The following is a 52,417-nucleotide window of genomic DNA, read 5'->3' on the forward strand; positions in this document are numbered from 1 at the left end:
GCCTGTTCTTCCATGCGCTGAAGCTCTTCTTTGACTTTGTCTTGAAGGGCCACTGGAACTCTCCTGGCTGGCACGACGACTCCTACGGCTCCTGGCTTTAGCTTCATTGTATACTCCACTCCTTTCAGCTGTCCCAGTCCACTGAAAATTTCTGCGAAAGGTTGTGCTGCGGGGTATAACTCTTCGACGTGAACGTTATGCACGCGACAAAGAAACCCGAGGCGTTCCGCCACTGATCCGCTTAGAGTCACAGGCGCATTTTGTTCGACCACGAAAAACGACTCTTCGTGCTCTCTGCGGTTTGCCAACAGTCGCAGCCGAATTTTCGCTCTCGCAGTAGTCTTATGGCCGAAAAAAGCGGTCAGTGTGGCCTGGCAGGGTTGCTGGGGTTTTTTCGGCAGCTGCTTAACATCCTTGCTTGAAATGACGCAACAGTTAGCACCTGTGTCCAGTTTGCACGTGAACTTGCGGCCTTCAATATCAACTGTTACACTCCAATGATCTGCCGCGTCGACTGCACTGACAGTCAGGGCTTGTAAAAAGAAATCATCTTCTGCTTGTACCTCGCGCAGCACGTTTTTAACGCCTCTGTTTTGTCGCCGCACCGACGATCTACATGCTTGAGCAAAGTGATTACGCCCACCACACTTCTTGCATGTTTTTCCTTCAGCCGGGCATGTTTCGCCACGGTGAGTGGTATAGCCACAATGACTACACCGTTTCCTTTCTGTGGTGATTGCTTCAATTACTGCGGCACGTGCTGCTTCTGTACCTTCACTGATTTCTTTAAATTGCTCTTTCCCCAGTTCTTGGCCCCGGCAGATTTCAATGGTCTTACTGTATGACGGGTTCTCGGAAATAAGCCTTTCCTGCAAGCTTTTGTTTCGCAGTCCCAGAATGATTCGGCCACGGAGCAAACGGTCTTCCAGGTCCCCGAACTCGCAGTTCTTTGCTAAAAGCCTGAGGTCTGCTAGCCAGTCATTGAAACACTCCCCTTGCTTTTGGTCTCTTGATCCGAAACGAAATTCATTGAACGTCAGATTTGTCACTGGCTTGTAAAATTCTTCAAACTTCTGAAGCAAAATGGCGACGTTGTTCCTATCCGCTTCATTTTCGAATTTGAAGGTGCTGTAAGCTTTCCTGCCCTCTTCTCCAACTGTACAAGTAACGTTGCTGCTTGGACTTCTTTGGGCTGCTTACATAACTGGGTAGCCGTGGCGAACAATGTGAACTCACATTTCCAAGTTTTCCATCCAAGCCATGCGTCTGCTGACGGGTCCAGTGGTTTCGGCGGGGGAAGCAGCGTTGACGGGGCCGACATGGCGATACTGAACCGCTGCCACCATGTGTGCGAGTTGGGGTCAGGCAATGAACAACTTTATTGTAAGAAAGAACATGGTTATATATACAAAGTAGTGCCGCAATGGGTCATGCGCAGTGCATGCATATAAGCGTGACGTTGCACTTATTCAGATTTGCTACACTGTTCATATTCATTGACAGCGTTAAGTGTTTCTTGACACAGTTTTGCGATTTCAGTTTGTTTGTCATGCGACGAAGAGCAGCCGTTGCTACCTAAAGGTGGTAACCATTCTTTAAAAATCAAGTCATTAATTCAGAAAATCTCATACAAGAAGATGCGCGAAGAGCGTTCATTCGACTAGCAAGCTATCGGCGAATACGATATAGTCGTTTGACCCGATCGTCGTCCCTTCCTGTGCCATCGCATGCCTCTCTGCTCAAAGTCGTATTCTCTCAGTTGAACTGCAGTACTTACCTGAGTGGCTCAGCCTGCAGCGGCTTTCCCTGCTGGACGCTCCCGTCCCGACGTCCTTCGAAGCAGGCCCAGTTGTGACCGAGAATGTCGTGCGCCCATCCCGCCTTGGTGCTGCTGCAGAAGCTCTCGCTCCGGCTGTAGTTGGAGAAGGCGAAGTACCTGCAGCGAAGGTTTGAACGACGTTTCGAGTCCGCCCACTAGGAGAGGCACCTCATCGCGCATGCATTTCTCGGCTTTTCAAAATTCAGATATCAATTTAAATTTTACTTCATTTCAGTTATTTTCATTTATTTTCCCATTAAGGGCTCCAAGGCATCTCATAAGGGACGGTAGGGGGCTCAATTTCATGTGAAAGTATTAACTGCGAATACATGTTCAAGGACATAAAAAGTCAAGTATTATGAGGCGCTTACAAGTATAAATAATAAAGACTATGGATAAAGAATGTATATCATAAATACAGAAGCATTATTAAGAACAAGGAAGCGGATCTTCGTGGGCAAGTAATATACAGAAAAGGACAAGCTTAGGAAAGACTTAAAGAAAGGAAAAAAGAAAGCAAGGTTAGCAGAATAAGTAATGAGGATGTGGTTAAACGTAAGCGAACAGAAATATGTTCAATATTCTTATAAGTTCAAATACACTAAAGTTTTCAAATCGAAATTTATTGCGTTGCACAAAGAAAAAGCTGAAAACAGGCAGAGTTAAAATGTGTCTAGGTTTCTAGCTCGTAAATGTACATTTACATACTTATTTCGTTCATGCGCTATATATTTACATGTCTACATTTAATTTACTAATATTTTAATTTGTGTGCGCGGCAATGTTGCTCTCTTGGTCATAGTTCGTATGTTTTATAGCTGCTTGTTGAATGTATACCAACTTGGCTGGTATGGGTTGTGTCCCTTAGACAAGTGTTGAGTGCGAAATGAAAATTAATTATATAGATGTAAATTATATTTCGTGATAATAATAAACTGCAAACTTTCGGGTTCCATTTAGAATAGGAACCCGAAACGTGTTGGAGTTTCAAGGACCTAGTGCTGACGTGGTTGAGTCCGAGTCGCAAACAGCGCATAGTGTTCGCGTCGAGCACGGTTCAAGTATAGGAGGCGAGCACGAATATGCTTCAAAAGCTTTGCGTCAAGAAACACTTAGCAGTAGTAATGGAAGTAACGGCACTCGGCTTACACCACATCCTACCAGATTCTATCGAAACGTTCGTAAGCGATGAATGTGCTGTCGCTTTTTCTGACCTGAGTTAAATGAGATAAGATTCAGCGATAAATTACCATTGTTTTTGCGTTAACTACAAAGAAATTGATCAGTGAAATGGCGCAGGAAACAGAGAAGGAACGCGCAGCGAGCCCTGTTCCTTCTTTTCTGCCCATTGCGGTTTGCGCTTGTCAATTTCATTGATAATGTATAACAACTTATCTTAATAGCGATTGATATCGCCTGTGTATTATGAAAGCTCTGTAGGCTTAAACAGGGAGTTCGCAGGCACTGGAACTAGAACACTTAAGGGACGTGTACAAAAAAGGAAGAAAGACAAGGAGAGCAATTGACTCGTGTACGTGGACATTTCTAAAATATTGTGATCTCCGAAAGGGCTCAGCTTCGTTTGAATATTACGAGTGCTTAGTACGACTGATAGCCGACAGCTCAGACAATACGACATGTGCAGTCTCCTGAGTACGTCTAAAAATGAAGGCTGATAACACTCGGTAAGGCCACTGTGCTCACGACATGGTTTGCTCGAAGTACAATGATAACAGCTAGGCCTCTTTTTATCTGGCATTGACGGCTATACGTCGCGTGGACTTTCTTCTTGGAAGAAGTGGGCACTTGGCGTATATCCCCGAGCTCGCCTATTTTGAGAATCCTCGCTATGAAGGCAGATATTGTGACATAGGAGCGACATCCGAACACGTAGGCAGACAACAAAGAAGTCAAAGACAGAAGTTAGTGGTGAAATTGTGCTTGCATAAGGAAGCAATTGTTGAGAGCGATAACGGCGGTAACGACAGCGTTGTCGGATGATCAATGGACGGCCCGGTTAACAATCAGCCCTCTTTACCTTGGGTCATGTGTTTGCATGTCATGCAGTGGTCATCCGGACATATCGATAATGTATACTTGCTGCGCGAGCTTCGCATGTGAGGCTTCCTTAGTGAATCAAATTTAGACGCACTAGGTGAAACAATTCAAGAAACGGCTGACAACGAAGAGCGTCGACTTTAAAAAAATTTTTGACGTTAATTTCAGGTCTTGAAATGTCCTGATGTCAATGAATGTGTTAAATGATGTTTTGGGATGCGTTTAACATCTTTATACACTGTTTCCTGCGCAGAATAGATTTCAATCGGCGTCCCTTTTATAAGACGTTTTTTCGCGGTTACATAGATTCCCACTCAGCACTACGAGCGTCATTCTACGTCCTGTATAAGGAGTTTCACCTGAACAATGCCTCGATGCCCAGTGTTGTTCTTACCACTTCACCCACATTCTGATAATCTAGTAGGGCGCCGCCTACCCAACAGCTCCCAGCTGCCAAGCGAAACTCGGAAAAGTAGGCAGACAATGCTTCGCTTTGTTAGACAGAACACTATACGCTCGGACACCTTCTGAGAGAGCCAACGACATTGCTGTAGTCGCGCAGAGATGCTGGAGGCGTTCCACTCAAAACAGTAAATATCCCCGACAGTTACGCGGACTCATCCTATCGCCTCTTTTGCAAATGTCACGTGCCCAATGTTCACTTGTACTTTTTTCTACTTTTGCTGCACTAGCTACAGCTAACACACCAGCCCTTTCGCATCCAGTGCCTCTTTGTGTAATGTCATCTTTTTAACGCGACAGGATTAAGGGCTCCGTGTCGCAGAAAATATGGTGTTGGCGTCGGCGTCCGGTGTCCAGCGGCTTTCCCCGTCAGAGATAATCATCCCGTATATATTTAGTATATGGATATGCCACGCCGTGCTAAATGGCATGCGGTATATGCGCATTATATTGCCACACCATTCTATCACTAAAGCTGGTCGTACCTTATCTTACATTCTTGACAAAGTTATTCCTCGGAGATATCATCAGCATCAGTCTATATTTATGCCCACTCCAGGACGAAGGCTTCTTCCTGCGATCTCCTATTACCCCTGTCTTGCGCCAGCTGATGCCAAAACTTGCGCCTGCAAATTTCCTAACTTCATCACCCCACCTAGTTTTCTGCCGTCCTCGACTGCGCTTTCCTTCTCTTGGTATCCGTTCTCTAACTCTAATGGTCCACCAGTTATTCATCCTACGCATTACATGGCCTGCCCGGCTCCATTTTTTTCGCTTAATGTCAACTAGAATATCGGCAATTCCCGTTTGTTCTCTGATCCACACCGCTCTCTTCCGGTCTCTTAATGTTAGTGAATTATTTAAAGCGCCAAACAGACGACACAAGAGGAGACATGGACGAACGCTTACTAACAACTGATATTTTATTGAAAGAAACACACAATATATAGGCATATCTGGCGGCGTAACTCACACGTTGTCGAAACCCAATTTTATTCTTCTGTAAATTTATTTCTCATGATCAGGGTCCCCTGTCACTACTTGACCTAAATAAACGTACTCCTTTACAGACTCTAGAGGCTGAATGGCGATCCTGAATTCTTGTTCCCTTGCAGTGTATTGAACACTATGTTTGTTTTCTGCATATTAATATTCTTCAACCCCACTCTTACACTTTCTCGGTTAAGGTCATCAATCATTTGCTGCAATTCGTCCCATTTGTTAATGAATAGGACAATGTCATCTGCAAACCGAAAGTTGCTGAGATATTCGCCGTTGATCCTCACTCCTAAGCCTTCCCTGTCCAAGAGCTTGAATACTTCTTCTAAGCATGCAGTGAATAGCAATGGAGAGATAGTGTCTCCTTGCCTGACCTTTTTTTTTATAGGTAACTTTCTACTTTTCTTGCGGAGTACCAAGGCCGCTGCGTAATCCTTGTAGATATTTGCCAAGCTATTCACGTATGCCTCCTTCATTCCTTGATTACGCAATGCCTTAACTGCTGGTATCTCTAGTGAATCAAATGTTTTTTCATAATCTATGAAAGCCATATAAAGATGTTGATTGTACTCCTCTCCCTCCCTGTCATCTTTGTGTTCCATTTTCCTATCCGCGGTGTACGGTAGCGAACCGGACGTTTTTCTGGTTAACCTCCCTTCCTTCTGCCTGTCTCTTGCTTCCTTCCTTGATTGTACTCCGCAGATTTCTCTATTACCTGATTGACGACATCGATATAATCCATCTTAGAATATCCCTTCCTGAAGCCACCCTGTTCTCTTGGTTGGCTGAAGTCAAGTGTTACCCTGACTCTATTGGAGATGATCTTGGTAAATATTTTATACAGTACTGAAAGCAAGACAATGGGTCTATAATTCTTCAATTCTTTAACATCTCTCTTCTTAGGGACGAGTATAATGTTGGCGTTCTTCCAGCTTGCTGGTAAACTTGAAGTCGTGAGGCATTGCGTATAAAGGGCCGCAACCTTTTCCAGCATAATATCTCCTCCATCTTTGATTAAATCGACTGTTATTCCATCTTCTCCAGCAGATTTTCCCTTGGTCATGTCTTCCAAGGCCCTTCTAACTTCATCGCTATTTATAGAAGAAGCCTCTGTATCCTGTTCATTACTACTTCGAATGAATGTAGCTTGGCTGTTCTGGGAACCATACAGGTCGGTATAAAATTCTTCCGCTGCTTTTACTATGTCATCGAAATTGGTGCTGATAGTACCCTGCTTATCTTTCAGTGCATACATTTGGCTTGTCCTATGCCAAGTTTTCTTCTCACTGATTTCATACTGCGTCCATATTCTGCTGCTTCCTCAATCTTTTCCACGTTATATTTTCGGATATCGCTTACTTTCTTCTTGTTGATTAGTTTCGACAGTTCAGCGACGGCTCCGCTGTAGCTCAATGGCAAAAGCATCGCACGCGTAATGCGAATACGTGGGATCGTTCCTCACCTGCAGACAGTTGTTTTTTCATCCATTTTCATTTCCAATAATTTAAAATTTTTAATTCAATTAGTAAGTACAAGTAATTTCCCCTATGTTGTCCTTGGTGTGATTGTTTGTTGAATTCTTATGATGTAAATAATAATAATCGTGCCCCTCGGCTTCCTTTCTTCTCGTTCATTACATAACGAGGGCTCGAATCCGGCAACATTGATGCCTTCAGGTAGCATATGCGGGTTTATTGACCAGTTGTCATCACCCAAAAATATCACGGGCTCGTGACGCCTGCGGCTGAAAGGATGTTTCACATCTACCGCCATGGTTTGTGAGTGGTGGCGCTGGCTAACACTCCCAGGGTTAGTTCTAGTTGTAAAACATAAATACCCCAGAAAGCGGATGGGAAAACGGCTCCGCGGTAGCTCAATGATAAGAGCATCGCACGTGTAATGCGAAGACGTGGGATAGTTCCCCACCTGCGGACAGTTGTTTTTGCATGCATTTTCATTTCCAATAATTTAGCATTTCTTTAATTCAAGTAGTAAGTACATGTAATTTCCCTATGTTGTCATTGGTGTCATTGTTCGTTGGCTTCTTATGATATGATTCATATATATATATATATATATATATATATATACATATATTATGAGAAGAAAGCTGCGCGGTCGGCCTGAATCAATGTTTTGACCTGCTACTCGGCGTTAGGGGTATGGGTGTAGAAATACGGAATATAGAAGACATTTATTGTGAGGATGAAGATGGTGGTGAAAAACTTGCATGGTTCAAGTCTCCTGTTCAGTCCGCTGTCATGTAAAAATATGTCGAGAGCCTTCAGGCTATCAGGCTCATGGCCGGGTTCAGGATAAGCTTCCAATAAAACCTTTCCAGTCTATGGTGCAACGGCACATTTCGACAAGATGTCTGTCAGCAATTTTCTCTGTGCATCAAATCGCGGGCAGATGCACAAGAGATGTTCTGTCCTCTCAGGAATACCGCATTCGTCGCAATTGGGACTGTCCGCCCGGCCGATGAGATGGAGGTAGCGCCGGGTGAAAGCCACGCCTAGTCGTTTATTCCTCGGAATTTCGAGAATCACGGTCTACAAACTAATGTCATGAAACAAAACACCGACAACGCATGCCTTTAATTTTAAATCGTCTCAGACTCAAAGATTAAACGTGCGAAACAATGACCGAAACCTCAAAGTGTTATTTTTTTTTGGCGCGGCTGTTCACTACCTCCGGGATCGGCCCACGCAAGAGGCCGCGTTTCTACCAGAAATCTCGACTTAGTACATAGCGTTCGCCGCCAGCGTTCCCCGGTAAACATTACGGTCACATAAGCTGCAGTTGCCGGGAAGCGTGTGAAGCAGTCATGGATCTTTGAATGCTGTCGCGTTCCCTTTTTAAAGGCGAAGCTGAAGCGTCATCCAGAGAGAGAGAGAGAGAGAGCAACTTTATTTTAAAAAAAATAGACCCCAGTCCGGGTCCACCAAAAAGAGCGAGGCCTAATCTTCAGACAGGCCCAGAAGTCATCCAAGTTTTTGCGTTCACTTTCACACACACTTGACTACGCTCTCCTGCAGATTGTTTAAATCCCTTGTTCCGCAACCTCCGTACATGGTTTGCTCTTTCTACTCCAACGGTTTTTAGCCTGTGTTTGTCTTATCTCTAGCCGAACGGCATCTATCAGCTCCTTGTAATCCCTGAAATTTGCAGGAAGAGCTCGTGTTTTCTCGTTTCTCGCGATATATAATATTTCCTTTTCAACAATCTTTCTGTATTCTATTCGTGTTGCTTCCTCCTTTACGTAGGTATACCTCCCAAATTTCAAGGGTGGGTGTATGTTCATGATCACTGCACTAGCTACGTTTTCGTTGTTCATTTAGAGTTGTTTCGTCCAACCATCTATGAAAAAGTCCTGAAGCTAGGGCGCAGTGGGTACATAGGACTTCCCATTACCACATCTGGCGTTGTCTGTACATGACGGATGTTCTCCGTGATAACTAGTAGAAAATTCGGTTTCTTGTACAAATCAAGCTCTACAGGAGCGTTGGACACAGTACATATCTGTTTCATACCTGCCAAGTTTTGGAGCAACTAAATCCGGGAGATCGTCCGACCCGGTGGGAGGATGGGTCAGTCGGTGACACAACAACCCCCAATGTCGATATTTTAAAGTACTCCCAGCCGAACTTCATTACCAGTTTATTTACACATATATAAATGATCATTTCAACATCAAGGTCTCAGTTTAGCAAGCATTTTGTTCTTGCTAATTTTGCCTTCAAAAATTATTTAAAATTTAGTTAAATTGTCTGGTCTTACGTCCCACAACCACCATCTGATTATGAGGCACGCCGTAGTGGGGAACACCAGCTTAATTTCGACCACCTGGGGTTCTTTAACGTGCATCCAATGGACGGCACACTGGCGTTTCTGCATTTCGCCCCCAATTAAATGCAGCCGCTACGGCCGAGATTTGATCGCGCGAAGTCATGCTTAGCAGCGCAATGCCAAAGCCACTAAGCTACCACGAAGGGTGTTGAGAAATTCTACAGATAATGATTGTTGTAAGAAATTCCATTTTTTTTTACATTTTGCGAGGTTGACATTTCCCAGCGTCTTGGACGAGCGGCACTGTGTCCTCGTATTTTTCACGATATTAAATTACCACTCGCACTCTGCATTGCTCTGTGGCATCAACAAATTACCCAGCGTCACTTCGGCTGAGCACTACATTCAAAATAATTGAAGATACTTCTTGCGTTAACGCTCCTTGCTTTTAAACCCATGACTGACCGTAGGCCTATGCAATATGCCAGAGGGGCTGACGCCGAGGACAACGATGGAGAGTCTAGTGTTGCTTGTGGCGAAAGGTGGCTTTCGCTCGTTAGCTTAATGAGACTAGGACCACTAGGGCTCCCAAAAACCCCGTCAGCGTAAGGAGCGGCTCTGCGGTGAACCAAATAGCGCAGGTATAGGGTTTCCCTACTTCTTTCTTAACAATATTTGCGCGATGACCTTCCAACTGGATTAGTTATTTTATTTTTATTTATTTAAATCATACTGCAAGCCGTGTGGCCTGCAGTATGATGCAAATGATGGATGTGATGATGGATTACATTGGGTTGAATTTTTTTTGCCAATGTGGCCTGACAAAGTGATGGACGCTGGAACGGGACAGAACAGAAATTTCCGGGAGATTTTCCTGTCAACCGTACAACCGCAAAAAATGTTCCAAATCCGGGAGTCTCCCGGGTAATCCGGGAGACTTGGCAGGTATTCTGTCTCGACCGGCCATGCTCGCATTCATATCTCCTGCTGACATTGTGGCGTATACCCTGTTGAAGTACACGCTGAGTTCAGGCGTTAGCACTTCACTGAGCGTAAGCGTCGGCGCGCGATGCCACAACGAACCTCATTCTCATCTTCTTCAGGCCCTTGAGCACGCTCCACCAGCAAGCTCCACCAATATCACCTGGGCCGGTTTTCTGAACTCCTTATTATCGCTTCTAATACAACCGATCAATTCTTTCTTTTCATTTGTGCTATCACTACCTGTCCTATGTAAGCTACTTCGAGCCACGTCTCTTTCGCATCTCCTGTGCCGCTAATCCATAAATCTGTGACTTCGCACCTCGTCCAATGCCTCGTCCAATGCCTACGCTTCCGCCTTTCTTCGATGCAGTCATTCTATTGTACCCTTCCTATACTAACGATTGTCATTACCATGTGACTGCTCCAGATCTCATCGAGCGGTCAAGGTTGCCGCCAAGGCGTACGCGCTAAACGCTTCGTCATTCAGCTGTGTTTAAAGTTTTAGCGATTTGTTCCGATTGCGATCCTTCTCTATACCCACGAAACAAATTGTACGGTCTCTATATTTATTTATTGTGGGACGCTTCTTGCCCCCTTGTGCTCTAATTCTTTTTCTTGCTGGTGTGATGCTTCATTCATTACTTATTCCACCTTCCAGAGTGACCTTGTATCCAGGGTAGAAAGACTACAGCTCATCCCGCAAATTGACGTCCCATCGGCAGGGCTAAGCGCTCACTAAAATGCAGCTTGTCATGCACAAACGCGCCGCCTCAGTCCGCTCGGTGCACTTGCCGGTTCATGCCAACTACTGCAAGTGTTATTAGAGCTCACAGTGTGCCGCATGGTAGCGGAGCGGCCAAGTCGCAATCAAGTGTAGGTCTTGAATTTGTGGATATGAGGTCCCCACAGTTTAGCACCAGCGCGGAGCAGGAAAGGATATAATGCTCGCTTTGCAGGTGCACACAGTTATATACGTGCTCTCGTACCTCCTGAAGTTCATCACAACTTCGAATCCCTGGTTATATATCAGGGTCCAGGTCCCTCGGTTTCCACGTTCGTCAGTGGCCAAGTTCGGGAACTCCAGAAACAACCGTGTCTTGGTGGCACCTCTTCCTGCAATAAAGACGAGGAAAAATAGCATCGCTCTTTTAAGAAAAATATGGAGATACAACACACCTGTTGGAATCTATGCGAAAGTAAGCTTTCATAGAGCGGTTTATCAAATGCTATAAAACTAAACATGATACGTAAGAAAAGAAGATGCCTGCCGCGTGAGCCGAGAAGACCACTCCCACCAGGGTGAGCTGCGAGCGTTAGCCGCAGCTCACCCTGGTGGATTGGAAGAAGGCGTACGAGTGATTCCTCCAATCGCTCACCCTGGCGATTGGAGGAAGGCGAGGAAGCCGTACGAGTGTCTTAATCGTCAATCTGTGTGAGGCCAATGCCTCCTTTAGAAGATGCCTGCCGCGTGAGCCGAGAAGCTGGTTCCAGCCCCTCTCTTCTTTCCTCCAATCCACCAGGGGGAGCTGCGAGCGCTAGCCGCGGCGGCCGCTCAGCACCTAAATCGCGTGGTGCTGCTTGCGAGATTTTAGCTGCGTCTGTTGCGATCCTGGAGGCATGACCCGCGGCCTCTCGTCAAGCCATTGGCAGAAACACTACAGCCCATCCCGCAAGTCGACGTGCGCGCCTGCCTCATAATCGTCACTTCCTCCGCAACAGGACCTATAGGGTAGGCAGCGAGCGACGTCTCTCCGCGACTAACCTGAACCACGGGAACCTCCACTCCAATGGGAAAACGAAAGACGCGGCAGGCATCTAGTAAAGGAGGTATTGTCGAGGCGTAACCTCATTCAATTTTCATCTTTATGCACCGCACAAGTCATAACTTTAATGTTATGTGATGTTCATGTTTATGCTCTACGCCATTCAGAAGCTATGCCGGAATGCGAACAGCAGGTGATGAGAATACACACGGTGAGATGTTGACGCAATAATGCGACGGGGACGAAGACGATGTTTGGTGTTTGTCGGCAGAAGAATGGCGGGATGCGTATGCATAGAGAAGTACGAAGTGGCAGTCAGTGGAAAGGTTGACTGTTATCCGCCCATTTCATTCCCTGCGTCTTTGGCCTATTGTGCACTAGCTCGCGCACTGCTCTCGCACATGTCACCTGACGCGACACACGCACCAGTCATTTCCATCGCGTTCCGTCACTTCTGTCACTGGCCGTGCATTCCAGTCAACGCCGCACAACTCTTGCGCTACATGGCGGCCTACAAATGATCTTCATTCTAAGAGTTTCGAGGGATCTAAACATGGTGACCAGTGGGTCATTATCAAAATGTCCGTCACATTCATCAATACATTTACGCGTGGCCCACCAATGACATCAAACTACGCAGGCGCACTTAAATGCACGAAAAGCTACGATCGGACGATGAGAAACAGCGAGTTCCGCAGCACACCAGGCACGATACTGATAAGCAGGTTGCACTACGTTATACAGGTTAGTGTATACCTTCCTCTTAGTTCAATTAGCATGGGACTTGCCGGAAGCCTTACAAGCACCGTTCGGTTGTGCATCTACGCCGATGGGATCTGTATTTTGACGTCCGGTACACTGTGGCACACCCGACCTCAAATACTATTCGCTCCGCGCGCAGCTTCAGATGGCAACATTTTATTATCATCCCATTTTCGCGAGGAAGGACTGCAGATATCATGTGAAAAGTGCGAATTGACGTCGATGGTGGTATGGCGGAGGCGGTATGACGAGGACGGAATGAGGACAATTGGATAATGATGACTGTGTGATGACGATACCGTGACCACTACGGCATGGCGAGAGTGCGATGACGAAGTTAGAATGACGGCAATGGAACGACCATGACAACGGTATCACATCAAATGCATGACGATGACTACATGATGACGACGTAACTAAGACAGTGGCATGATGACGGTATGAGGACAATAGGATGTCGCCGAGGGTATGACAATGACTTTATAATGACGATGGAACGACTTCAACGGTATCACAACCACAAGAACTTACCTATAAGTGCTCGTGCATGCATGGTTATAATATATGTTAGATAAGCCCCTATGAGTGGCCCAAACTATTAGACAACTTGGTTAAATGTGTCGGCGTGAAAGGTGTGATGATGATGATGGTATGATGAAAACCACATGACGCTGAAATGATGACAGCATCACAACGACGGCAGGAGAGCGAATGCATGTCGACTGAATGACGACGACGTCGTAACGACGACAGCATTACGAGAGTCGGACGATGAAGCTGAAATGACTACAATGCGACGGCCACAATGGCATCACAATCGTCCACGAGCACAAACCTAGTTATCCAAGCGAGCGCACAGCTTGGTCCATTGAGTCGGCACGAAAGGCACGACGACGACGGCAAAAGGAGAGTCCGATGACGAACCTGTAATTTTGACGATAGAATGACCATGACAGCCCAAGCTGGTCGACAACGTGTGCCACTGTGGCGGCGTAAGAGGATAGGCAGGTGATCTTGGCAATCGCTTGCCGAGATCACCCAAGACGGTCAAAGCATGACGATGACTGTATGACCACGACGAAGTGACGACAATGGGATAACGAAGGAGTGACGTCGATAGAACGAGAAAGGCGGTATGACGACGACGCATGACGACAATGAGATGAAGATTCGGAAATGATAACGAGGGTAGAACGACGACAGCGTTACAATTACGGTGTGTGAACAGCAGGATGGCGACGGGTGAATGACGACGGCATCACGACGATGGTATGGCAGTATGACGGTATAAATGCGATGTTGATAGTAAAACGAGAGCGTCACGGTGACGGTATGGTGATCATGGTAAGACAACGACTGTATTACGACGACAGCATGACAAAAGTTGGATGACGAAGTTAGAATGAAGACGCTGTAATTACCAATGGAAGGACCACGACAGCATCACGATGATGGTATTACAACGAATGCACGACGACGACAGGATGACGACAATGCACTGACGGCGATGGTAAGGCAATGGTATGAGGACAATGAGATGACGACGATGCAATGACCACGACGGCATCATGACCACGACGAGTACATACCTACCAATCTGGTAGGCAACTTGGGCCTCTGTGCTGGCGCAATAGACTAGATAGATAGGATCAAAAGGCCTGAAGTAGGCGAAGAATGCTAGTCGAAATCCGGCGGCTGCTGCTTACGGCGCGGCGGCGCACGCGCCGTACATGAAAGGGATCTGCGATGTGGACAAAGTGCGCGCCCACACAGGCCTCATCTTCAAAGCGAGCTCCCATGTGCACAAACTGCGCCGAGTGCTCGTAACTTCGTATGCGCAGCGCTTTCCACGTTTAGTACGCGTTGGAGCGAGCGACAGCACGAAGGTCAATTCGCTCGCCGCTGCAGCGCGCTTCCTCACTCCAGCGTATGGACAGCGAGTTTCCGCGGTCGTCCAGGGAGATGTGTTCATCTTTCCTTGTGCGCGTGAGACACCATGCTTGTTAGTTTGCTTAGTATGCCTGTGTTTACAAGTTTATATGGCCAATAAAAGTACTATCCTTACTTCGTATAGCTGTACACTAATTTGCTATCGCAAAACTGCAACATTTTTTATAGTGATTTTTCTAGTTGTAGACTAAACCTAATTGCGATTATTTGATTCGGAGGCCGAACCTAATACGACAATATTCAATTCGTTGTTTGAAATTTTAAAATATTAGCTGCTATGGTTACCTCTAATTACAATACAATGTGGCCACTTTTTGCTCCAGCATGGAGCTCACGACCAACTGACGTGGGAAATTGTGTAAAGAAAATTGTTGGAAGAAAAAGGCACCGAGATTTAGTTTCAGCGGTTACTCGCCACTGCGGGATTGTTGGATGGATGAAGCAGAAAAGGCTGCTCGGACATCGCATGAAGACCCCTGCGTCCCAATTTCACTCTCTAGGGCAGACGCAGTGAGACAGCTGCATCATCTTCTACGCACACACTCGGCCGTACATAGAAGGCGCACCAGGCTGCACCGACAAAACCTTTTCGCTGCAATTCAGACCTCCAGCCGGACTGCGCCGACGCGAGCCATCTTTTATGCATCCGCTATGGTTGGGAGCTGCGTTTACAAGAGCTTCATCATCATAATCACAACCATCATAATCATCAGCTTATTTTTATGCCCACTGCAGGACGAAGGCCTCCCCCTGCGATCTCCAATTACCCCAGTCTTGCGCTAGCTGATTCCAACTTGCACCGGCAAATTTCCTAATTCATCACCCCAACTAGTTTTCTACCGTCCTCGATAGCGCTTCCCTTCTCTTGGTACCCATTCTTAAACTCTAATGGTCCAACGGTTCTCAATTCTATGCATTACGTGGCCTGCCCAGCTCCATTTTTTTCTCTTAATGTCCACTAAAATATCGGCTATCCCAGTTTGCTCTCTGATCCACACCACTCTCTTCCTGTCTCTGAAGGTTAAGCCTAACATTTTCGTTCCATCGCTCTTTGTGCGGTCCTTAACTTGTTCTCGAGCTTCTTTGTTCATCCTGAAATGAATTTCCAGGATGACACCAGTTTCGAAATTTTATTTCGTAAAGTGTGGGACAAAATACATGGCCATTCCAGGTACTTTTGTACCTGGAATGAATTGTACCAGGTGAATACGCCTGAGAAGCTCATCGCCTACAATTCGTAAATTGCAATATGTGCCATAAAGTAATTGACTAATAAGTTCATTAGTGACTTTTTGTTAATTAGTGGAATATGTGTTTAGATTTCTCGTACTACTAATGTCTGTATCGTGTTTGATAAATCAGCAGTTGGCGATGTACAGGTGCCCACAAAATAACTCGGAACGCCGGACCGGTGGCCGCTCGTCGGCGGAGCGCGCCGGTGAGGAAGTAGTGCCAGGCTCTGCGCATGCGCGGTCTCCCCAGCAAGCTCGCCTCGCTCCCTAGTGCATCTAAATAGGTGTTGCCTTGCTCCAAAAGAATAGCGTTGGGTGCCTTTTAGCGTTATCAAAGGTGCGGATGCGCTCTCTAAAACGCTGCGTGCGCGCGTGTGCACTCGATGGAGAATAAGCGCTCGTGCGTGCACGTTGATGGGCACTGGCGCCTTTTAAAGCGAAAGGCTTAACGGGCTCATTAGTCACGGAATGTGTCCATCGTCGACAACAATTGCGGTAGCAAAAATCAGTAGGCGGCGTCCTACACCTCTACCGTTCAATAAAGCATGTAAAATTGAATTAAGCACCAAGTAGCTAAAAGGAATTAAGAGTAATTCAAGTGTCCCAACGACCAAAGAAACGTAATTAGGGTAATTGACAAGACTAATACACGGACATCGTACGACACCTGTAATAAAGCGTGATAAAGTGAATTACTAAGTAACTAAGAATAATGACGGATCATTATAAGTATCATCAAATAGCTTTATTATAGTGCCGCATGCATAAAATTAATTCCTGTGCATGAAATTGGCGTGTTGGAATACGCCGTCTGATGTCATTTTAGAAACTTTTATTACTGCTCACACTCATCCTTGTTAAAGGAGCCGTCATGTTGCAGTCAAAGTTCTGATCTTATTCCCTTGTAGTCTATGCGTCTCGGAATATAATTGAACAAAGACTAAAATACATCGCGCTACACGATAATCAGGTTGATAAGTGCGCCCGAGTGCTACTACAGTCTAGCCGTGGCGCTCGCCCACATCAAAGATAAGCTATGAATTCAAAGTTTCTTTAGGCGAAATAATTAACTCAGATATGCAAGACATTAGGTATAATTAAAAGTAGAGCATGGCGAACTCACTGGTCACCACTCAGTTATAAACGCTCATGAATTCCATCTACCCAAGCTATCCAGAAAGCATGACTATCTTTTAGAATGAATGCAGATTCCGACGAGAATACGCCACAAGGATTACGCGTGCGTTAAGAGATTACGCTGCATGCATAGTGCGCGAGCACGCTGTAGCCTACAGGTCTCGATCGCCCCCCCCCCCCTACCCCTCCTCCCAGATATGTTGTCGCAGCGCTAAGAGGGACAAACCGCACGTTTTTCGACGCAAGGCCACGCTTATCTAGATGCACTAGGGAGCAAGGCTTGCTGGCTAGGGATGCCGTGCACGCGCAGATCGTGGCTGTATTTTTCCGCGGGTGTACTTCGCCGACGAGCGGCCGCTGGTCCGGCGTTCCGAGTTATTTTGTGGGCACCTGTACACATGCCGCACAGTGTCATCACTGCGCACCCTCTATGCATAGTGTAGTCTTGCCCTTCTCTTCTTTACCTTTCTTCTGGAACGTACAAAAGACAGCGCTGAGTAACCACTGACGTTCTTTGTTGCGTTGAACTCGTCTAGTACGTTTCACTGGAGGCCGCAAAACGAAACATGGTGTCAGATGTCCGTATTCACCTCTGAGCCAAAGGACACCACCGACCATCCATTAGCCAAGGCATCGACTTCTTGAAACCACCAAAACGCATTCGCCTGGACGGGGATGTCAGCAAAAGAGGGCAACTTTTTGAACAGAAATTTGAACTGTTCCTTACAGAGTCGTCGAGCGCCGGTGGGACGCCTCGGAGAGGGTCGACGAAAGTTGCATTGCTACTCAGCTTGGCCGGTGACGAAGCTTTAGAGGTTTACAACAACTTCAGATTCATTGGTGGTGAGTCCAAGGACGAGTTCGAGAAAGTGGTTGGAAAATTTCATGAGTATTGCAAGGCCCAGCTAAATGAAGTCCATGAACGCTTCGTGTTCCGTCAACGCGTCCAAGCCGAGGGTGAGTCAGCCGAACAGTTCATTCGAGATTTGAACAGACTCGCTCACTCATGCAGCTTCGGCACAATATCAGAATCTATGATTCGACACCAGACTGTGCACGGCACAAGCAATGAAAAGGTTCGTGAGAAGCTGCTTCGGCACAAAGGATTGACCTTGGCCAAAGCCGAACAAGTGTGCAAGGCACCGACACTAGCCGCTGCACAAAAAGAGGTCTGGACACAAGAAAGACAGTTCGACCCGGTAAAAGAGAGTTGGCCTACCCGCGAACGTCGGACAGAATTCCGGTTCAGCCGATGTTGACTCATACACGCCCCATGGAACTGCCCCGCATTTGGACGCACCTGCAGAACGTGTGGTGGCGAAAACCACTTTTGGTGCGCTGCAAGAGTGCCAAGAAAGTTTCTGAAGTCAGAAGCGGTGCCCATGAAGACGATGTTTTCAGATCTCAACGTGTCAGACAGCAAGCACCAGCGTGACGGGATGGCGCCTGCGCAAGTCGGTAACACGCCAGTTTACCTCAAGGTGAACACCGGTGCCCAAGCAAACCTGCTGCCTACCAAAGACTACGAACAAAAGCGTGGCTCAAGGCCAGCAACTCGGTGTTCCGCTTCAACGATGGAGCAGACATCAAACACCTGGGAATCGCGACGCTAAACACCACAATAGGTGACCAAGTCGTGAACGTCGACTTTTTCATCGTGAAAAAGGGGCGTCAAGCCATCCTGCGGCTACACGCCAGTGAGCGACTGGGTCTAGTCACACGATCCGTGAATGTGGTAACAACCAACAGCAGCGAACAACTGGCACAAGCTTACCGAGACGTGTTCCAGGGGTCTGGTTGTGTCAAGCGTGAATACCGGATGCTATTACGAGAAGGTGCAATTCCAAGCGTGCAAACGCCAAGACGCGTGCCTCTCGCGCTGGAAAAGACCGTTAAAGAGGAGCACGAAAGAATGCTGAAGGCAGGCATCATCACCAAAGTAGAGGAGCTCACGGACTGGGTAATTCCTTTGGTTATCATCACAAAAAAATGGCAAACTAAGGATCTGCATGGACCCCCGAAGAATTAATGAGTGTCTCAAGCGCGAGCATTATGAGGTGCCGCGGCGTAAAGATATCGAGGCAGAGTTTGCAGGCGCAAATTTTTTTCACGTTTCGACGCAAACTCCGGTTTCCACCAGATTCCGCTGCACGAGGAAACGTCTAGAATATGTGCATTTGCCGCACCTTTCGGTCGTTATCGTTTCTTTAGACTACCGTTCGGAATCGCATCAGCTCCTGAGGTCTTCCAGAAGACGTTGAACGAGATTTTCGATGGTATTCCAGGGGTACAAGTGTACGTGGACGACATGCTTATATGGGGTTCAACCAGACAGGAACACGATGGAATGCTAAGGAGCGTTTTGGAAGCGGCCCATAAAGCTGGACTAACTTTCAATCCCAAAAAAGTGCGAAGTAGGCGTCACTGAAATTTCGTTCCTTGGCTATGTCATCTCCCAGGCAGGGATACGACCGAGTCCCACATCAATCACCTCAGTTCTTACTTTGCCACCGCCCCCTGACAAGCTTGGGGTGCAACGAATGTTAGGCGTCATAAACTACTTCGCAAAGTACCTGCCAGCGCTCGCCGAAAAAACTCGATTGTTACGCCAACTTATAAAGAAAGACTGTTTTTGAATGGAGCGAGAATCACGCAGTTGAATGGGAGCAGCTCTGCAGATGTCTGAGTGGACTACCGGTGTTGGCAATCTTCGATAATAAAAGAGACACAAAAATTACCTCAGATGCTTCACAAAATGGCGTAGGCTCGGCTCTATTGCAACGGCATCGTGACTCTTGGAAACCAGTCGCATATGCCTCATGTGTATTGACAGGCTTTCAAAAAAAAGGTATTTGCAGATTGAAACAGAAGCAATGGCTGTTGTATGTGGATGTGAAAAGTTTTATCACTTTGCGTATGGATGTCATGTTATCCTTGAAACTGATCACCGTCCATTAGTGGCAATCTCAAAGAAAGCTATCGAATAAATGCCACCTAGACTGCAGCGTTTTTCTCTACGTTTATTGAAGTATGATTTTCCAACTGCAGTTTATTCCAGGAAAATAGCTAGTCCTCGCAGATTTGCTGTCACGGGCTTCTATCTGCAAGCCGAAGAAGGACGGAGTAAACGAGGACGTCGAAATACATGCAGTAAGTGCTGTTTCCTCATTTGTAAGCGAAGCGATGCACAAAAGATTAGCAAATGAAACAAGGAACGACTCCTACTTGAAGAACGTTACGGAGCATCTGACAAAAAAACCGTGGAAAGAGAGCTAAGACCCTTCGCAGCTGAGCTAACTGTCATAAATAGGGTGCTGCTTAAAGCCAAACAAGTGGAGATACCGTTCAGTATGCGACGCGAAATGCTGAGCAGGATCCATGACGGCCACATGGGAATAAACAAATGTAAGGCACGAGAGCGTCGTCTAGTGTTCTGGCCAGGTTTATATTCAGATACTGATAGTGTAATCGCAAGATGCGCAGTCTGCCAAAAGTATGCTTACAAACAACAGCACGAGCCTCTCGTAATACGACCGACACCCGATCAGCCATGGAGTGGCATCGGCGTTGATATTTTCCAATATGCCGGAAAATTGTACTTGTTCGCGTACGACGCCTACTCCAACTTTCCGAAAGTTGAACTACTGCATGGCACATCTGCCGTCACAACGATCGAAAGGCTGCGCGCTATCTTTTCTAGGTATGGCATACCGCTAGAAGTATGCACCGACAACGGCCCACAATTCGCAAGCCGACAGTTCTCTAATTTTGCAAAGACTACGACTTCAAGCACACAACGTTGAGTGCAAGGTATCCACAATCTAATGGTTTATCCGAGAATGGCTTGCAAATAGTTAGAAGAATTCTTTAAAAAACAATGGAAGGAAAAAACGACTTTTGGATAGGCCTCGTCAGCTACAGGTCCAGCCCGCTCAAAGACGGAAGGTCGCCAGGGGAGTTACTTCAAAGTCGGCCACTGAGGACGCCCCTACCGGACTTCAACGAGGTGCCATGAGCAGCAGTGCTGAAACATGGGCAGGCACAACCAAAGCGTCGGTGTCTTGCACACCAGATTTTACAGGTATTAGTGTGGAGCAATATTCATTTGCAGAAACAAACTGCTGTCGGTTAGCTAGAAAAGTGACGATCCAGTTCATCACATTCCTGCTTATATTAAAGTTATCCAATTTCAGTATAAGACGATTATGAGCCACCTTATCAAACGCTTTTGCGAAGTCGATGAATACAGCGTCTATTCTAATTGGGTTGTGTAAAGCGTCGTGAAGGTCAGCCGTCAGTTCAAATAACTGTGATTCGCAGGAACATCCACGCAGGAACCCGTGCTGGTTTTGGAAAAAGAAGTTGTGCTGGTCTAAGTACTTCATTATTGCAGATGAAGTTATGTGTTCAAGTATTTTACATGGTATGCTTGTTAATGCGATAGGTATGTAATTTGTGAGGGCAGAATGGTCTCCAGATTTAAATATAGGTATAACACGAGCAATTCTCCATGCATCAGGCACACAACCTGTGCCAATAAACTGCTGAAATAATGCAGTGAATATGCGGGCTATTGTTGATTTAGTTAGTTTGAGCAGTTTGGGGCAAATACCGTCATTACCAGGACTTGAAAATGGACTTGATTATTTGGCACACGGTGTATAGATTTTTCTATTCCTTCTTGAGTAACCAGAATGTCGTCCATGGTGGAATTTATAGAACCAGCATGCGCACTTGGCGGGATTGGGATTTCATCGGTAAACACTGAGCTAAAAAATAAATTAAATTATGTGGCGACCTGTGCGGGCAAAATGCTCTCACCATTATTTACAATAGATATAAGACTAGCTGTAGAGGACTTACGATTGATTACTTTCCAGAATTGTTATGGATTGGTTCTCAGTAACGTTGAAATATCCTGGTTAAAAAAATTATCTTTAGCTGTTCCAATTTCTGCTTGACATAGTTTTGACTGTTCGCCGTAACGTTTCGAATCGTCCTCGGAGGCCGATCGTTTTGCCTTAGCGTAAAGGCGCTTCTTCTTCCTGATGCATCGCTTTACGTGTCTTGTAAACACCACATGTTTTGAGATGGCGTCGTGAGTGTGATTTTTGGAATGTTTCTTTCTTTTAGCTGAGTCAGTTTGGCGCCAAGTAGAGTCCATTTATCATTCGTTGAGCGGCTTGATACAGAATCCAAAAGTTGCTCGCAGAATAATGACAATTCACTGTTCAGTCTATCAACGTTAGCACGTGCGCAGTCGTAGATAGTATTTCTTGGTGCTTCTGGTTTGTTACTATTTAACACGTCTTCACAATGCAGAAAATTTTGATAACTAAGACAGTCTAAAATGTGCACAGTCATATTTTCAGGATGGGTTGTCAACACGAAGTTTAAAATCGACTTTCCACGCGTCGGCGCAGAAACCATTTGTGATAAACCAAACTGGGAAAGCAGATCGATGAATTTCTTACACTCGTTTTTCCTAGTATCGCCTTCGGCAGTGCACCTCCGCCAATTTATGCCTGGGTAGTTATAGTCGACAGCAAGAATTGTTACTGATGCTGGATACTTATCGTGAATGAAACTGAGAGATTCGTTCAGGTTTTCGATGAAATCACCAGGCGAATCTGGCGGACGATAACATGCGCCGACGATACAGGTTACAAAATCGGAAAGCTGTAATGAAATCTAAATAATTTCTATGCGCGACGGATTGTCAAGTAGTCTAGCTTGTCGATGATTTTGTACAGCTATAATGACGCCACCACCACGTGAGGTACACCTATCCTTCCTAAATACAGGAAAGTTAAGAGATATAGATAGTTCATTATCGTCAATATCGGGATACAACCATGTTTACGTTCCCAAGACAATGTCTGCTTCACAGCATTGGATGAGTGCGGAAAGGCTGTCCTGTTTGCTTAGGAAACTACAAAAATGGGACACGATGAATGAGTTTCTTATTGGTAAAATGCTTCGCGCGTCAATTTGAACTATTGATTGCCTCATGAACTGGAAGGGAGACGACCCCATGAGTTGAACTGTCAAATTTATAGAGTTGATTACCAATGACAAGTTTATCAAACAGTAATTTTTACTTCTCCCCGGGTTTCCGTTCACTCCGTACAACATCTGAGTTTTTTTCTGATCATTTGAATTCGAGGCGAAAAGTCCTCCTCGATCCAGACACAAGGTGATACCAGGTCTTTCAGCTTAAATGCATTTTCAAAATGTTAGTCTTGTCCTTGAAAGTTAGAAATTTAGCAATGATAGGGTGGTCATAGCCCGACGTTTTCTGTCCTATTCGGTGCGCTCATTCTATTTCACCTGCTTGAGTGCCAAGGTTTTTTTTTGCCACAAAATCACCAATCAGTTTTTCCATATCATTCCATTTTTCTGTCTGCTGTTCTTGGATACCTTTGAAGATCAAGTTGTTGCGACGCATTCGAACATATAAATCGTCAACGACAATGTTTGCTTGCTCAGATTGCTTTGTAGCAATGCGCATTATCTGGGCATGCGATTCCTGCAGTGTAATGTTCACGCTCGTGACATCTTGGCGCAAGTTGTCGACAGCTTGCAACTTGTCTTGCAGTTTGGAAAGCCGCCTTTTAATTTCTGTCACGTTTGTCTGGATATCTTTTAGTTTGCTTGATGTCTCTTTTTGAAATTTTTCGTTTGACGATGTAAGTTCCTTCAATCAACCATCGCTTGTGCAACATCAGAGACTGAAAGTCCTGGCCCCAGACGGTATACGCGAAACAGAAGACCAGCGCAGAGAATGGATTACGAGGGCAACTTTGTGCAAGTGCTGTAAACTGCTTAGCAAGATCTCATTGTAATTTAAGTGAGGAATTTTGGCTTGTTTCTTTCATTATAAAGAAAGGATGAGATATCGTGTTTGATAAATCAGCAGTTGGCGATGTACACGGGCCGCAGAGTGTCATCACTGCGCACCCTCTATGCGCAGTGTAGTCTTGCCCTTCTCCTCTTTCGCTTTCTTTTCCAATGTACAAAGGGTAGCGCTGAATAAACTCTGACGTTCTTGGTTGCCTTGAAGTCGTCTAGTATTTTCACTGAAGGCCGCACAACGAAACAATGTCCGCTTCTTCGAATAACCCAGCTCATCGATAAGAATTATGCTGCCTGCCATTAGTATGTGGCTTGTTTACTCATACAACCCCTAAGCCACACACAGCTCGTAGATGCCCAACTGATTTATTTTCATGGAGATAGCTTTAATTGTTTTATTTTTTCAAAGCTCCAAGTGCAGCAATGAAGCATTGAAGGCATTGCGTTTAAGTCACTAATTTAAGTGTTGGTTACTTAATTGTTATTTAATGACTTAAGCTTATCACGAAAATACTGTTCCTCAAGAGTAGCGTCAATAATACCGAGTTGGTTGCATTTTTATTAAAGTTTGACACAGGTTAGCTGAACACCCTGAAAATAGGAAAAAGTGGCCGCGGCACTAACACGGCTTCGAACAATGTGTGACTTAAGGAACTATCGGCAAACTTTCAAGCGCGAACAAGTCGAGAGTGCATTGTTTCGCTTCCAGGCTCGCGTGGGCTTGTAAACCTGGCCTCTTTCAGGCTGCTGAACATACGTCTTCATGCTAAGGAGCCGGCTACGAACTGATTTCAAGTGGCACTGCCTTGTAATTGGGCGTCACTGCTGAACGGCAGGATGTCCAAAGGCGAAAAACCCAGACAAAGTTTACCATCAAACTCCGCCTAGCTGTGTCCTTCGTGTTTTGTACGCGCTGCAGTTCAACAGTGACTCATTATCAACTCGCTTAGCTTCAGTTATATTTTAACCACGCGTAACCAGGTCTTCATGACATCAGTTTATGCTTATGGTACAATACACTGCGAACATTCAGGCGCGTCCTTCGGTGCAAGTTCTCGAATGACAATTCAGTAGCTGCATTTGAAGCCCGTGACCGGTTGCTACTTACTTCATGTTCGCGCAGTCTGCAACAAAAGCGTAAATTCCATTCCTCTACAGAGAGGCCCCTTCAGAAAAAAAAGAACTTAGACATTCTTGTAGTTTACAGTACATGCACCGTGTAGCCCACCACGGGAAAATACAAGTCGCTCTGGCATAAGCATTCGCTAAATCATTAGACATTTATGTTGGCGATATCAAAGAGTTCCTCCCAATTTTGTAAAGAAATATTTGCTGTTTAGTGTATTGAACGATTTATTGCGCACAATAACCAAGGGGAGGGGAGGGATGGAGGGCTCTACTCTCACAGCTAGCGTCAGGCAATGGGGTGCGCGATGGCGTGAGACTTAAAAACAAATTAAATTCTGGTGTTTTACTTCCGTGCCAAAGCCACAAGCTGATTCGCCGTAATGGGAGACTCCGGACTAACTTTGACCCCCTGTGATTCCTTAACGGACGTTTTGCATTTCGGCCCCTATAGGAATGCGGCCACTGCGGCCGGTATCGAACTGCGGACCTCGAGCTTAGTATCAACGCCGCAGCCACGAAGATACCACGGCGGGTTTTTGAGCGAATGCTTTAGCGATCCAGGTGCTTTCTCCTTAGTGTCCCTTTGAGGTGTATGCGCACTTTACGGTTGAGAACAGACGCAGACACAAAGCTTCGCTCCTTCGCACGTGAGCTTACGTAGACTCTGTTTAACACCAGTGAATTCAGCAACGGACGTCTCCACAGATTTGATCCACGTCTACAACTCCGTCTTCCACCAGGGTAACCACGAGCGGAAGCAACATTTCTGTGCCGCCTGTGGCTCGGCGTGGCATTCAAGAACGCCAATTCCTTCTGCATTGGAATGGCCGACAGCCGGGCTTGCAACAACTGTGGCTGCGAGGAGACGATCAAGCACCTCCTATGTGACTGTCCCTGCTACAGTGGGGCAAGAAAAGTGCTCGCGACTGCGCTCGAGAAACTGGACGATCGCCCCTTCACAAAGGAAAAAGTTTTAGAACACTTGTCCAGACGGGTTTCGGCACTTAAGGCCTTAAGGGATTTGCTGAAGTTCTTAAGGGCTTGTGAATTGTGCGACCGACTTTGAACGTTGTAGCACGTAGGGTCGCGTTATCGTGCGAATTTTTCTTACTTTGTTTTTTATTTGTTTCTTCTATCACCTTTTATTTCCCTTACCCCTTTCCCATGCACTGAGTAGCCAGCCGGTATTTACACTGGCTAATCTCATTGTCTTTCTCTTTCTCTCTCTTAGCTATTGTAATCACGCCAGTCGAATCTCGGCGCTTGTCCGACCTGGCTGTTGTGTCTAGTGTTGTGACCGTTACGCTAAACTAACGGCTGCGTGTGTTTTTGTCGACAGCCGAAACATTTTTCTTTTCGGCGAGAAGAGTTGCGGGGGAAAGAGCTTCGCAAATTTGATCTGCTTCGTGGGGGAGAGGACTTCTTTCTGGTTTTTTACGTGCCAAAGCCAGTTCTATGTACGAGGCACACCGTAGTGGAGGGCTCCGGATTAATTTTGACCACCTGGGATTGTTTAACGTGCACTACAACGCAAGCACACGGGCATTCTTGCATTTAGACTCGATCGAAATGCTGCTGCCGCAGCCGGGATTCAATCGCGCGACCTCATGCTCGCTAACTGAGCGACCGCGGCGGGTGAGGTGAGGACGCTTTGAGTCGAGTCGAGGATATCGTAGCAGCACGTTCGATCTTCTCTAAACACTAGTGTTTCGACGGTGCTTGTCCCGTAACCAGGACGCAAACGCTGTTTGCGTTGGTAGTGTGAATCGCACAGAAATGTGAAACAACTGCTTCCCTGCAATTTGTTGCTACAATACTTTAATTATGGTCAACAGAAAGTTCTGCCATGCACTTTGTACATAAAAAGAATGTCGCAGCTTCGCCAGAAAGGCGAAGCATCGATTGCGATAGCAAATTAGTAGAGAGCTATTCGGAGTAGGGATAGTAGTTTTATCGGCTGCATAAACTTGGACACATTGGCTTACTAACTGAATTAACAATCGTGGTGTCAGCGCTCACAAGCAAACATGAAAAGTTGTCGCAGTTTCACCTGAAAGGCGAAGCATCAATTGTGATAGCAAATTTGTAGAGAGCTATACGGAGTAATGATAGTAGCTTTATCAGCTGTATAAACTTCAACATGCAGCAGCACCGGCAACACGCAGAACTGTTGTCGACGCCGTCGGCATTTTGCCCGCGTTCGCACAAAATGCGTGCGGCATTGGTGACTGTTGCCGGAGCCTCTGATATAAATAGGCACTTGGTGCCGCAGCTAAACGTTGCCTCCCTTCCCTCCCCCTGCCCCCCCCCCCCTCCCAAGGCCTTTCGCGCGCCGGAAGAAGGCGCGTTTGCTCTCTACATATATGGTGATTGTAAAGGAGGAAAGAGACGCTTAATTCTGCAGCCTTTAAGGGAGCACGGCGCAGAACGCGCGTTTGTTCTCCGCCGTGCGTTCACTCCCCGTGAAAGCGCGCGTCCCTCGCGCCCTTTCACTCGCACATACAGCGTTCGGCGCGCGGCGACGATTTCAGCTCCACTGACGTCATACGGAACCTCATGGCGACGGCGACGCCGACGGCAGAAGTCTGCTTTGGAGTGTCCATATAATTGCTATCGCAATAATAGATCACACTGAATGACCGCAGCCAACGACTGTCAAAACGCTGGCAGCAAGCGCAGGTTCGCGCGGTGTATCACTTCAACGGAAACTGAGCGGCAAATGCACAGCGCATACAAAGGTCAGAGCCGTGTGGAGATGAGAGACGGTGCGGGCGACGGGCATCGCCGCGCAAACTACAAAGGAGAAGTTGTTGGCAGACGAGAGGCTGCCCCCCCCCCCTCCCCCCTCTTCCCGCTTTGTTGTTTTCGCGTGGGAGATTGAGTGGCAAGATACGCCTTTGGTGCCGGAGCACAGCGCCGCCCCGCCTCCCTCCCTCCCATACCCCCACGCGACGGTGGCGTTTGCTTTCCGCCGAGCGTTCGCTCTCCGTGATAGCGCGCGGGGGAGTTCGCCCTCCGTGATAGCGCGCGGGGGAGTTCGCCCTCCGTGATAGCGCGCGTCCCCGCATGACTGACTGACTGACTGACCCCCGCGCGCTTTCGCTCGCGCATACGGCGCGCGGCGACGATTTTATCGCCCTTGGAATCTATACGGAACCTCACGGCGACGGCGACGACGACAGCATAAATTCGGTTGAAGTGTCCATATAATTGATATCGCAATAAAAAGGTTAAATTACTTGACGGATCAGCAGGAAGGACTTGGATGCGTTGCGTACGGTCGCAGTTATTCATGTTCAAAGCTTATTCCCCTTCATTCGCGCTGCTCCAATGCTAGGTGGATGCGTTGCGGGTTTCGCCAAGCGCATTTTTGTCGTCACCGTCGTCGTCGCCTTGAGGTACCGTATAAAGTCCAACAGCGATAAAATCGTCGCCGTGAGATGTGTGCGCCAGTGAAAGTGTGCGAGGGTGAGCCGGCAACCACAGCATAATCTCGCGCACGCAAGAGAGGAAGGCGGTCGGAAGCGCACGGTCTTCGTTCACGCGCGAGGCACGGGGAGGAGGCGACGAAGACCGGAAGGGGGGGGGGGGGGTGCGTTCTGCTCCCGCGGGTGCTACTTACGGAGCTATCTTGAAAGCGATCTGTGATGCGGAAGTGCGCGCCCGCGGGGGCCTCAGCTTCAAAGCGATGGGCGATGGGGACAAAGTGCTTTCGCCGAGTGCCGGTAGCTTCGTATGCGCTGCGCTTTCGACGTTCAGTTCGCGTTGAAGCGAGAGCCAGCAGGGGGCTCTAGGGCTCGAGCCCCCTGCGGAGCTTTCCCGGGGAGGCTGAGCCCTCCCCCCCGGTGAACCGTAGGCCACCCCCCACCCCGCCCCTCATGTGTCATTACCAGAGTTCTGTTACCCACGTAATTGGATGATTCTCTGGAGTTGCCTCTATGCATTCACCTTTCTTGTGGCTAAAAGATTACGGCACCATTGTTGGCGTGGACGTGCACGGCTTTTAATTTATACTTTCGCTTTATTGCGGCAAATCCTGACAATAGGAGGACAAGCGCATTAGAAGCACCAGCGGTGGCTATCTCCTCCGTGTTTCCTGAATTAAACATTTAAAAAAAAAATTCCGCTGAGAATACGATGCACAGACAAAATATATATAAATACATATACAGGACAAAGTTTATTATATCCTTTAAAGAGAAGCAGGTAGCCAACTAAATGGATAGCCTATACCTCGAGAATTAATATGTTGATGTATGTTCACCTCACTACAAATTTCTTTGCGCGCTTTCTTGACCCTGAAAAAAAAACTTGCCGACTTCAGTGACCCCTTCGGCAGAGTCTTCTATCAACGGCATGCGAAAAGCACGTGACGGATATGTGTCTTAATATTGATTCTCTTTCCAGTAGGCAATGCTAACGACTGGTGAGAAAAAAAAGAAAAAAAAGCTCTACTAATTATTTACAACATTTACTCATTAGGGATGGAAACATCACCTCTTGCATGCAGAAACCATAAATACAGGGTGTATCAACAAACACTTTCAAAAAATTTTTAAAGGTTGCCTGTGGCAGATCGCACAATTCTTGTTCATGAGCTGGTTTACTCGAAGAGGTGGACATTACTTGCACAAAAAATTGAAGTGAGTAATCGACTAATCAAGAAAAATTCATCAATTACGTTTTTAACATTAACTTATGGCCCATGTTGCAATTTACAAATTCTACCCGTGGGATTCGCAAGGCGGATGCACTAAGAACTAATTCTCAGGATGGCAAAAAGTTTCGAGATATTAATTCCCGAACAATGCGGAGAAATGCATTGCCATTCCAGTTATTTTGCTGTTTATCCGCTGTGGTTGCTTAGTGGCTATGGTGTTGGACTGCTAAGCTCGAGGTCGCGGGATCAAATCACGGCCACGGCGACTGCATTTCGATGGGGCCGAAATGCTAGAACACCCGTATACTTAGATTTAGGTGCACGTTAAAGAACCCCAGGTGGTCTAAATTATTCCAAAGTCCTCCACTACGGCGTACCCCATAATCAGATCGTGGTTTTGGCACGTAAAACCCCATAATTTGTTCTATTCATAGTTTTGCGCTTCGATGCATAAAACAACGTTTTGTTGAGGAAGTGACTGGCATGCCAATGCATTTCTCCGCAAAGTTAGAGAATTAATTTCTCGACACTGGTGTCAGCCTGAGAATTAGTTCCACGTGGATCTTAACTCCACTGCTAGAATTTGTAAATTGCAGCATGGGCCGTAAGGTAATTTAGCTAAAGACTTAATTGGTTAATTTTGTTGATTAGTCGATTAGGTACTTCAATCTTCTATGCAAGTAATGTCCGTCTTTTTGAATAGACGATCTCATGAACTAGAATTGTGCTAAATGCCACAGGCCACCTTTACTTATTTTGGAAGTGTTCGCTGAAACACCTTGTATATAGAATTCGCTCAGTGACCAAAATGATGCCAAGCCGGATTCACTCGAAATCAGAATAAATAGAACTCTAGAAGTCATGCGCAGCAGCGCTTATACTCGGACACAAAGTACTTAAAAAAACTGCAGTTTAGCCGGCAAGGTGAAGTAGAAGATAGTTACACGAAGGCAGATTCTTACCGTGTGAATCCGTGTAAGGATCGCACCCGTGTAAGGGCCACAGCCCCATCTTGACAGCAAATATTAAAAAAAGACGTCCAACCGAGAAGCAATCGCGTTCCGTGCGGCGATTCTGATCGGGCTCAACAGCGAATTGTCGCGCGCAACGTACTTTCGCGCGTCGCTACTGGATGTCGAGAGGAGGCGATCGTGGAGGTTTACAGCGGATTTTATACTCTTAGTTGCAAAAATGATGTCAAATGGCCCGGTCCCATGAAAGTTCCATCAAAATCGTGATAGAAAAGTGCGGCCCTTACACGAGTCTATACGTTAGTTATACTGGCCAAATAAATTGTAGTAAACATTCACCTAAAATTAAAATAGTAAGCATACTGTAATGCATGGTCCATGTGAACCTGTAAATACCTCAATGGATCACCTCGAGCACTCGCTTTCACAACGCAAGCAATATGAAGAACGCCAGCAGCGGAGGCGAACGGTTCGTACAGCCGTGCAATTCACCGCAACTTCGAAAATTATATTCATCACCATTATCTGCCTATTTTTGTGTCTACTATATATTGACGGCCTCTGTCATTGATCTGCAATGACCTCTGTCTAGAGACCCTGTCTAGAGACTCTGCAACACTAGGGGCGCGGAAAGACAGCCCGGCAAGGAACACAGCGCGCGTGAAGTTAGCATCCATCCCTGCTCGCCCATTATCATTGCATCCACCAATGATTACCAACAATTACATATGGCACGCGGGCCGCATAAGCGTCAGCGGCGCATCATTGGGTTTGATTTGAATTGCCATTGCGCTTGAATTGCCATTGCGTTTGAATTGCCATTCGCGTTTGATTACGTGACGACAATGCCCAGCAAGCCGCCATCCTTTTTGGCTCACTGTTACATGCTTTTTACCGCACCATAACTGTATGGGTCGCTCATTTACGAGTATACGACTTTTGGATTTAATACGGGACATCACGGCGATGACAATAGCGAAAATTTGCCTGAAGTGGCGGTATATTAGCTTTCGCCATAAAGCGAGAAATACAAAATTGTTACCTATGTATGTATGAATATATATATATATATATATATACAGGTAGGTTTCGCAAAGCCTGTAGGTAGGTTTCGCATCACCTGTATATATATATATATATATATATATATATATATATATATATATATACAGGTAGGTTTCGCAAAGCGAATCGGGCCCCAGCCCTCCCCTCCCCCCCCCCCCCCCCTCGGAAAAATGATAACTTTCCGCTTATGCAGGGAAGTGTTGCTGGCATGAGCGTTGTGTGCACGCGTTTTGTGCACTGTAGGCGCACTAGCGCTCCTGCTGAGCTTCTGCTTGCATGCATTCCTCTGAGAGGACCGGGCAGGAAATGTCGAGCCAACGTTATCCTACATTTCACTGGGGAGCGAATACAACGCCGACGGTTTCCCGTTTGTCTCATTCCTTCAACCACCAAGCTGCGACGCTCTCCAATACGCCAGCGTTGTGAGACGTCTTGTAGCTGTAAGGGTGCTATTCCTCGTATGCAGAAAGACTTGCATTGCGCGTCGCGCCCACATGACGCACCCGTGTATTGTAAGAAAACCCTCAGAGGAGTCCAAGCGCATGTCTAAGCCTTGCTATCGCTGTCAATGCTTCGCCTTTTGGGAGAAGCTGTCAAATGTTTAGTCCATATTTAGTAGGCTGCCATATCGTACACGCAATTCATGCTATGGACGAAAAAGATATATTAAGGAAGGAGATTGGTTTTAGAGGAGGCCATCAGACTATATCACGTGCGTAAATAGTCGTATACCACAAAATCGCGCAGTACTACGTAGATTACATTGGGAAATATATTTATGGGCAGTGTTTCGAACAACGTGCAGAGGCTTGTAGCCTTGGCTCCACTTCTACGATATTGTGAGACAAAGCATTACGCTGTTACAAACACATACCCGGAAAGCTTCGGGTAGCCCACAGGCAATAAACCCAATCGCGGGCAGCCATAGTGCGACACAAGAGACACCAGGAGATTTTCAACAGTTTTCCTCAGCAGCTAAACAGAACTTTTGAGACCATTCTTGTTGTAAGTTACACGAAAAGTTATACATATATTTGCGTTGGATCGTTGTGGCGCCTCGCCTATAATTAAAAACGTAAAAAGCGCTATCGTGAAAACAGACATTCTCTTTTCTGGCATAGCATCAGACGCAATCGGACGTTTCTCGAGGTGCAGGCTGCCAAGGCGTCTGCAAACCGCCTAGAGTCACATTTCAATATACATATAAAACCGCGTTACCTGGCGTCCAGTTGTCGCAGTCTACATTTCTGTCACCGACACGGGGGCCTTCAGTGAAAGTCCACCACCCTCGGGTCTCATCGTACGTGCAATTGGCAGGCGTGTCGCCGGCGACTAGGCCTAGGCCGCACACGAGAAGCGCCAAGCAGACGGAGGACCACATTTCTCTCGGATGCAGCGTGCCCACTGGACGCCCGTCACTGTGTGCTCGCCTTATGTTGTTCTCGCAGCGTTTGTTCCCGTTTATCTGTCACCATTTTTATCACGGCCCCGCCGCGCACACGGGAGACAAGGGGTACAGCCAGCTCGAACGCAGGCCCTCGAAAGTAAAAGCGCACCGAATGATAATTTGGAAAGCCCCGTACGCCAGTCCTGTCTGAGAGGGCACTATGCAATGGAATATGTTCAAATTGAGAGCCTTTACATTTTATTTATGCTACAGTAACATCGTAGGGCATGGTGGTTAGTGCGAGCAAAACAAACAAACAAACAAACATCACGAAAACATGCAAACAATCAGTCAAACAAACAAACCGAAGTGAAACATTCTGTCAGAGGGAGAGAGAACAAGACAGAAGAAATGCAGGGAGGTTAACCAGAAGTGTTTCAATACCATGTTTTTTTTTATTAGTGATGTTGGGCAATCAGTCATGCGGTACTTTGAGAAAATAAATGCGATTGATTTACGCTGAATTCGTTCTAGTGCATCAATGATAGTGTTGGTGTAAGGGTCCCATACCATGCATGCATATTCAAGTTTTGGTCTTGTTAGTGATGTGTAGGCTAAAAGTTTAGTTTCAGCGGGAGCTAATTTTAATTTATGACGTAGCAGACAAAGTTTATGAAAGGCTGAGTCACATACGTTAGTAATGTGAGTGTTCCAGTTGAGGCTATTTGTTATTGTGACGCCAAGATATGTATATTCCCTCTCCTCGGTTAGCGGTTCAGATTCTAGGGCATAAGGAAAAGTTAGGCTATTTAATTTTTAGTTATGTTCATGTGCACTGATTTGTTAGCATTTAGTTCCATATTCCAGCGACTGCACCAAGAAAGAAGATATTGAAGGTTATTGTTCAGGGTTATCTGATCACCGCGGCCGGTCACTTCACGAAACAGCACACAATCATCAACGAATAATTTTATTTGAACGGGTAAAATGATTACGCTGGTAATGTCATTAATATATATTAAAACATTAAAGGCCCTAGAACGCTGCCCTGAGGGACACCTGAGGTAACTGGGAGTTCACGGGAATGGTAAGTGTCAATACTTACAAAGTGTTCGTGAGGTACGCTGAAACACAGTTAATAATGAAACAAGTCAAGTTAATAATCGAACTTTTTCAATCAATTTCGAGTGCGCAGTAAGGTCAAATGCTTTCCTGAAGTCTAAAAATATTACATCTACCTGGTCGGATTTGTCTAAAATATTCGCAAAAGAATGAGTAACGGATGTTAATTGGGTGACAATCGAAAACCCTTTTCGAAAACCATGCTGCGAAAGTGAAAGAACGTTGTTATCATTTAGTAATTTAGTAATGAAGTTAGCTATGATGCGTTCTAGCATCTTACAGCACGATGACGTTAGCGATATTGGGCGATAGTTACTTATCAGTGTTAGTATACCCTTCTTAGGTACTGGCACTATACGTGCAGTTCGCCAGTCAGTAGGAAGGGTTGCTGTGGATAATGATGAATGAAAAATAATAAGAAACAGGGATATCATTTCTGCGTATCGACGCAGAAAAAAGATTCGGTATATTGTCGGGACCAGGGGTAGATTTGGTTTTCAAGTTAATGAGCATAGAAACTACGCCTGGTACAGATACAAGCTCCGAGTTTGCACAGGACAATGGAGAAGTAGGAAGCGCAGGGTCATTTGTATTGTAAAAGAGGCTGTGGAAGTATGGCGTTGAAATGCTCCGCAATACTTTGCATTTCGACGATAAGATTGCCACCATCCACTATTCGCTCCATTGGCTTGTTTTTTTTTTTCCTGAGGAATGCCCAAAATTTTTGTGGCGCTGTGCGAATAAAATTGGGTGAGATATGATTAAAGTACCGCCGTTTAGCATGCCCAATAGACGAGCTCTGCGTAGCTTGGGCGTTTTCGGTTTTTGTTCTAGGGGCGTTCTTTCGCCTTTTTCTTTGTTTTGCTTGGTACAAAAGTTTGAATACAGTATGGGCAAAGTTTCTTGAACCGGTCCCAAAGTTCTATAACTTTGCTTCCTTGAAAGCTGCTAAGGTGAACACCTAGATAATCTAAAATAGTTTTGTCCTGGGCACGCGAAAAGTCTTTCACTAAAACACTTTTCGTTTTACTCGAATTGCATTGTTCCAAACAACATGAAAAGCACACCATTTCATGATCAGATATACCGTGTTCTGCCGACAGTGAAAATGTTTCGATTGTTCTACTCGCAAACATAACATCAAGTACTCATGATGAAGAACCATGCACGCGCGTGAGTAAATTTACAACTTGTTGTAAATTGTGGCATATGATCACGTCACGCATATAGCTGACATGGGGAGCAAGTTCTGCACTAGAAGAAATAGGTTCCCAATTAACTCCTGAAAGATTAAAATCTCCTGTTGAAAAAAACATTGTGTACGGATGACGTGATCTGAGCGCGCAAATCACTCGGAAATTGGGATGGCGAGCCGGGCGCTGGATAAACTGCAAACAACAGGAATAACAACAGGTCCCCTGCAAGAAACCTTTATGCTAATAGTTTCTATATCGTCAGCCTGACGCAAACGAGTGACTGATATATTTTTTTAACCAGCACAGCCACCCCGCCTCCTCTAATTGATCTATCGCGACGAAAAACATGATAAAAAGGCGGGAACACGTCTTCATCATTGATTCCGCTGTTTAGCCAGGTTCCTGTTAAAATAACTATGTGCGGACTATAGCCCATGATAACAGCCTCGAGTTGATCAGATTTGTTGACAATGCTACGGGCATTGATATTTATTATACGCAGTTCTTTGTTACCGAGGGTTTGAAGTCAGTCTTTCTTAGAATTGTTGTACTTTCCAATTCTTACTCCATTTTTCCGTGTCATTCCAAATAAAAAATGTCACAGTTTCGCCCTAAGGGCGAAGCAATGAATGCGATAGCAACACAGCAATGTCATACGAAGTAAGGTGAGCGGCTTTGGTAGCAATATGAATTGTAGTAAACATGAGCTGATTAAGTAAGCAGGTGTGCTGCGGCGTAAGTAGACCGACATGAAGAGAGACTCGATGACCACGAGAAGGCGCGTGTGAAACAGTGGTGTTGATGAGAAGCGCTTCCCGTGGGCAGCGCGTGCGAAGGAACACACCTGTAGCGCTGCACTGCCGATCCGGGCAGCATTGCATGTGTAGCGTACGGTGGAAAATGTGGCCCGACTATTACTAACTGAACAAGCGTGGTGTGAGCGCGCACAAACATGAATAGATCACACTGAATGACTGCAGACAACGACTGTCAAAACGCTGGCAGCAAGCGCATATACGCCGCCGCGGGCGAAGGTACGTGCGGTCTATCGCTTCAACGGAAACTGAGCGGCGAATGCACGGCGCATAAAGGTCATAGCCGTGTGGAGATAAGAGACGGTGCGGACGAGCGACGAGCGCGGTTGTTGGCGGAGGAGAAGTGCCCCCCCAGCTCCCTCCGGCGATGGCTTCCCGCTTCCTTGCTTTCGTGTGGGAGATTGAGTGCGTTCGCTCTCCGTGATAGCGCGCATCCCCGCACGCTTCCGCTCGGGCATACGGCGCGCGGCGAAGATTTTATCTATAGGGAACCTCACGGCGACGGCGAAGACGACGCCGACGGCAGAAATCCGGTTGAAGTGTCCATATAATTGCTATCGCAATAAAACATCTTGTGGATTGGGATGCTCGTGACTCAGAAAAAAATGTCACAGTTTCGCCCTAAGGGCGAAGCAATGAATGCGATAGCAACAAAGCAATGTCCTACGAAGTAAGGTGAGCGGCTTTGGTAGCAATATGAATTGTAGTAAACATGAGCTGATTAAGTAAGCAGGTGTGCTGCGGCGTATATGCGCTTGCTGCCAGCGTTTTGACAGTCGTTGTCTGCAGTCATTCAGTGTGATCTATTCATGTTTGTGCGCGCTCACACCACGCTTGTTCAGTTAGTAATAGTCGGGCCGCATTTTCCAACGCACGCTACACATGCAATGCTGCCCGGATCGGCAGTGCAGCGTTACAGGTGTGTCCCTTCGCACGCGCTGCCCACGGGAAGCGCTTCTCATCAACACCACCGTTTCACAGGCGCCTTCTCGTGGTCATCGAGTCTCTCTTCATGTCGGTCTACTTACGGCGCAGCACACCTGCTTACTTAATCAGCTCATGTTTACTACGATTCATATTGCTACCAAAGCCGCTCATCTTACTTCGTATGGCAATGCTGTGTTGCTATCGCATTCATTGCTTCGCCCTTAGGGCAAAACTGTGACCTTTTTTCCATGTTTGTTTGTTGATTGCGGAGCGCTGCTACATCCTCGGCTAACTTATTCTGACCCAAAAGTATTTTTTTCCAGCAAGTGACGAGTACTAGAGTCATCACTGTCAGGGCCGGGATTTAACTCAACATCTCCGCACAAGAGAAGCAAGCACATACAGTTCACATCATATGCCATTGAGACACAGTGCTGTGGGCACTGCAAAACCAAAAGACAACTACATTTGCTCTTTAACGAGCTGTAGTAAGGACTAACCTGCACAAGGCAGAAGAATGCCCATTAGACCACACGCTCATTCCCGGTCTGCCGTGCTCACTGAAGTGGAATGCCTGAACACGGCCGCAGGAACACGGCCGCCGGATTTTTTTTTTTGTCCAGTGGCCGTGGCCGGAAGCTCTTGCTTTATAGCCCGATGCGGTGAAGTTACGTGAAGGGAAGATGGCGCTGTTGGAACGCCACGAGTCACCGAAGATATGACGCAAGGAAGGTGAGGTACCGAGAACTGCGACGGTCATGACGCAGCTGTAGATTGGGGTCGCGTGGTGATGTTTTCAAGAATCTGCTGATCGATCAGTCCAGTGAAGTTTTCGTCTTGCTTCGTCGGTCCGGTAACTCGAAAAACAAGACCTGCACACGGCAGAAGAATGGCCCATTAGACCACATGGTCATGCCCGGTCTGCCGTGCCCTGTCTCTCGGTCTGCAGTGCCCTGTCTCCCGGCCTGCCGTGCCCGGTCTCCCGGTCTGCCGTGCCCGGTCTCCCGGTCTGCCGGGCCCGGTCTACCGTGCCGTGTGTTTCAGTTGTATGTAAGTCCGACGTTACACATTTTCTGATGCATTTTACTGTGAGAAATACAATTAGTTCAATAATACACTTGCGCTAGAGGAGTTCCTACAAGAATCAAGATGCATGCAGTGTTAACGGTAACGCCACCTAGTGGCCGCGGCCACTTAGACCGACCACGAAGGGCACCTGGAATAGGGCGCTGTCTTTCAGTTTCCGTCTAACAGATCTATGCTTTCGAATAACAGTCTGAAACTATGTCCGCAGCTTGTGTGTCAGTCGTACTTGCCGAATTTTCTCATGTAATTTACTTTTTAACATTAATTTAGTTCAATAAGGCACTTGCGCTTGGCGGACGGCCTAGAAGAATGAGGATGTATGCTGCACTCCACACACGTGCAATGCACGCGTGACGTACGTCGCTTGTGGTGGTGGTGCTTGTGTGACGTCGTCTAACCTCAGTTGGGGTGGTGGTACTTGACTAAAGTCCGCACCTAGGCCAATTCGCATGGTCGCGAAGGCGAGGCTGAAATGCTGTTCCAAGCCAATGAGCAGAGACATCAATTATGGTCGTGCTACTGAAGCGCGACTACATCTCGCGGGGCAAAACACTAGTTGATGAAAATTATGCATCTAATGTAAGGTAGAAGAAGAAGGCAAAAGGGGAAGAGGAGAAAGAAGTTACAATAAACAAGGATGGCTGCCTTGTCATACTGATTATCTCAGTTTTATTACAAATTTGGAGCAGTCAAGGACAGGATAGGAACCTGTGTTGTGCACCTCATCCGCGTCGTTTTACCGAGGACCATGTGCTTGGACGTCACCGAAATCTGCGCGGACGACGACAGCCGTGCGAGCGTGGCAAGCTTTTTCCACGGAAGATAGTTCGCTGTCACGGGTGAGCACTGATCCCTTCTTCAGAACGCTCACAAACACGACGTTTTGCTATTGGTGGTAGTACGTAACTGTGTACGACCAGCATGAGTGAACAAGACCGGAAATATGAGAGTGCGAAAGGCATTTTTCATCATATAATGGAATTCGAGCAGACAAACCATGAACACCAGCAGCAAATACTAGAGCTCCTGACGAAAAGCGTCCTCCAGCATTCTCGGAGGCCGTCGTTGGAAACGGTAAAACCGGATGTTTATGACGGTTCATCATCTGCAAACGCTCAAGCCTGGCTGAGTTTCTATGAGTACGCGTGCGGCCAAAATGGTTGGCGACAAGACCTTGACAAGGTTATGAATATGCGCTTGTACCTACGAGGCATAGCGAAAACCTGGCATGACTTGAGAATCACGGAAAGAGGGAACCGGCCGTGGGCTGAGTGGAGAGACAGTTTTTTGACGTCTTTCTCCGAGAGTAAGCTCCAGAGTTGGGATAGAGCTATAGCCTTCAAATATAGTTCCGGCCCTCTGGTACAATATTTTTTTGAGAAGAGAAGGCTGCTGCATGTTGCTGCCTCCGTGTTATTGGACTCGTCGCTCATACCTCTGATTATATTAGGACTTCCTAAGAACGTGCAACACGATGTCTAACTACGAACTCCGCATACTGTGGATGACTTGCTTAAGACTATGAAAGATTTATGCACTCTGCATCATCACGAGAGCGCTTATAACGGCTACAGTAGTTCACCTACTGAAGATCACAGATTTCGGTGTAAAACTGTGACCAAGTTGACATCGGGAGGTCACCCGTTCTCATTTCAAGAGACCATCTTCCTTACCGATCGTGCCAAGCTTGTGCACATTTCTGTGCAAGCAAATGGGAAGGACGTCGAGGCTTTAGTAGATAGTGGAGCTTCGATAACAGTTGTTAACAAGAGCGAAATTCCGTCCTAAGCATCGTGGAAGATTGTCCTGTGACGGTGTATGGTTACGACGGCAGGAAACAGTTGTATAATGAGTGGGCGGAAGTGGTCATCACATGCAAAGGAAAAAGCACATTAACTAAGGCTCTCGTACTCGACGGAGTAAAATATCAGTTGCTCTTGTCTCGCCCAGTCATGCAACAGCTGCGACTAAACCTCTACTGGGATGGGGAAGTCACCACTCGAGATGACCGCCAAATGTCTTCGGTTTCACTTGCTGAACTTCAACGGAAGCCCACCACAGCAGCGGACGTTATGAAGTTGTATCCAGAGCTAATATGCGTCGGGGGCTATCCAAAGGCCACATCAAAGTTTGAAGTACCGTTTGAACTTCGCGACAAGACGGTAGTAAAACGCAAGGCCTACAATATGTCACGAGAGAAGAAACATTGGTTGAAGGAAGAACTACAGATGTTCGACGCCGGTGTCATCCGCCCATCAACCTCTGCCTTCGCTTCTCCGATCACCATTGCTCCTAAAGGAGATGGCACATTTCGTCTCTGCACTGATTACAGACAGGTCAACAAGCAGACTGACTTATTTCCGTTTCCAATGCCACTTATCGACGAAATTATCAATGAAACCGGGGGCTGCAATATTTTTTCTCGCTTGGATCTGTGCAAAGGCTTCTGGCAAGTGCCACTGTCAGAGGAGACAAAAAGATTTTCCGCCTTTGTGACACCATTCGACATATACGAATACAATAGACTACCTTTTGGCTGGAAAAACTCACCTGCATGGTTTCAAAAGATGATGAACTGTGTTCTTAAGCCATATCTCGGAATTTTTTGCAATGTTTACATTGATGACATCATCGTGTATTCTAGATCTAAGCAGGAGCACACCGAACACATGGCGAAGGTCTTACAAGCACTCAGCAATGCCGATCTGAAGATAAATGAAAAGAAGAGCGATTTCTTTCAGCCGAAGGTCGTTTTTCTCGGTAGAGTGTTCGACGGTGCTACCAAAAGTACCAAGCAAGAGTCTGTGCATCGAATTTCCACACTTGCGAAGCCGCATGACCTTCATTCGCTGCGAGTTTTTCTTGGACTAGCAGGCCGCTTCAGGGCTTTCATTAAGGATTTTGCAAAGATGACAAAGTGCCTGACCGAGCTGACAAAAAAGGGTGTTCCTTTTATTTGGTCTGATGAGTGCGAAGAGGTATACCAGGAACTAGTGCGCCGCATCTCTTCTGACCCAGTACTAACTTTACCGGACTTGAGCCTGCCGTTCGAGATGAACACTGATGCATCACACTATGGTACAGGGGCAGTGCTGTATCAGAGGGACTGCAGTTCTCCCCTAAACCGACAGCTCCGAGTCGTTGGGTACTATTCCTACACGTTTAACGCTACTCAGCTGAACTACTCTACTACGGAGAAAGAGGCTCTTGCCGTCCTCATGGCCGTGCGATACTTTAGATCATACATAGACGGGAGAAAATTCAAACTGTATACAGACCATCAGGCTCTGACCTATCTCCTCAGTCAGTCGGAGCCAAGAGGAAAGTTGGCGCGCTGGATAAACGAACTGCAGCAGTACGATTTTGAGGTTATCCACCGTGCAGGCAGCGGGTTGACGGATGCAGATGCGTTATCAAGACTGGCGGTCGAAGTTCCACATGAAGTGTTAAACGTGACGAAACTATGGGAAGGATGCGAAGGTCTACAGTTTGCCAATGGAAGATTCGTCGTGCCGGAGACTCTAGTTCCAAAAGTGCTCCACATGTACCATGACACTCCCGACTCTGGTGGTCATGATGGTTTCTGGAGAACCTATAATAAGCTTCTGCAGAGGTTCACGTGGAACAATATGAAGAGAGATGTAGATAACTATGTTCGATCATGCCACTTGTGCCAGGTAAACAAGGCAAAGTACCGCCCACGACCAGACGCACTCGTATTACCGCTTCACTCAGACACACCTTTCAAAGTAGTGCATGTGGACTTTGCCGAGTTGAAAAAGAAGAGCGAAGGTGTGCGCCAAACACAGTCATTTGTAGTGGCAATCGACCAATGCACAAGAATGGTAGCTGCACGCCCTGGAAAAGAAGATACAAATAGTGTCATTGCCCTTCTTGACCGAGCGATGTTTTCGGAGTTGAAGGTCGTAGTCTCTGACAATGGACGTGCATTCATGAGCAACAAGTTTCAGCAGTGGGCAGACAGTCGCGGGGTTGTGCTGCGGCGCTGCTCTCCATATCACCCCCAAGCCAATGGATTGGCAGAGAGAGTTATCCGTGACATAAAACAGTTTATGTCAATGTACCCAAACTTCCGAGGAGGTTGGAAGTGCTGCCTAGAAGCAGCCGTTGCACACCATAACAGGACACATACCACAAGCCTCGGATGTAGCCCACATTTCGCCGCGTATGGTGAAGTGCCGAAACTGTCCGCCGACCAGGAGCTTGGAATTTCGGACAAACTCCAGCTAACGGAACGACCAAAAACCATCGAGGAGCGCAGCAGGTATCGCGCAGCGATGAAACGCCAGTTCGACAAGAGGCATCATGGACATATACCGGATATCAAGCTAAACGACTTTGTGCTTGTCAGAAAGGGACTACCAGGAACTGATGTAAAAATCCTTGGTCCATTCCAGGTCGTGAAAACGTGTGTGCAGCAAGGCCTACTCAAGACTGTTGGGTATATGAACAGTGGACAATTAGAGATTGCAGCTGTGAGCAACATCATTCCTTATCACCCCAGGAGGGGTCAGACTTAAAAGAGGGGGAGTGTAAGGTAGAAGAAGGCAAAAGGGGAAGAGGAGAAAGAAGTTACAATAAACAAGGATGGCTGCCTTGTCATACTGATTATCTCAGTTTTATTACATCTAATATGTCACCAACGGAAACATTTTAAAACGTTCGGACAATACCACTAGAATAGCAAAAAAAAAAAAAGCCGGCAGATCCCACGCCATGTGGGAATCTATGTTATGCGAAGCAGGGTGCGGGGAGCCTACCAAGTTAAGGAAACGACCATAAGAGCATCAAGACGTAGGCGGCTATTTCACGACTTACATGACACGCATGTCACGACATTCATGTCATGAGTTTTCAAAAGTCCCTTTAGCTACACCTAAGAGACCTTAGGGTGAGGGCTTTAGTCATACTCGTGACTATGACTTTTACCAACATCCTTTAGTGTTTCCTTCACTTAGTACCCACGTCCAAACCCATTTCAGTGTTTTTTAGTGTTAATGATTTTTTGCGGAGTCATTGACGTTTTTTTTCTGAGTCATACTCATGACTGATTTCTACCATCGTCCTTTAGTGCTCCCTTCACTTAGTGCCCACGTCCGAAGCCATTCCAGTGGCTTTTTGAGTGTTAATATTTTTTCGCTGAGTCATTGTCATTTTACTGAGTCGTGCTCATGACTATGACTTCTACCAGCATCCTGTAGTATTTCCTTCACTTAGTATCCACGTCCGAACCCAGTTCAGTGGATTTTGAATGGTAATATTTTTTCACTGAGTCATTGTCATGACCTACATGACACGCATGTCATGACATTTTGTCATGACCTATCACTTATGTTCGTCATACACTCCGGTCATAATATATCAATTTTAGTACCTACCAAGTTAACGAAACGACCATGAGAGCACCAAGACGTAGGCGGCTGTTTCATGACCTGCATGACACTAATGTCATGATATTCATGTTATGACATATCATTTATGTTCGTTAACGAAACGACCATGAGAGCAGAAAGTCGTAGGCGGCTAGATAGATAGATAGATAGATAGATAGATAGCTAAATAGATAGATACGGTCAAAGTAGCAAGTGTTCGCCAAGAAATGCTTCACATTTAAAAACATGGGCAGCTTGCACTAGTGGTGCAAGGCTCGAGTAAATAGCGGAGCTGGTGATCGTCCTAGCTTTTCTTCCAAGTTTTACTTGGCTTGGCTAAGCTCTGCTAGGAAATGCGAAGTGTTGCTGCACAGTATTCCGAATCGGCTCGCCGCCGACGCACAGATTCTCGCTTGGCCGCGCTTCTAGATGAGCGGCTTCTTCTTGGGGTGTCCGGATCTTCTTTGTTCGTCCCATGTCAAAGCTACATGTACTCGCCACAGAGTCAATGAGAGTTCTGCCAAGGTAGATATACCTGGTAGAGAAGCTTCCATAGAAGCCCATACGTTCAAAACATGGCGGTTCATCAGCGGTTCATGGAGCTTAGCGCCATCTGTGTGAGGGGTGAACACTTCCTGCAGAAGAAAAAATATTGTGACGTCATATCCGTTAAAAACAGAAGTGACGTTATTTTGTTCTCAAAGGCACGAAATTTGTTTTCGGAGGCCTGCCATTACAGCTGTATATGGAGTGGCTGTACAGCTGCCGGTGGCGTGGAGCAGAGGTAGAATACCCGGCTTCAAATCTGAAGGTCGTACGTTCGAATCTTACTCCAGTCTACCACATCTTTCAGGCATGGAGTGGTGCCTGACACCGGCAAGAAAAAAAATATGGCCAAGAGCTAGTGGGGCTATACTAGTTCAGGTGCTACCAAACTAGGAAGGCCCACTAAGCTTCATCAAAGTCACTCTCTCACCAGAACAGCAATTCGCCTCCCTGGTGCAGTATTCGGCCGCTACCTCCCTCATGACTCCGACAATTAACCCATGGCCCTCCGTCCCAGTGGCTGCGGAGCACCTGACCAAGGCGGCGGTCAGACCTGCCACGCGGCAAAGGGTGCTAAGAATCTCTGGGTCCGGGCAGGCCGCCACTGGAAACTGAACCTGGCAACGTTCAACACGTGCACCCTCTCGAGTGAGGCTAGTTTAGCAGGACTATTTGAAGAATTATCAGGCATTGTCAGGAATATTATTGGCCTTAGTGAGGTTAGAAGAGCTGGTGAGGCTTACACAGTGCTGACTAACGGCCACGTCCTCTGCTACAGAGGTCTTCCAGACAAGAGAGAATCCGGGGTAGGACTTCTAGTCCATAACAACATAGCGGGCAACATTGATGAATTCTATAGCATTAACGAGAGGGTAGCAGTCGTCGTAATAAAGCTGAATAGAAGGTACAAAATGAAGGCAGTACAAGCCTACGCCCCAACCTCTAGTCACGATGATGAAGAAATAGAACATTTTTGTGAAGATGTTGAATTAGCAATGAGAAAGGTGCAAACTCGGTATACTGTAGTCATGGGCGACTTCAATGCAAAAGTGGGAAGAAAGCAGGATGGTGAGCAAGCAATTGGCAACTACGGCATCGATTCTAGGAATGCAAGAGGAGAGATAGTAGTGGAATTCGCGGAAAGGAATAGGCTCCGAATAAAGAATACCTTCTTCAGGAAACGCAGTAACAGGAAGTGGACCTGGAAAAGCCCTAATAGAGAAACAAGGAATGAAATAGATTTCATGCTCTCTGCCTATCCAAGCATAGTGCAGGATGTAGAAGTGTTAGGTAAAGTAAAGTGCAGTTACCATAGGTTAGTGAGGTCTAGGATTTCTCTCAATTTGAAGAGAGAAAGAGTGAAATTAGTCAAGAGGAAACAAGCCAACCAAGAGGCAGTAAGGGAAAAAGCAGATGAATTCAGCCTGGCGCTCGCAAACAAATATGCAGCTTTAGAAAAGGAAGATGAAGACAACATAGAGGTAATGAATGAAATCGTAACTAGGTTGATCACAGAAGCAGCAATTGAAGTGAGAGGTAAGGCACCAAGGCAATCAGTAGGTAAGCTCTCCCAGGAAACAAAGGACCTAATAAAGAAACGACAAAAAAGTAAAATGTCCAACTCAAGAGATGAGATAGAATTCGCTGAACTGTCAAAACTCATCAACAAGAAGAAAGTAAGGGATATTCGAAATTATAACGTGGGAAAGATTGAGGAAGCCGTAAAAAATGGACGCAGCATTAAGTCAGTAAGAAGAAAGCTTGGCATAGGACAAGGCAAGATGTATGCACTGAAAGATAAGCATGGAAATATCATCAGCAGTTTCGATGACATAGTAAAAGCAACGGAATAATTCTAAACTGACCTGTACAGTTCCCAGAACAGCCAAGCTACTTTCATTCGAAATAGTGATAAACCGGATACAGAGGCTCCTTCTATAACTAGCGATGAAGTTAGAAGGGCCTTGAAAGACATGACCAGGGGAAAAGTTGCTGGAGAAGATGGAATAATAGTACATTTAATCAAAGATGGAGGAGATATCATGCTTGAAAAGCTTGCGGACCTTTATACACAATGCCTCACAACTTCAAGTGTACCAGAGAGCTGGAAGAACGCTAACATTATACTAATCCTTAAGAAGGGAGACATTAAAAAATTTAATAATTGTAGACCCATTAGCTTGCTTTATGTATTGTATAAAATATTGAAAAAGATATTTTCCAATAGAATCAGGGCAACACTTGACTTCAGCCAACCAAGAGAACAGGCTGGCTTCAGGAAGGGATATTCTACGATGGATCGCATCCATGTCATCAATCAGGTAATCGAGAAATCTGCGGAGTACAATCAACCTCTCTATATGGTTTTCATAGATCATGAAAAGGCATTTGATTCAGTAGAGATACCAGCAGTCATAGAGGCATTGCGTAATCAAGGAGTACAGGAGGCATACGTGAATATCTTAGCAAACATCTACAAGGATTCCACAGCTACCTTGGTTCTCCACAAGAAAAGTAGAAAGTTACCTATCAAGAAAGGGGTCAGACAAGGAGACACAATCTCCCCAATGCTATTCAGTGCATGCTTAGAAGAAGTATTCAAGCTCTTAGACTGGGAAGGCTTAGGAGTGAGGATCAACGGCGAATATCTCAGCAACCTTCGGTTTGCAGATGACATTGTCCTATTCAGCAACAATGCAGACGAATTACAGCAAATTATTGAGGACCTTAATCGAGAAAGTGTAAGAATTGGGTTGAAGATGAATATGCAGAAGACAAAGATAATGTTCAATAGCCTGGCAAGGGAAGAAGAATTCAGGATCGCCAGTCAGCCTCTAGAGCCTATAAAGGAGTACGTTTTTCTACGTCAATTACTCACAAGGGACCCTGATCACGAGAAAGAAATTTACAGAAGAATAAAATTGGGTTGGAGTGCATACGGCAGGCATTGCCAAATGCTGACTGGGAGCTTACCACTGTCGCTGAAAAGAAAAGTGTACAATCATTGCATTCTACCGGTGCTAACATATGGGGCAGAAACTTGGAGCTTAACAAAGAAGCTCGAGAACAATTTAAGGACCGCACAAAGAGCGATGGAACGAAAAAATCTTGGGACTAACGTTAAGAGACAGGAAGAGAGTGGTGTGGATCAGAGAACAAACGGGGATAGCCGATATTCTAGTTGACATTAAGCGGAAGATATGGAGCTGGGCAGGCCATGTAATGCGTAGGATGGATAACCGGTGGACCATTAGGGTTACAGAATGGATACCAAGAGAAGGGAAGCGCAGTCGAGGTCGGCAGAAAACCAGATGGGATGATGAAGTTAGGAAATTTGCAGGCGCAAGTTGGAATACGCTAGCGCAAGACAGGGGTAGTTGGAGATCGCAGGGAGAGGCCTTCGTCCTGCAGTGCTTAGCCTAGCCGAAATACGTGGCCAATACCTTGCGATAGCCAATCAATAGTCAATGAATAGCTAATACATAATTGATGAATACTTATAATATTGCAGAAAATCCTGGTAATGACATGGTATTGGCCTAGCCGAAATACGTAGTCAATACTTTCCGATCACCAATCAATAGCTAATCAATAATCGATCAATAATCAATAAATTCCAGAAAATGCTGAGGATGGCTTGGTAGTGCTTAGCCTACTCCAGATACGTGGCCAATACCTTCCGATCGCCAATCGATAGCTAATCAATTGCTAATCGATAATAAGTGAATTAATAATAATTCCGGTAAATGCTTGGGATGACTTGTTAGTGCTTAGCCTAGCTCAAAAGCCGGGGCTAGTTATGTGCCCATCAGCTCCGCTGTCTCTTTAGCATTGCGCCTCCGGCTATTTTTTCATTCCATTCTTTACATGCAATTTGCTGGCTGTGTTTCTCTTCTTTTCTGATAATTCTTGGTTGTGTATTTACACTTTCAGTTACTTTGTGCTTGGTTGCCATCTTTCTTGACCTCTTCCTCTATTCTGCACCCACGCTTTTCAGCTGCAGAAACTTTGAACTTTAGCCGCCCATTTGTTTCAATCGGTGTGTGAACGAACGCAAGACTTATGGAGCACGATAGGTCAATGAGGGGCAACAATCATTCCCACATTAAAGGGCATTGTTCACAGCATGGGTGCTCACCACTGTACGATGACACTACAATCCTTTTGCACCATAAGGATCAGCTGACGAGGGAATCAGTGGAAGTCTTTCACATTTACAAGAGAAAAGAAGGATGTATAAGTCAACCATCTATTCTTCTGAGCCATAGTGAGGTCGCCTTTTTGGAAGGTCACTAGATGAAATTTGTAAAAATGAATGTGTTAATGGGACAACGATTAGGATAGAAGTGCACAGATATGTTGCCTACCTTTGACGCCCGAGTGTGCGCGGATATATGTTTTTGTAAAGGTGCTCTTAATCTGACCTTGCACATATTTGACGTTGGAGGGTGCGCGCATTTATAAAGATGACGTGTTCGTTCAAAAATAAAATAGTAGCTAGTGCAGCGAGTGTCGTGTTTTCTTGTGTCTCTCCACTTTGTTCTTGTTAGTGCGCTGCTTCACCAATACGGTATGATGATTATAAGGTTCTGTTCATCGCGCAGACCCAGCACTACAGAACCATTGTATTCTGTATATCCGTCTAAATCCTCCATGTGCGCATTCATATTTCCGGCTTATACCACCTGACCCAATTTCTTGAACTCATTATTATCGCTTGTAACGCAATCAGGCCTTTATTTTTATTTCTGTTATCATTACATGCCCATTAGTAGACTACTCCAAGCGACGTCGTTTTGCCTTCCCATGTGCCGCTAACCCATAGGTTCTCCTTACACTTCCTTTTTAGCATTTCCCACTTCGTACCTCGCCTAATTGGCATGCCTAGGCCTCCAACTTTGCTTGACCCAGTCTGTCTGTTGCAGCCCCCCCACCCCTGTACAAAATTGTTAATACCAGATGGGTGCTCCAAATCTCGTAGACGCGTTTCGGTCAATGTGTACGCGCTAATAGCTTCGCAATTCAGCTGAGTTTCAATTTCCAGTCACCTTTCCTGATTCCGACAACCCTGCATGTTTATGTAACACATTTTACCATCTGTATACTTATTCTTTTTGCGTCTTTTCTTCACTGTTTGGGGTATTCTCCTTGCTGGTGTATCGCTACATTGAATACTTAATCTTCCTTCCTGATTGTCTGGGGACCGTCTAAAAAAGCTACTGCCGTGCCACGAATCGACGTCCTACCGGTGTTGCTACATTATCGCCAAAAATGTATCCCGTCGCGCACAAAAGCCCCTTACAAAGAACACATCGCCTTAAGGACGAGAGACAAGTCCAGGCAGCACAAGCGCCTTCGCGGCCTGCTCGGTGCACTTCTAAGTTGATGTTAATGACCGCAAATACATCATTGCCTTAGCTAGCGTCCAAATTTCCTTCTTTACTAGAAGCACTGCCCTTTCAATTCCTTCAGCCTCTGGCACCGTGCACACTACGGTTTGAACATTCCGCAGGTCGCTAACCCCTTCGGCTATTTTCTTTGCGATCCATGTCCTCCATCCTTGCAATATATCAACCACTCCGACTATTATCACCTCTAGATGTCTCTCCTTCATTGTTGTCTAACACAATGCCAGCTGTTGAAAGGCAGGGGTATGCAATTGAAATGGGAGTGCTTGCAGTAAACAGGGAAATTGAGACACTACTTAAGGCAATCATTTTACGGTCGCTGACATCAACCGAGAAGTACACCGAGAAGTGCACCGAGCAGGCGCACCGAGGAAGATTGCGAAGCTCCTTTTGTGCGTGAGGGGATACATTTTAGCCGTAGTGTAGCAACACCGCTTGGACGTCGATTCGCGGCACGGTCAGTAGCTTTGTTAGGCGGGCCCCAGGCAATAAAAAAGGAAGATTAACCCCCGTGTTCACAAACGCACCTCCACTCGACCCTCCTCTCGAAATGCTACTTGAGGGCTGTTTTTCATTTCACAAATCGCACTCCACCCCAAACGCTCCTTGAGTGAAGGAAAGCTCGAGCATTTTACTCGATAATCTTAAGGTGGCCCCGCCGCTACCTTGAATCGCTCCTCGAGTGCAGTTAGTGCGTAAACATGGCTGCATTGTAATCTGTCGCTCGCGTCGTCGGCTTTTTTTTGTTTTTTTTTGATGGACGCCAATTGCCTCCGTAGCTTTTTTTCGTTAACGGTACTGCGCATATTCAAGGGCGTCGTTTTACGGACTGGTGCAATCATCTGGTGCGCTTCGGCAAAGGAACCGTTCTACTGAGGTGCCGAGACAGATCGATCGTCCTGTCAAGAAGACTGCCAGCTAGTACAGTGATATGCCGTCTTATTCCGTGCATGAGTCAGTTGATGATCTGCGTACGGATATTCTTCGCGCGAGTGCTCTGAAACTTTTATCGGTGCCGGTGCATTCACGTGTTTCTCAGTGCTGATCGTAGGAAGCCGCATCAGTTCAAGCACGGTGCGATACATTGTAACTGCGGTGGACTTCTGACTACTAAAAAGAAAACAACTGCGAAGATTCCTGCCATTAGTGTGTGTATCGCCTGTGTCTTCGACTGCTGGATGCCGATCGGGCTGCGCAAGCGCCGGAATTCATCCCGCTTGAGCGGTTTGGACTCGGGTGCAAGGAATGAAATACACTTGATACTCTCTACCTATCCCAGCATAGTGCAGGATGTAGAAGTGTTAGGTATGGTAAAGTGCAGTGACCATAGGTTAGTGAGGTCTAGGATTCCTCTCAATTTGGTGAGAGAAAGATTAAAATTAGTCAAGAAGAAATAGGCCAACCTAGACGCAATAAGGGTAAAAGTAGACTAATTCAAGATGGTGCTCGCAAACAAATATGCAGCTTTAGAACAGGAAGATGAAGACAACATAGTGGTAATGAATGAAACCGTAACTAGGCTGATCTCAGAATCAGCAATTGAAGTGGGAGGTAAGGCAGCAAGGCAACCAGTAGGTAAGCTCTCCCAAGAAACAAGGGACCTAATAAAGAAACGGCAAAACATGAAAGTGTCAAGCTCGAGAGATCACATAGAATTCGCTGAACTGTCAAAACTGATCAACAAGAACAAAGTAAGAGGTATCTGAAATTATAACGTGGAAAATATTGAGGAAGCAGTAAAATATGGACGCAGCATGAAATCAGTGAGAAGAAAGCTTGGCATAGGACGAGGCAAGATGTACGCACTGAAGGATAAGCAGGGTAACATCAGAAATTTCGATGACATAGTAAAAGCAGCGCGATAATTCAATACTGACCCATACAATACCCAGAGTAGCCAAGCTACTTTTATTCGAAGTAGTGGTGAACAGCATGCAGAGGCTTCTTCTATAACTAGCCATGAAGTTACAAGGGCCTAGCAAGACATGACCAGAGGAAAATCTGCTGGAGAAGATGGAATAACAGTCGATTTATTCAAAGATGGAGGAGATACCATGCTTGAAAAGCCTGCGGCCCGTTATACGCAATGCCTCACACTTCAAGAGCACCAGACAGCTGGAAGAACACTAACTATACACTAATCTATAAGAAGGGAGACGTTAAAGAATTGAAGGATTATATATATATATATATATATATATATTGCTACGCGAGAGACATTCATCCTGGGGCAGACGACGAAGAAGACTGTTCTCTCTGGTGCTGGTGGCTGTCCACCATCTTGGCTACTGTGTCTCTCTCATACTGTAAATACAGTGTAAATAGTCCCGCCTTGTGCCGTTTTACGTAACATCTTTTTGGTGGAGGTGCTGGGTAATACGGCGGCTCTTCGCGTGTTCAAACCGCCGGCACTCTTTGATGATTGTGTCGACGGTTTCAACGTTGGTATAGACGAGCAGGTTAAAAGCATCGTCGGCGATACCTTTGAGCACATCAGAAACCCTCTCGGACTCAGACATGTGCTCGTCAACATGGCGGCAAAGAGCAATAACGTCCTGAATGTACGAGACGTATGACTCGGAAGATGTTTGTGCACGAGTTGCAAGTTCATTCCGCGCAGCAAGCTGCTGACCAGTGCTGTTACCGAAAAGGTCACGGATCTTCTCTTTGAAAGAGTCCCAGCTGGTAATTTCCGCCTCGTGCGTCTCGAACCACACCCGCGGTGGGCCATCGAGGTAAAAAAGCACGTTGGCGAGCATAAGGGTCGGGTCCCACCTGTAGCCGGCGCTGATCCGTTCGTAAAGGTTGAGCAATTTGTCGACGTCAACCCCATCCTGGCCGGAAAATACGCCAGGATCACGAGTAGGAGGCAGAACGATGTAGGTCGGAGCGACGGGAGGGGC

General features: G+C 46.3%; 1 protein-coding gene across 1 annotated transcript; it reads right to left on the bottom strand.

The window, feature by feature from the left end:
• Nucleotides 1-1,773: 1,773 nt before the first annotated feature.
• On the bottom strand, nucleotides 1,774-33,076 carry LOC119465153 (dipeptidyl peptidase 1-like). Its single transcript, XM_037725954.2, has 3 exons — nucleotides 32,853-33,076; nucleotides 11,098-11,224; nucleotides 1,774-1,936 (listed from the first exon to the last, which is right to left on the bottom strand). The coding sequence occupies exons 1-3, from the start codon at nucleotides 33,013-33,015 to the stop codon at nucleotides 1,774-1,776; spliced, it is 453 nt and encodes a 150-aa protein (XP_037581882.1). The 5' UTR covers nucleotides 33,016-33,076.
• Between the last annotated feature and the right edge of the window lie 19,341 nt (nucleotides 33,077-52,417).

Source organism: Dermacentor silvarum, chromosome 9 (genome assembly GCF_013339745.2).
Source record: "Dermacentor silvarum isolate Dsil-2018 chromosome 9, BIME_Dsil_1.4, whole genome shotgun sequence".
In the NCBI taxonomy this organism is placed as follows: domain Eukaryota; kingdom Metazoa; phylum Arthropoda; class Arachnida; order Ixodida; family Ixodidae; genus Dermacentor; species Dermacentor silvarum.

Excerpts from the sequence above, each read along its gene's own strand:
- LOC119465153 (XM_037725954.2), bottom strand. The coding sequence starts at position 33,015 with ATGTGGTCCTCCGTCTGCTTGGCGCTTCTCGTGTGCGGCCTAGGCCTA. Across the intron at positions 11,225-32,852 it reads CTGCGACAACTGGACGCCAG|GAAGAGGTGCCACCAAGACA; the intron begins GTAACGCGGTTT and ends TCTTTATTGCAG. Across the intron at positions 1,937-11,097 it reads GTTGTGATGAACTTCAGGAG|GTACTTCGCCTTCTCCAACT; the intron begins GTACGAGAGCAC and ends CCTTCGCTGCAG.